This window comes from Andrographis paniculata, unplaced genomic scaffold (genome assembly GCF_009805555.1).
Source record: "Andrographis paniculata isolate CXL003 unplaced genomic scaffold, ASM980555v1 Contig46END, whole genome shotgun sequence".
Classification (NCBI taxonomy): domain Eukaryota; kingdom Viridiplantae; phylum Streptophyta; class Magnoliopsida; order Lamiales; family Acanthaceae; genus Andrographis; species Andrographis paniculata.
Window position 1 is genome coordinate 5,017,624 of NW_026137580.1, and position 72,089 is coordinate 5,089,712.

A 72,089-nucleotide genomic window follows, 5' to 3' on the forward strand; every position below is an offset into this window, starting at 1 on the left:
CTTCTTTGTCTTAAATTTAATTCTCTTTGGGTGAAGATTTATTTCAGACTCTGATGGTCAGTAAACATTCTACAATGGGCACCATAAAGATAGTGCCTTCAAATCTTCAAAGCAAACACAACTGCTGCCATCTCCAAGTCATGTGTAGGATAATTCTCTTTTTGTGAGGTTTTAGTTGTTGTGATGCATAAGCAATAACTCTTTGATTCTGCATTAAGACGCATCCCAATCCCCTTTTCGAAGCATCACTATAAACTTCAAAATCCTCACCCTCTACTGGTAAAGCCAAGACTGGTGCTGAAGTTAATCGATGTTTCAATTCTAGGAAAGAGGACTCACACTCACGATCCCAATTAATAATTGTGTTCTTCTTCAGAAAATTAGTAATGGTTTCGCAACCTTCGAAAAATCAAGAACGAATCTTCGGTAATATCCTGCCAAACCTAAAAAGCTTCTTACTTCTGATTGATTGGTAGGTCTTGGCCAATCCGAGATTGCCGCAACTTTAGAAGGATCTACTGAGATACACTTACCAGAAAACTACATGCCCCAAGAAAGCAACCTTTTTCAACCAAAACTCACATTTGGATAACTTGGCATATAACTTCCTCGCACGCAGTGTATTTAGTGTCACACGCAAATGTTTTGCATGTGTCTTTTTATCTGGAGAATATACCAAGATATCATCGATAAATATCACCACAAACTGATCGAGGTATGGTTGAAAAATTCGATTCATTAATTCTATAAACGCAGCCGGGGCGTTGGTCAACCCAAAGGACATAACCGTAAATTCATAATGACCGTATCTAGTGCGAAAAGCTGTTTTAGGAATATCATGCTCTGAAACCCTTAGTTGATAATATCCAGACCTCTAGTCAATCTTGGAGAATATACTTGCACCTCTCAGTTGATCAAATAGATCATCAATTCTCGGAAGAGGATATTTGTTCTTTACCGTTACTTTATTAAGCCCACGGTAGTCAATACACAACCTCAAGCTTCCATCTTTCTTTTTCACAAATAAAACTGGAGCTTACGCCCAAATTGACATACTTGGATATATTTATCTTTTGTCTAACGATCCGTGAAATGACAACTTAACCATGGGGAGCTCAATGGTACTCTCCTATATGGGGTTCTTATCACTCCACCACACTTAAAACATGTTAATGGAACTTTATCACAACGGGTACCTGAATGACTTGTTCCACAACGTCGACAACCAACCCCCGATTGTTGAAACCTCTATTGACTCGGTTCTTTAATCGAAATCCCCTTATACGATGGCCCAGACCTGAATATTTATCACAATTTCTTTTTACCCTTTGGTTCATCCTCCACCCTAGTTTTTTCATCTCGAAACTGATGTTGATACCCCATTTCCTTCTCACTGCCCTTCTGCCTGACTTTCTGCTTTTGATAGAATCGAGAAGCACGCTCGTAAGCCTCATACAACAAACTGATATCCAACACAGCTAAAGCTTCTTGAATCATCTGCTGCAACCCATCTACAAAATAATCAACTCTATCTCGCTCACAGGAAAAGTAGTCAGGAACATACATCTCTAGCTCATTGAACTTTACAAAATAGTCCTCGACCGACATCGAACCCTGCTTCAAGTCCAGCAGCTCTTGCTTCTTTGCTTTTCGAACATGTGACGGTATAAATCTAGCTTTTAATTTTGCTTTGAACTCATCCCAAGTCATATCTACTTGGTCCACTCCCGCAGCTTCCTCACCTAACCACCACCGATTTGCTCGACCTTCCAAGAAATAAGCCCCGATATTGGCTCCTTGATCTGGTAGAACCTGAACAACACAAAATATCTTTTCCATCGTCTCAACCCAAAATTCAAGAACTCCAGGCTCTACGGAACCAGAATATGTTGGCGGGTTATGCCGCATCACAACATCAATAAAACTCCTCTGTTGAGGCATCATTGCAACCATAAACTGCCGGAAGAAATCCTGACTAGGTGCCTCTATTGGTACATGCTATATTGTGACTCATCAGACGAAGGATCTAGCTTTGGGCCTCGAATAACCCTACGTAAACCATCACCTCGAGAATTCGACATACTGCCCCCTGACTTCCCTGATTCAATATCAACTCAGCAACACAACTAAACCAGATATAACATTAAAGCATAAACCACATTAACATGAATGCACCTACAAAACCCAAACCTCGCCAAATCAATTCAATATCATCATTAATTTCAAAACCTTTTTAATCGAAGAAGCCAAAATCTACCAAACCTATGCTCTGATACCAACTTGAAACACCCCCAGCTAGCTCATACTGGAAATGCTACCTCCACACTGCATCATGAGGTCGTCACCTCCTACTTCGGGCCCCACAATACAGTGTTAAGACTAAAATTAACCATAAAAGCGCATTATTATATAACAAAATCTGATTTATGAATATTTACCAAACAGACTCCTTAACAAGAGGTTTTTCGGGTTAAAAATTTACATATAATACAATAGATGCAAGTTCACTCACTCAACCCGTCTTTCTATATCCCGAGACGTCCCCTTTCTCGGATGTCCCATGCATACCTGAAACAAATATTTTTTTAAAAGCAGTATAGAATTAAATCCATTTTAAGAACTAACATGAAATATGTCATTTCATACCTTTTTAAAATAAAGTGTAAGTCCCGTCAATCATAAAATACGTATCATGTCATGCCAATAGTGAAATGATGCAACAAAGATATTAAACTCGACAACAATGCACATCCATATATATACATCCGCCGAAGTGAGCAGCCGGAATAACCTCGGCTCCATAATCATAGGCTCACTACATCTGTCTAAGTGAGCAGCCGGAATACCCTCGGCCCCGTAATAACAAGCTCACTAGACCATCATCAATAAATAGCCGAAAAATCCTCAGCTCAAGGAAGGACCTGATAAACCCATAATAATATAACGGTCATCCGGTCACTCCCATATATACCCACCATACGACTCCCACAATCAATACATGGATAGCCGAATGTTGTCGCCATTAACCACAAGATGCTGTGATAGCGAAGTTAGAACCCACCCACTGGCTAGCCCTATCCCGTGTAATGTAGTAGAATCCGTGCAACCTGGAATCACCCAAAGGAAACCCGGAAACTCTACTCCTCCTCGCGCGCCCTAACGGGATCACGTTTGGAGTTTGGCATATGATCCTATATTACCGGTAGACCTCACCAGTGATCAGTCCAATAAGTGGAACAACACCTAACACGAATGATTAGACCTAATACGTCTCAACTACCATGGGTCTAATCCTTGAATGACCGTGCGACTAAGTCAACCAGTTGTCCGACTACTATCGTCCACTATCGCCAAAGTGTTACGGTTCATCGGGGTCGAATATCCTAACCCCAGATGATGCCCTCGCCTAGCACTACCGCACACGGCGACTAAACGATAGATCCATAAAACATATCCGATAAACCGTGCAATATGTGTGGAGCATGTCAAATAAGTGAATTTATTGAAAATGGCTGGTGAGATAGCTCACCTATCCTCCTTTTCATAAATTCACTAACGCGATCAAATACATATATCAAATATCATAAATCATGAAGTCTCCCACATGCATACGCACACACATATATATAAATATATACATGCACCGACAAAATGATTCACAAAATATCACATTAATATATTAATTAGAATCGCGTGCAACATGCATACCTAATTTCTTAAAATTAGATTTAATTCCTTACTGCTTACCTCTTATCGACACTCCCTAGCTTTCGCAATTTCACTCAAATCTCTTCCAACGTACACCTGCCCCATTATTTACTCAAATCAGCTGAGTTATATACTTATTCATAGGAGCTATCTGCTTATTCAAAAGCTAATTTCTATAATTAGCTTGTTGGGTTTCAAACTTTTATATTTAGTAGACTATGATATTCTAGCTATAAAACTCTTATACCTCATAATATTTATACCGCCCGATTATTAAATAAAAATACTTAAAGATATGAATAAACAGGCCGGTATATTGCCGTTTTCAATACAGCTCGGATCGATACGAAATTCTCAAAATACAATGCTAGGACTACGAATAGGCTATTAGCTAAAGAAATTCGTCGATTAAATAGCCAAATAGCCAGTTATGTATTTTTTAAGAATTTCTAATTTAATATCCTCAATATCTAAATTCATATTAAAATCCATAATTAAATTCTACGTATAACAAGGAATACAATACCGAAGTCAAAATCGAAATCGGACGGCTAAATCTTTTTCTTTCTTCTTTTCTCTTCTTCTTTCTCCTTGTGGACGTCTGCTTCTATTCATTCGAACATGGGTTTGCTTGTTTGTTTTTATATATTATTATATATTATATTATATTATTATTATTAATGTTACTATTATTATTATAATTGTATCTTCTTTATCATCATCTTCAATATTATATATATATATATTATATTTTATATTTATCTTTATCAATATTTATCCGTTTAACAGTCTTTTCAATCATAATCCATATATAAAAGAGGAATAAAATTTATTTCAAAATATTAATTTTTTGATCCCAAAATATTATGAAAATATTTATTTGTTATAATATTATTATTTTATACACTCCAAAATCAGGGCATTACAATTATACTTCAACGTATGTATGAACTTAAAAAATCATCCATATATGATCCACAATTAAAGAATTGCATAGGAAAATAAGACAAACGAATTCCAAAGAATTCAAACAAATTTAGTTCAAATTTAAACAACAAAAATTCTTAATGAACTGAGCTCCGAACTCGAATACTACGAACGAACTCGAAACATTAACAACAAACAATGAGCTTTCTTTGCAAACATTAACACTTTAGCTCGGGTAGGAGCATTAACAGCTCTATTCCCAACCCTCCTCTTCTTGCCCTCTTATCCACGCGCTACCGCACCTTCCGCTTTAATTTCTAAGGTCATCTTCAACTCATCAATTTTATTTATTCAATTTTAACTATCTAAATACGCAGATACTATTATTCTTCAAATATTCAATTTTTCATATTATTTTAAACAACTTTTTATTTTTATAATTAAAAAAAAAATTAAAAAAATTAAAAAATAAAAAATAAATTTAGAAGTTAAAATAAAAAATTTAAAAATTAAAAAATAAAAAAATAAAAAATAGGAGCAACACAAAAATTGGCCTTGCACAAAGCCAATTTTTGGCGCACGATTTGACAACCGACGCCAAAATTTACCGCTGGGTTCGAGATGGCCTAAACACTATCCTCCCTAAATTCAAATTCACAGCTTCTTCGAGGTTCAAAATTGACGGGATTGAAGGACAAAGAGCGACAAGATTTGAAGGTTGGGAAGATTTTGGAAATAAAGTCGGATATTTTCTTTGTGCCGGAACGGCCGATCCGTGTTTCATTTAAGGTTCCTAAAGAAAGAGTTGCTTCCGTTGTATCTTCTCTTGATGAAGAGGAGGAAAGTTTTACACAATCAGTGATTGATCAAGCATATATGCTGACGAATCTGCTGGCCTAAGCAGTTATACGAAAAAGCAATATCGTGAGTTGTCTTCAACTGAGGGATCAAATTTAGGTACTCTTTATATTGTGGTGTCTACAAATCATGCTCTGGTGACTATTTTGCTTCCTTTGCTCTATTTTCATGTTGTTGATTCCATGTGTTTGCAAGGTGTGAATGAAGCATGTTAAGGGAGGAACTTGATCTAAACTATTCTAGTTAACTAGCAGATATGATTTATCTACGACCTCACCAAGTATGTCAATTTCTTTATTTTAACCAAGTTAAATGCTTTAAATCTTCCATAACTCTACTGGGCCGTGAGCCTTTGGAATTTGTTTAAATGACTAAATGTGATCCAATTGATCTTCTGTTTGTTTTGTGATAACAGAACCTCCTTTAAAGTAATTATCTATCATGACTTTGTAGGCAGATCTGGATGGGATGATGGGCAATGGGAATGGGAAGATACTCCTTGTCATGATGGTCACAGTTCAAGTAGCAGAAATCATCAACATTTTCGATCACCCATGTATATTGGGGCATCTCCTGATGCTAGACTTGTTTCTCCATGGATGGGAGGGCGCACCCCAAGCTCTTCTGGTAAGTCTTCTCCTGTTTGCTATGCCGGTTTGGGGCAAAAAAGTTTGAAGTTAAATTGTCTCTCTCTTTTCTATTGATTTAGTCAACCTTCTGCCACGATCTTTGATAACTAATAAACATATTGCACTGAAGCTGCAGCATCTCCTTGGGATAGCATTGCCCCATCCCCCACTCCTATTCAGGAATCTGGATCTTCTGTAAGGTCTGCAGGATCCCAATACGGTTGGAAGTCGAACCAGGTCACATATGTCTCAGACGAGCTGCGATTGGTTGAGGTTGTAGTTTTTATAGTTTTTAAATGCAATTTTTATGCAAGTAATTTTGTAACATACGCTTGACTCGCTCTCAATGCCTCACCCCTCCGTCCTGCTTTCCCTTCTTCCTGCTTGTTGGTGATAGGAGAAAGAAGATGGCCCAGAAAACACATTCGCAGATCAGAATGAGTTATCAGAAAGTATGCGTATAGAGGTGGAGTACAATTCTGATCGCGCCTGGTAATTTCATCAGATTTTATTTGTGTTAAATTTTATAATCGGCTTTGAAACAGTGTCTATTCTTTGCTTGGAACCTGCCTAGGTGATTGACAGTCTTTTGCATGAATGCAAACAGGGAAGATTAAATATGAATACATATTTATTTTACTATTTTGGCAGATTTGACATAAGGTTATCTTATAACATTTGATTGGAAATTATGGTACTAAAGAGCACATCAATCTGTACAGTAATGAAATAACTCTCATTATGCTATGTAATGATTAAAATGCATAGGTCAAATTCTGGCTGTTTGATAGTTGCATGAATGTGTTTGCTGGCTAGTCTAGGTTTCTCGTTATAATGCATGGTATCCGTTTGTTGCAGGTATGATAGGGAAGAAGGCAGCACCATGTATGATACTGATAGCTTCTCTTTTTTTCTTGGTGACGAGGCATCTTTTCAGAAGAAAGAAGCAGAGTTGGCTAAGAAATTGGAATGCTTACGTATCGATTCAGCTTTATGAGGTTTATATAGTTAGCTAGCAACACTTTGCTAATATTGAACCTTGTTATAACTTGCAAGGAAAGCAATATTTTGTGAGCCCTAGACAAATGAAAAATTGTACTGACTTTTGGGGTTTAGGATCCACCTTTTTCTGAAGCAAAAGCTGTCATACTCATAAAATTTGTATAGGTTGCTCAGTAGTTAATTTCATTACAGCAAACATCAATCTATTATGTCAGGAGGTTATTTGGTGAATTTGTGGCCTTTTATGTTTGGTTTTCCTCCGAATTTCATGTTAGGCTTGCGTGTCTCTCAACTACAAACATTCTCTCCTGTTAATAGCTGCATAGTGCTTTATTTACTGGATATGCCTCCATGAATGTTCTTCCTGCTATATAAATGTGGTTCGTTGCGATTATGGTTCATGTTGTTACGAAGTACCATTTTATTTTTTAATTCATTCAAACTTTAGATTATCGAAATTTATTTTTGCCTTCCTGAAACAATTTCAATCTTTATGTAGGTCAGAAGAGATGGAAGCAAGATGACTCTTGCACAGAGCAAGAAATTATCACAACTAACGGCTGATAATGCTCAATGGGAGGATCGCCAACTTCTAAGATCAGGAGCTGTCAGAGGAACTGAGGTGCAGACAGAATTTGATGATGAAGATGAACGAAAAGTTATTCTTCTTGTGCATGGTAAACTCCAGTGCTCATATTGCCCCCGGATTTAAGTAATTTAGGTCCTTCTCTTCTCATTATCTCTTGTAACAGATACAAAACCTCCTTTTCTTGATGGTAGAATTTTTTTCACAAAGCAAGCCGAGCCTATCATGCCATTGAAAGATCCTACATCAGATATGGCAATTATAGCACGTAAGGGCTCTAATTTGGTTAGGGAAATTCGTGCAAAGCAGAGCATGAACAAGTCATGCCAAAGATTTTGGGAGCTTGCTGGTTCCAAGTTAGGTGAAATCCTTGGGGTTGAGAAGACCGCAGAACAGGTATGCTGCATTCGAGGCTAGAATCAATTATTTTGAGGAACAAATTTGCCTTTTCCTTTTGGAAAACACTAAAAAGAATATTTCTGAACCTTTAATACATGGTTACTAGATTGATGCAGATGCTGCTATAGTCGGCGACGAAGGAGAAATTGATTTCAAAGAGGATGCCAAATTTTCACAGCATTTAAAGAAGGGTAATGCAGTGAGTGATTTTGCTAAATCGAAAACAATAGCCCAACAGCGACAATATTTGCCTATTTTTTCTGTACAAGAGGAGTTACTGCAGGTTTGGCACTCTTTACTTGTTTTTTCCTTGTAGTGGCCTGCTTAATGTTAGGAAATACACTATAGTATTTTGCTGTGCTGGAAGAGTAATCTCATTATATTTTAGGGATAACTGCAGAAGGATAAGCATGCAATTGAAGAAGATTTTGTTCGGTGACATGTCACTTTATGGTCTCATATGCTTAAATAATAAAAATTTTCTTTACACCATTGTTGAGTGTATTTGCTTCTTTTAGAAAATGTGGGTGCTGATAGTTCACCTCTTTTGGAGAATTGAAGGTAGAAGCAAGGGGGGCTGGTTCTTATTCAGTTAAATAATTGTTGAATCTCTTCTTAGAAAAGGATTTCCTTGTTAAATGCATAAAACAAACAAGCAAAATAAAATCTGGGTGCATATTATCACTGGTTAAGAACACCTGCTTATCCTACTGCTTCTGTTTTCATTGACTAAATGAGAAGGCAACTAAAGTAAAATTTAGATATTTTTGGATACCTTTTTGCTTAATCTCAGCTGTTGCAAATGCAGGTGATCCGTGAGAATCAGGTGGTGGTGGTTGTATGTGAAACTGGCTCTGGGAAAACAACTCAACTGACTCAGGTATGCTCAAGTTTTTTATTTTTTTATTTGTCTGGCTGTACATGCTTATGTCATTCCTAAGTAGGGTTCAGAACTTAATCGATGTCTTCCTAATTCAAATCCTTTTCACTTCCTTCATGTGTGATTGTTGGCAGTAACTAAACGAAGATGGCTACACAACCAATGGCATTGTTGGTTGTACTCAGCCAAGGCGTGTAGCTGCTATGAGCGTTGCCAAACGAGTTAGTGAGGAGATGGAAACAGAACTTGGTGATAAGGTTGGATATGCCATTTGTTTTGAGGATGTGACAGGACCCAGCACCGTTATCAAGGTAATGACTTTAGAAGATTATCAACATTCCTCAATCCTGAATTCATTGAGATTTCCGTTGATGATATGTTACAACCTAGTGTTTGCTTTATGATGATGCTTCTAATCATTATTAATGAATTGGCACAAGCTTCATTTGTACTTAAGGCATTGATTTCTTGACAGGATACCTTATGTTAGTTAACCGTGATGTGTTGCTGTTTAAAAGCAGGAACAATAACTCATGTTTATATGTCATAGCAGCTTAACCTGACATCTGCCTCTTAATCTCCACATTGCTTCTTGTTAAGTTGTGAATAGTCATTAATTTTCTCCCTTTGCAGTACATAACTGATGGTGTGCTTCTAAGGGAAACACTCAGAAGATTCTGACCTGGAATATTATCGGTACGTATCTTATAGCTTGGATGATGTGAGGTGTTAAGAGTGTTAGAACCTAAGGTGTTCAGATGCTTTATATGCATTATATGTATGTATTTATTTCATTATCATGCAGTGTCATTGTAATGGATGAAGCACATGAGCGATCTTCAAGCACAGATGTGCTATTTGGCATTCTGAAGAAAGTAGTTGCTAGACGACATGATTTCAAGCTCATTGTGACCTCTGCTACCCTTGATGCTCAGAAATCTTCAAAATTTTTTGGGAGGTAAGCATATTTGCATTCAGGTAGTAATCCACTATGGAGATGGCTGACTTATCACCTTGTTTTCCCCACTTCACATGATTTGCTAATCCTTACAGTGTACCTATATTTCACATTCCTGGAAGAACTTTTCCAGTTCAAACCTTATATAGTAAGACTCCCTGTGAAGACTATGTTGAAGCTGCAGTGAAGCAGGCCATGACTATTCACGTTACCAGTGCACCAGGCGATATACTCATATTTATGACTGGTCAAGATGAGATTGAGGCAACCTGTTATGCACCCTCTGTGCGTATGGAGCAGCTGATTGCGTCGAAAAAGGAAGCTCCAAAGTTGTTAATTTTTCCCATATACTCACAGCTTCCAGCTGATTTGCAAGCGAAGATATTTCAGAAGGCTGAAGATGGAGCTCGCAAGTGTATTGTCGCTACCAATATTGCTGAGACATCTTTGACTGTTGATGGAATCTTCTATGTCATTGATACAGGATATGGAAAGATAAAAGTTTATAACCCCCACATGGGAATGGATGCCCTCCAAGTGTTTCCTGTGAGTCGTGCAGCTGCTGACCAGCGAGCTGGACGTGCTGGAAGAACTGGTCCTGGGACATGCTATCGACTATATACAGAAAGTGCATATTTAAATGAAATGATTCCAATTCCTGTGCCAGAAATTCAACGGACCAACCTGGGCAATGTTGTACTTTTGCTTAAGTCTCTGAAGATTGACAATTTACTGGATTTTTTGACTTCATGGATCCCACTCCCTAAGAAAACATTCTCAATTCCATGTAGCAGCTCTGGGTTTTGGCTGCTTTGAACAACGTGGGGGATTTGACTGATCTAGGCTGGAAGATGGTGGAGTTTCCCCTTGATCCTCCCCTGGCTAAGATGCTTTTAATGGGTGAGCAACTGGGATGCATAAATGAGGTTTTGACTATTGTCTCCATGCGTTCAGTGCCATCTGTTTTCTTTAGACCCAAGGATAGGGCAGAGGAAAGTGATGCTGCCCGAGAAAAATTCTTTGTACCAGAGTCTTATCACCTTACCCTTCTGAATGTATACCAGCAGTGGAAAGCTAATAAATACCGGGGTGATTGGTGTAACGACCATTATCTAGATTCTAAAAACTCTCAAGATTCCATTGACTTCATGTGGCCCTGACTGGGATGCTGTGTGAATTGCCGTAGGCTCGGCCTATTTTCAGAATTCTGCACAGCTGAAAGGAGTTGGGGAGTATGTTAACTGTAGGAATGGAATGCCATGCCACTTGCATCCAAGCAGTGCTCGGTATGGGTTGGGGTATACTCCAGATTATGTTGTTTATCACGAGTTGATCTTGATCACCAAGGAGTACATGCAGTGTGCCATGGTAGCAGAGCCCCAATGGCTTGCTGAGCTGGGGCCGATGTTTTTCTCTGTCAAGGAGTCTGATACATCCATGTTGGAGCACAAGAAGAAGCAGAAACAAGAGAAAACAGCCATGGAGGAAGAGATGGAGAACCTGAGGAAGGTTCAAGAGGAGAGGGGGAGAGAGAGGGATGAGAAGGAAAGGATTAAAAAGGCCAAGGAGCAGCAACAAGTTTCCATACCAGGGCTGAAAAAAGGCTCCTCCACTTATCTGAGACCAAAAAGGCTTGGTTTGTAGGCACCGGATTACACCTCAAGCTGGCCATGTTACATTGCTATGGGGTTTCATAATGGCAGTATTATATTTTTACTCATCACTGATTTGCACAACCTGGTAGGCGCATCCTCCCTCCATCAGTGCATAATGATTTCCTCGTGTAGTGTTTGTTTCTTCTTTATTGTTACCAGCTGCAAACTATGATGAATCTTATTATTAATGTATGCTCGTCATGATGTTTATGATTATTTTTATGCCTGGTGTTGTATCTTCTTATTAATGTATGCTCATCCTGATGTTTGATATGCACCTGAGGTAAGATTCTAAGCACTGATTTACTCTCTCAGTCTATGCATCACTCTGTGGATGGTATGCAGTGCTTAGTCTCAGACGAGTTGTGATTGGTCGAGGTTGTAGTTTTTATAGTTTTTAAATGCAATTTTTATGCAGGTTATGTAGCATATGCTTTACTCCCTCTCTGTGCTTCACCCATCCATGGTGATAGGAGAAAGAAGATGACCCGGAAAACACATTCGCAAATCAAAATGAGTTATGAGAAAGTATGCGTATAGAGATGGAGTACAATTCTGATCGCTCTTGGTAATTTGATAACATGAGAACTTAAGAAAATCAAAAGACTAAACTTTATTGATAACCAAGGAAGAATTACTCTTCCCGACCAAGCCGAAGCCGTAAAACTGAAGGAAATCAGAATGCTATAATGTCTCAAAATAATACTTAAATGCTATGGCAAAACTACTATGGGCCTAGGCCCAACCAACCTAACAATTTATTCAAAATAATCAAATAAGAAAATAAAGAATGAGGTATTTAATAATAAACTTAGGCTTCAGACCATTGCCATAATTAGCCAAAAGCGCACTTGCTCTTTCTTCTCTTGTTGTGAATCAACTTTTGGCTGCGCCCACCGCGTATCAACTGCATCTGCCTTAAGAATTGTCTTGTCCTCAAGGTAGGAGGTTGAGAACTGAGCACAGAACTGTTCCTCGTCGATCCAAGTCGCATAATTTGGATGAAGACCACGCCGCTGAATCAAGACTTGAGGAACTATACTTCCGGCACGTTTGATTAGTCGTCTATCCAGAACAACTTCAGGATTGTAAATAGGTAGCTGCTTGACCTCTAGGCTGTCGGGTAAATGAGGCTTGACTGGGTGATTGCCCAACACTCGACGAAGTTGAGATACATGAAACACAAGATGGATACGGCTAGTAGCTGACAAATCCAGCTTATATGCGACCTTTCCCACGCGGCGAAGGACGCGGAATGGTCCAAAAAATTTGGACATGAGATTGTGATGGGTGCCCTGACGCAAGCTGCCTTGGTGATAGGGTTTGATATTCAAGAATACCAAGTCACCAACCTGGAAGGTGAGCTCACGGCGATGGGCGTTGGCTGCCCGCACCATGCGATGTTGAGCACGCTCCAAGTGGTGTTTCAACTGTCGCAGAACTGCCTCGCGGCTGCAAAGTAACTCTGAAGCTGCAACAACTCAGCATTCCTCTGGCAAGAAATTATGCAGTGTGGGTGGTGGTCGGCAATAGACGGTCATGAAGGGAGTAGTGGCAGCGGAAGTGTAGAAAGAGGTGTTGTACCATAACTCAGCCCATGGAAGGCACGTTGCCGATTTTCGGGGCTGTTCCGAGCAAAACAAGAAAGGTATGTCTCTAGTGTGCGGTTCAAGACTTCAGTTTGGCCGTCAGTTTCCGGGTGGTACGCCGAGCTGCGCAAGGTCACCTGCTGCCCTGCCAAATAGTGCTGCATCTCCAAGGCTTCCCAATCCATTTGAATTTTTCCTAATGTCCTTAGCCATTCGACACCCAATATTATATCCACCCCACCAAGATGAAATACGTGACAGTTTGTTTGCACTTTTGCTCCATTGATCTGTATACTTAATTTTGAGCAGACTCCCGTACTTGCCACCTTGCGACCATCACTTAGTACCACGTTGAATTCCTGTGTGGCGTCTACGTTCAATTTTGCATGTAGAACCAATTTTTGGGAAATAAAATTATGGCTTGCATCACTGTTGATTAGTACCGTTACCCTAAATCCAAAAAGACTACCACAGAGACGCATGGTTCGGGGTCCTAAAAATCCAACCAAGGAGTATAAAGGAAGGGCCCCCTGCGTTGTTTCCTCATCGGGCGGTTAGTCACTTTCCAAGGTAAGTTCCGCCTCCTCAGTAAATTCGCCATCTCTCATCTCCATTAACTCTGCAACCCAGTTGCCTAAATCATCCTTCACCACAACATTAAGATATTTACTTTCGTGGACTTTTTGCACTTGTAACAAAGCTGCTTCTCTTGACACTCATGATACTCGTCTCGACTTAATTTTCGTGTGCTTCCCTTTGAAGAAGGGATTGAAGTGACTGATTGTTGCCCCCCCAACAATATTGCTGCTAGTTGAATGGCGGTACTCTACCCCTCCAACTGTGTTTGAGGAGATAATGCTTTCAGCTCGCCCAACTAGGTTATTTCGCAGTGTCGAAGAGGATTTTCGCAGGTAAAATTCTACCACAGATCCATTTTTCAACTCCCATTCAATGCTTCTCCTTACACGGATTGCAGATTCGAGATCCGGGGGCTCCACTACCCTTAACTTATTTATGATAATTTGTTTCAAGCCCCCTAAAAAAATAATACCTTAAGGCCTGCGCTTCTGTCAATGGTTGAGCCTAAGTAGCAAGTTGAGTGAATAAATTGACATATTCATTAACAGAACCTGTTTGCCTTAATGTTCCCATCCTCTCATACGGATACCCCATGAATCGATCGTCAAATCTAGTAACCAATGCTTGTGAGAATTCGATCCAAGAGGCAGAAGCATGCTTCATTACATGCCAACGGGACTAACGGAGCTCCATGTAATACGAAGTGTTGTTCGTCCCTAGCAACCCATCCCAAGGGGTCATGGCTATAAAAGCTAGGGAGTTGCGCATCCTTAAGCTTAAAATCAGTTGTCAGAGTAGTCCACGTTCCTTCAACATCCTTAAACAGACGTGCTGCCCTGCTGATGCCGGTAGTCCTCGTCGACGAATCCGCTGCCTCACCTCCTCCCACCATAGTTCCTTGCGCCGCCAAGCCCCTAATAGGTGTGGTGGGCGGTCCATGCGGGAACAACCCAAGAATCGTATCCCGCATGGCTGCTGAAAGTTCTGTCTTCATAGTATCCACTTGTCGATCCACCTTCAATTCGAGGCACAACAATCCTTCTTGTTGTGCTTCCATGCCTGTTCGAAGTTCCTCCAGGGCTTCCTCCAAAGCTTCAATGCGTTGCGTATTTGTTAACGTCATCCTCCTCCGCTGAGATCTAGCAGGTCAGACCAATTTGATAACACGAGAACTTAATAGAACCAAAAGACTAAACTTTATTGATAACCAAGGAAGAACTACTCTTCCCGACCAAGCCAAAGCCGTGAAACTGAAGGAAATCAGAATGCTAATAATGTCTCAAAATAATACTTAAGTACTATGGCAAAACTACTATGGGCCTAGGCCCAACCAACCTAACAATTTATCCAAAATAATCAAATAAGAAAATAAAAAAGTGAGGTACTTAATAATAAACTTAAACTTCAGGTCATTGCCACAATTAGCCCAAAGCGCACTTGCTCTTTCTTTCATTCTCGTGAATCAACTTTTGGCTACGTTGACCGCGTATCATAATTTCATCATATTTTATTTGTGTTAAAATTTTATAATTGGCCTTTGAAACAATGTCTATTCTTTGCTTGGAACCTGCCAAGCTAATATACAGTATTTTGCATGAATGCAAACAGGGAAGATTAAATAAGAATACATATTTATTTTACTTTCAGGGTTTGATTACTTCGGCAGATTTGATGTAAAGTTATCTTATAACATTTGATTGAAAATTATGGTACTAAAGAGCACATCAATCTGTACAATAATGAAAGAACTCTCATTATGCTATATAATGATTAAAATGCATAGGTCAAATTCTGGCTGTTTGATAGTTGCATGAATGTGTTTGATGGCTAGTTTAGGTTTCTCGTTATAATGCATGGTATCCGCTTGTTGCAGGTATGATAGGGAAGAAGGCAACACCATGTATGATACTGATAGCTCATTTTTTTTTTTTTTTGGTGACGAGTCATCTTTTCAGATGAAAGAAACAAAGTTGGCTAAGAAATTGGTATGTTTACGTATCGATTTAGCTTTATTAGTTGTTAATTAAATTAACAACTAATATATGTAGTATACATATTATGTTTTGCAGGTGAAATTTGATCGATTAGCTTATTTACACGTAAAGGAGTGCCAAAATAAAAAGTTTATTCTAGACTTCCTCAGTTCAAAATTTTCCCAATTTTGAAAATTTACATTTATACGTGTTTGAATATTAATAGAAAATTGATTATAACCTAAAAAGAGAGTGCATATATATAGGCATATATATGTGGGCCCCAAATAGGAATATATAAAAAATATACTAACACCCCCCCCTCAAACTCAAGGTGGTAAAGTAGAAACCAAGTTGAGTTTGCTCAACAATGTAGAGAACCAGTCTGGGAAGAGAGACTTGGTGAAGATATCCGCAGTCTGATCCTCGGAAGAGACAGAAGATAGATGAACAGTGCCTGCACGAACATGCTGACAAACAAAGTGACAATCAATCTTAATATGCTTGGTACGCTCGTGAAGGAAATCATTATGGGAGATCTGAATTGCCTCGTGCTGTCACAATGGAGGAAAGTAGAAGAAGGCTGAGGAGTGTTCCCTTGACATAATGAAGGATGCGCAACACAACAGCATAGTGAACTGTCCGGGGATTAGTCATGAACTAAGCAACAACATGAACCGCATGAGCTATGTCAGGGCGAGTGACCGTCAAGTATATCAGGGATCCCACTAACTGCCGATAGCCGGAGGGATCCTCTAGTGGAGTGCCGTCGAAAGGAGGAAGTCGGCTGTTCCCCTCGAGAGGGGTGGATGCAATCTGGCTATCAGTCAGACCTGAACGAGATATGAGATCAAATGCATATTTCGCCTGAGATAGATATATGCCATTTGGAGCGTCAGAAATCTCAAGTCCGAGAAAATAGTGGAGCTGACCAAGACTCTTCATGTCAAAGTTTTGATGAAGGTAGGTCTGTAGATCGGATACACCAGAAGTATCGTCGCCGGTAATAACCATGTCATCCACATACAACAAGAGAATAATGATCCCGGCAGGAGAACGACGAATAAAGAAAGCAGAGTCATAGGGAGATGCAGAAAAACCATATTGAATGAGCGCAACACTAAACTTGGCGAACCAAGCTCGGGGCGTCTGCTTCAGTCCATAAAGGGCACGGCGCAGTTGACATACCTTCCCTGAAAAATCTGAGCCAGGTGGAGGGGTCATGTAGACTTCCTCAGACAAATCTCCATGAAGAAACGCATTCTTCACATCCAACTGTAATAATTTCCAACGTCGAACAACGGCAACAACAAAGAGACAACGGACGGATGTCAAACGAGCAATTGGTGCAAATGTCTCCTCATAATCAATACCATACTCCTGTGAAAAACCTCTGGCTACAAGGCGAGCCTTGTAGCGCTCAACAGAACCATCGGAGTGAGTTTTGATTTTGTACACCTACTTGCAGCTAATAGGTTTCTTGCCAGGAGGGAGATCGACGATATCCCACGTGGCGGTCTTCTCAAGAGCCTGCAATTCCTCAGACATAACGTCGCACCACAAGGGATCACAGTTCGCCTTACGAAAGGTCCTGGGTTCATGGTGAGATAAAATGGCAGAAAAACAATGATAATCAAGTAGATGAGAGGGAGGACGACTTACACGGGTGGGTCGCCGATCAGTGGCGGCAGGAACTGAAATTTTCGGAGGGTCGAACATAGGCTTAGGAGGCGTAGAAGGGTCAACTGGTGGGGAAGGATCAACATCATACAGACCAGCAGGAACGGACCGGGGTTCGGGACCTGCAGGAAGAGGAGAAGAATCCAGAACATGAACCGACGGGGGTTCGGGACCTGCAGGAGGAGGAGAGGAATCCAGAATAGGAACAGACGGGGTTTCGGGATTTGCAGGAGGATGAGAGGAATTCAGAACAAAGAACGGGGACTCTGACTCAAAGAGAATGTAAAATTTAGATTCAGAGGAAAAGAACTTATGCTCCCAAAAAGTAACATCCCGAGAGATACGTAGACGATTCGACACAGGATCCCAACATCGATAACCTTTATGTTCTATCCCATACCCAAGAAAACAACACAGACGGGTGCGTGGTTCTAATTTGTTACGTTCATGAGGAGAAAGATGAACAAAGCTGACACAACCAAAAGGATGAAGATGAGAGTAATCAAGTACCTGGCGGAAGAGCCTCTCAAAAGGTGTGGTATCCTGAAAGACAAATGAGGGTAAACAGTTAATATTATAAACAACAGTAACAACAGCCTTGCCCCAGAACCGATCTGGACAACTGGCAGATAACAACATGGCTCGAATTGTGTCTAAAATATGACGATGCTTGTGCTTTGCCCTATCATTTTGTTGAGATGTGTAGGGACAAGAACGCTGGACAAGAGTACCTTGGGTAGACAGAAAACTAAGAAAGGCAGAATCATTATATTCGAGGGCATTGTCAGTGCGAAAAGTCTGAATAGGACATGAGAACTGAGTTTGCACCATTTTAGCGAATGCAGAGTAAATGAAAGCAAGTTCAGACCGCTTGCGCATAAAGTAAATCCAAGCAAAGCGAGAGTAATCATCAATAAAAAGCACAAAGTAACGAAACCTAGTAAGAGTAGCAACATGAGAGGGCCCCCAGATGTCAGAATGTACTAACGAAAAAGGTTTATCAGCAATAGACAAGTTATTCAAAAAAGGTAAAGCTGGTTGTTTTCCAAGTTTACAATGCAAGCAATCAAAAGACTCAAAACGAACTATGCCTAAAACACCTGTATTTGCAAGAGACTTGAGTTTAGATAGAGAGACATGACCAAGTCTGAGGTGCCAGTAATTGGAAGAAGAAGAAGAGACTGCAGCAGAAAGAGATGGTGTCTGGCGAGGGCAAAGATAGTCAAGCTCAAATAGGCGGCCTGTCTTGCGACCCGTCCCAAGTATCTGACCCGTCTGCGTGTCTTGAACCTGCACACTAGAAGAAGAAAAATGACAATAAAACCCTGCTCAACCAACTGACCGATAGACGCAAGGTTTAGGGGTAATTTGAGAATGACATAAACATCATTGAGGTGGGGGGACGATATATGGCTAGTATGGGTAATGCGCATGAAGGTGCCATCAACGGTAAGTATATGAGGGGATGAGGTGATAGGTTGGGAGAAATGTAAAAGGTGAGGGTCAGGTGTCATGTGGTTACAATAGACAGAATCAATATACCATGTGTTGTTACTTGATGTTAAGGCTAATGAAGGATGAATTGATAAAACTTGAGTGAGCATGTGACGTAGGTCCTCAAGAGTGGGAGGCGGTTGAGGCGACTATGATACGCTAGTGGCAGCAACAATGGCAGAGCAAGAGCCGGAAGAGGACTGACCAGCCTTGGGATTCTTGGGACAATGCGGACGGATGTGGCCTTTTTTATGACAGTAGTGACACTCAACCTTAGGGCAATAAATATAAAGATGATCAGCATTCGAGCAACTGCGACATTTATCAAACTGTGGTGGTCCGTGTATTCAATGACCCTATAAGCTATAAGCTGATAATAATGCATGCCTCCAGTGGCCTGGTATCGATGCTGCAAATAATCCCAAGCTATCTTGGCAGTGTTCATGCGGTGAAGTTGAATCTAAATGGACTTGAAAGAGGTATTCCGAATCCAAGTAAGAATAATGTGGTTCTTAATATCCCACTCATCCAAGGTATTCCGATAGTCCGTAAGATCCTTATTGTTGAGGGGCGCCGTAGAAGTGACAAGAGGAGCAACCGGTGCAGAAAAGTCGCCAGTAACATAGCGCCATAATCTTTTACCAATCAAGAAACTCTTCATGGATTCAGCCCCCAAATCATAATTATCACCAGAAAGAATAACAGTAACCCCGGAAGCGTCTACACGATCTATATTAAGAGCCATACTATGAAGCGAGAAAATCAAGAATAGTATAGAGCGCGCCAAAGAATCGTGCAGAAAATCAGACTGCGGCTGCCACGTGCCGGCGTTGGCGGATGTCTATCCCAGAAGAAAAATAGGCTCTGATACCATGTTTGAATATTTGCAGAAAATAGAAAATTGATTATAACCTAAAAAGAGAATGCATATATATAGACATATATATATGCGGGCCCCAAATAGAAATATATAAAAAATATGCTAACAATACGAGTGCATGGAGATGGAACAGAACACATTGTTGAAGAACACCGGCTAGCCAAAAATGACGATAAATGTTGGTAGAAAGATGAGTTTTATTGTGTTTCTGAGATTGGATAGACTGGAACTACAGGTGCTACGCAAGTTAACAACATTTGGTTGAGGAATTCAAAGTATTAGATTTCCTTTATTGGAGGGTATATGGATCCTAAGGTCTGAGAAGTTATCAAGTTTTTGTTCAGCTTATTGAAAATGACAAGGAATACAATCAAGAAGATGGATCTCTTACTCTTACCGAGTTTCTCTTCGATGAAAAGCTAAGGTACACGTTTTATTTACTTTTAGCAAGCATGTCTACGTAAGTAAAAATTACATCACCTTCGTATAAAATTTCTTTTAATTTGTTTTGCCTGGTATATAGTGGGGTATATAAATTCCATAATACATCTTATTTTTTTTTAAAAAATATACTTTTTCTTGTCCAAAAGTAGCGACGATTAATAATCACACATTTTTATGTAGATGACCTTGTCTTGAATAGAAGTAGACATTATAAATATTTTATAAGAACTTTTTGTACTAAAAGCGAAATAAAATATAGGAGTATAAGATTGATAGCTTATTTCTTTGGTTTTATTCAAACAATTAGATAAAATTTACACTATAAATTTCTAAAAGTTATTCGCCGTACATATGATCTTATATTATATAAAAATAAATATTGTGAAAATTTTAATCTAACAGTGTATTTCTACAAAAACTAATGCTGACAGATTATTCATCCAATCTTGTGATTCTTGTCTAAAAGATTAAAGTATATGGTTATATTTAAAAGCCATTTGCATATTAATTAGATGTGTGATTCTTAGTTATCCTTATTTTTTAAGGAAAAAGATATTTTATACAAATTTTATACTAACAAATAAAGTTTCACGCCACTACTAAATATACACTATTCTATGCCTTTGTTCATAAACACATAAATGTGCAATATAATTTACGGGGGAAAATCGCAAAAAATATTTCATATGTATACCCCATTATCATTTTTATTTTGTATTTATCTCGCTGATAAAATATATGTCACATGTTTGCAAAAGTCGTTATTTCTATCATTTGGTCGCGCGTGATCGCGCGTGGTGTGAATGTCACGCGCTGGCAAATGACATAAATATCGACTTTTGTTAAAATGTGAAATATATTTTATCAGCGAGATAAATATAGGATAAAAATAATAATGAGATAGTTTTTGCAATTTTGTCTAATTTACTGTATATAGTGAGATAATTAGGGGTGTCAAAAGTAAACCCGACCCGAAAAACCGAACCCATTTGACCTGAAATTTTTCAGGTTCGGGTTTAGGTATTTCGGGTTTGAAAAAAATCGGGTCGACCCGAATCTGAAACGAAAAAAATTCGTGTCGTGTTCGGGTCGTGTTTCGGGTTGACCTGATAACCAGAAATATCAAAATCAGGTTAGGTTTTGAGTTTCGTGTTTCGGGTTGACCTTAAATTTTTATTATTATTATTTTAATTTATAATATTTATATTATTTTAAATATAAAATAATATAAAAATTAAAATAAAAATGATATTTTTTAGGTCAATTTATTTTTTTAAATTTTTGGGTTTGTTTCGTGTCTGGTTCGTATCGGGTTTGTTCGGGTTTCGGGTGACCTGAAACTAATTCAGGTCAACCTGAACCCGACCTGAAAGAATTCGTGTCGTATTCGGGTTTAGGGTTTTAGGTCAAATTTCGGGTTCGGATCGGGTTTGGGTTGACAGTTTTTTTGTTATCCCCATGGTTCAATCCAACACGAACACGACCCAAAAATACGAATTGCCACTCTTAGAGATAATGCAGATTATCAGTTTGCAGAAGTAGAGAAATTATATGCAATGTGTTAAAACATACTAATATATTTTAATATCAATGTTTAGATTAGACATACTGAACTGTTTAATCACATTTGAGTAAAATATATATGTATGTACATAACTTTGGTATTCTAAGCATCTGAAACTTATTACTTTTATTATTATATCTATGAACTATAATTGAAATTTTATATGTATCTCATCCATCGTTATTGTAATGATTCTTATAATGGCCTTAATTTCAAGAATGACGTCATATGTATAATTAGAACCATTAAATTGACAATAGATGAAATATAGAACTATTGTTATACATGTGTTTGTTTGGTGGTTATAGAACTATTGTTATACATGTGTTTGTTTGGTGGTTATATTTTGAGTTGGAATTTGAATTGCAAAAGATTTAAATTGGAGTAATTGTATGATATAAATATGTATTGATGTGACGTTTTGAATGTAAAATTTATGATATAAATATGTATTGATGTGACTGTTACGTACGAAATTTAGAATTAGGTTAAAAGCCCAAGGTAAAAAGAAGAATGGGCCTGGCAATAGGGTTGATTGAACTGGCTGAAGGACACCGTGAGGAAATCAAGGAAAATAAATTTATTTATTTATTTCTAAGGAAAATACAGGACGGAAGGTTCTCAGGTCGGTAGGTCCTCAGGACGGAAGGACCTCAGGTCGGTAGGTCCTCAGGACGGAAAGACCTCAGGTCGGAAGGTCTTCAGGTCGGGAGGCCCTCAAGATGGAAAGACCTCAAGTCGGAAGGTCTTCAGGTCGGGAGGTCCGCAAGACGGAAAGACCTCAAGTCGGAAGGTCTTCAGGTCGGGAGGTCCGCAAGACGGAAAGACCTCAAGACGGAAGGTTCTCAGGTCGGTAGGTCCTCAGGACGGAAGGACCTCAGGTCGGTAGGTCCTCAGGACGGAAAGACCTCAAGTCGGAAGGTCTTCAGGTCGGGAGGTCCGCAAGACGGAAAGACCTCAAGTCGGAAGGTTTTCAGGTCGGGAGGTCCGCAAGATGGAAAGACCTCAAGTCGGAAGGTTTTCAGGTCGGGAGGTCCGCAAGACGGAAAGACCTCAAGTCGGAAGTTTTTCAGGTCGGGAGGTCCGCAAGACGGAAAGACGATGAGTCGGAAGGTTTTCAAGTCGGGAGGTCTTCGAGACGGAAAAGTTGTCGAGATAGGATATCCGCAGGTCGGGTAAACTGTAGGTCGGATAGAAGGCGGAGTCGGACAAACGCGGAGGCCTTTGATCAAAGACAGAGGGCGGTTGATATGGAGGTCGGCCCAAGTGGGGTCGGGCGAAGAAGTAGGTCGGACGAAGGACGAAGTCGGGCCAAAAGAGCGGAAGGTTTGTGGTCGGCTCAAGGAGCGAAATATAGGGAATTTTGGTCTGCTGGGGACACGTGTCAGCATGAGAAAGGTTGGAAGACGGTTGAGAAGGAGACGTTGTAACCGTTCGGGTGACGGTTTTCAGTACGGTTTCCCAGGGAATATTTAAGGATCTGAATCATCATTTGGCAAGGTATCTTCAATCAACTTCAACAAAGCAAAGTCAGATTTGGGGATCACCACTTTAAATTTCAGTCTTTTATTTTCCAGTTTATTTTCTGTACCATACAGTGTTTAGAGATTCCTAATCTCAGGCACTAATTAATCAAGTTTAAGGATATTTTCTATATCTTTGAATTTTACTTTATTTTTGTTGAAAAATTACATCAACAAATTGGCGACCACAGTGGGAGCAAGACAAAATTGCTCATTCCAATTCCGGCGATAATTTCATACGTCTTAGATCCGGCCGAATCATCGGAAGGGTTATGGCAGGTTCACAACCGCAAGCATCTTCGACACCGGTGGGAGAATCCGTTCCACCACCCATTGTGCCAAATGCCGGGGAAATCCCACAACCACCAACTGATTGGTGGTCTTATGTTCAACAAATGAACAACCAGCATACCTTGGTTATGCAGAATATGTTGCGTGAGCAACAAACGAACATGTTGCGTGAGCAACAGAGTCAGTTGCAGAACATGATAGATCAAGCACTGTCAAGGGTTAGTCTTCAACCCACTCAAACGCCACCAGGAGTGTCACCGTCCAGACCACAGGCAAATTTCGCAGGGCCATCATTCGTGGATAGTGCATTCCCAAGTGCCACAAATCCCAACCGAATGGATCGGGGAAAAACTCCTTTGACTTTTCCCAACAATGTTCCACTGGGACCAAGGGTTACCAATTCGCAGCCGAACAATACAAGGGAGGACAGGCCTGAAGGATATATACATGATCCGATTCATATTCCTGTGCAGGATCCGTTCCAGGTTCCTGATCATCAACGCTTTCATGTAGATCCCGATGAGATTGCACATATATTAAGGGATCAGTATGGATTAACTCCTCAGATGGCTAACCGCCCTGCATATCAAAGACCTTTCCCAGAAAGGATCATTCATGAACACCCTCTCCCAAGGAATTTTCGACCACCCGACTTTCATGCATTCTCAGGGGAGGACGGATCTTCCACCATAGAACATGTTGGTCGGTTCACAGCACAATTAGGAGAAGTTGGCAATAACCCTTTTTATAAGTTACAGCTGTTTGGTTTATCTCTTACTAGAACGGCGTTTTCGTGGTTTGTAAGTTTGCCTCCAGGACAAATTCAGACATGGGAAGGACTGGAGATGGCATTTCACGCTAGATTTTTTAATCCTTTACCAGTTGTTTCTTTAACTGATTTACTTGAATTGAGACAGTATCCAGAAGAAACTGCTTCACAGTTTATAGAAAGGGTGCGATTGATGAAGGGACGATGTCCTACGGTAATCAGTGAGAAAGAGATGACCAATTTAGTGGTCCGGAATATGCATACTCGTTTAAGAAAGGCACTCACTGCCCTGGATGTTGAGGATTTGGCAAGTCTTGCATCCAAGGCAGGACGTCTAGAATCTTTGTTCAGAGAGGAAGATCAGCATAACAGGCGTAATAGAGGCCAACATATGGCGAGTATGGGAACAGAAACATGCGACTTTGATTTTAATCAGTCAGAAGAGATGGCAGCCGAAATCCTTTCTGGAAAACCGTATGTATGTCCTAAATTGAAGCCAGTACCAGGATCTGAAGGAAAGGAGCAACCGACCTTTGATAGTTCGAAAGCTGATGAAATCTTTGATATCCTACTGACTGATGGGCAGATCCGTATTCCAAAGGGCCAAAGACTTGCCACTAAAGAAGAAATCAAAGGGAGACCATATTGTAAATGGCATAATTCTTTTACACACACTACAAGTCAGTGTACTCATTTTAGGAAGGAAATTCAAAAGGCCATCAAGACAGGTCGGCTCAAATACATCACTCTAGGTGTAGACCAGCAACCGTTTCCGAATGTAACAACGGCAATGGTTGACATCCAACCAAGTTCGGAAACAAGGAAAAGTTCGGCCAACGATGGACAAAAAGGGGAACGAAACCAGCCAAGCCCCGAAACAAAAAAGGAAGTCGGCCAAACAGCAGCCGACCGGAAGAACGACTCAAAGTTTGTGAGAAAACAGTCGCTGAAAAATGGGACCATCCAGACGGTTCTTTTAATGTGGAGGTGAAAGAAAGGGCGTTAGTTCGTGACCACCCGACCAGAAAAACAGGGTCAGTCGGGAATAATTGGGCTCGAAATAAAAAGCCTTTACCAGTTGATATAGATCCTCGTTTCCCAGGTATGAATCGTACACAGATTCGCAATGCCAAACGCAGGTATGCTGCAAAGTATGGGAAACGAGTTCCTTCAGCAAAACAACTAACCGACGAACAAAAAGCAGCCGACCACTTGGCAGGAGATCAGTCCATTCGGAACTTTACAGAACAAACGACCAACGAGCAGGGAGTAACCATTCAGTCTGCAGTTGGTCGGTCCAGTCGGGTCTGGTCAGGAAAGCAACCGAATGACAGATTAGGCGCTTCCGACCATACCAAAAGAAGTTCGTCGGGACTGGGGAAAGGTAAAGGTGTGGCAGATGAAATAATTAAAGGTTTTAGATGCCAACATTGTGAACGAATCAACATCAATCCATCTCTTGAAGACTTCCGTATAGAATCTTTGACGCTTCAACCTCACAACAAGACGAAGGAAGAAGTTATAACTACAGAGGAAAGTTCAAGATCTGTTAAATCTCGTCTGGGACCACGAATCCCTTGTCGAATGACAGAGATTAATCAGATGAGTGATGAACCGACGTGGGCGAGTCTGGTAGATGAAACTATGGACGAACCTTTATGGGCTTTCTTGGCAGATGGTGAATTAGAGGAGACAGAGGGGGCAAAGACCTCAGACTCTGAGCCTCAACCGGAGCCACCTTCGATTGTGTTTCCTCCTATTCCAGAGGGTGCGATCTCCCATTTGAAGCCTCTGTATGTTAATGCTCATATTTGTGGGAAACCAATCACAAAGGTTTTCGTGGATAATGGAGCAGTTTTTAATGTTATGCCATTGAAGACTCTCAAGAAGTTAGGAAAAGGAATACATGATCTATCTCCTGTGGAATTCGAAATGACAAGTTTTACAGGGCAGCCGACCAAGCCTGAAGGCATGATGGTTGCAACAATTGAAGTCGGACCAAAGAAGATCTCCACTGTTTTCTTTATTGTGGACGCAGATACTACATATTCTCTCTTGCTGGGAAGAGACTGGATTCATGCCTCTCGATGTGTGCCATCAACCTTGCACCAACAATTAATGTTCTGGGAAGGAGATCAGGTCTTCAAAATGGAAGCGAATGACAACCCATTCGATGTATCAGAACAAGTTGAAGAGTCAGTGTTTTATGCCAGTCCTTTGGCTCCGATGTCTCAATTGTATATGGCCAGGGAATACCCAAACAAGGGTTATAAAGTCACTGGCCAGAACTCGATGTTCTATTAAAAGAACACCTTTATTGTATGGCTCATGATAAAGCCACACCCATTCCCGTATAATTTGTTTGTAATGGAAGATACAAGCTTAGAAGTATGTAGTTCTCTTATTAATAAGTTCTATTTAAAGCAGTTATTACATAAAGCAGAAAATAGTAAAGAGATTCTGGATGTTCACCTCCAAGAAGATGAACAATTTCGCTGGCCCGACTTATTAGAAAAAACAGAACCAACAGCTTCATCACAAGACCCATTATTGGAGTTTAATTTAGGAACCGAATTGGTTCCAAAAGTGATCAGGTTAAGTGGTTATTTGTCTAAAGAGCAACAAACAATGATGCTCGAAGTTATTAGAAACAACATTGATTGTTTAGCATGGGATTATTCAGAGATGCCTGGTTTGACAAGAAGTCTAATAGAGCATCGATTGCCCATCAAAGAAGGTTGTAAACCTTACAAACAACCTCCAAGGCGAATGAGTCCAGATCTGATGCCTCAAATCAAGGAAGAAATCCAAAAACTTCTCAAAGTGGGTTTCATTCAACCTTGCCGTTATGCGGAGTGGCTGGCTAATATTGTGCCAGTGGTCAAGAAAAATGGTAAGATAAGGATATGCATCGACTTCAGGGATTTGAATCTAGCTACCCCTAAGGACGAATATGTGATGCCTATGGCCGACATGCTGATAGATGCAGCAGCAGGGCATAAAATCCTTAGTCTGATGGATGGTTATGCAGGTTATAACCAAATATTCTTGGCAGAAGAAGACATTCCTAAGACAGCATTCAGATGCCCAGGGGCTTTGGGTATTTATGAATGGACAGTCATGCCATTCGGGTTAAAGAATGCAGGGGCAACTTACCAAAGAGCCATGAATTCAATCTTTCATGATTTAATTGGCAGATCTATGGAAGTGTATATTGATGATGTGATAGTTAAATCTGCCAGTTTTGACGAACATTTGAGAGATCTTGAAGAGGCATTTGAAAGAATGAAGAAGTACAAGTTGAAGATGAATCCAACCAAATGTGCTTTTGGAATATCAGCCGGGAGCTTTCTAGGGTTCTTAGTTCATGAGAGAGGAATTGAAATTGATGCCAATAAGGCTAAAGCCATTCTTGATAGTCGGCCACCCAAGACGGTTAAAGAAATCCAAAGTCTGTTGGGTAAGGTGAATTATTTGAGGCGTTTCATTTCTAATGCTGCTGGCAAGGTCAGACCCATTACTAAATTGTTGAAAGCTGGAAAAATTGCCTTTGCATGGGGTCCCGACCAACAGACGGCTTTAGATGCTATCAAGCAGGCATTGGTTCACCCTCCAGTCTTGATGCCTCCCAAACAAGGTCGGCCACTCAAACTTTATTTGGCTAATACATATGAAGTGGTTAGTTGTTTATTGGCGCAGGATGGTGATGACGGGAAGGAAAGGGCAATTTACTATCTCAGTAAAACCCTTACAGGACCAGAACTGAATTACACTATGCCAGAAAAAATGTGTTATTCATTGGTCTTCGCTTGCACTAAACTCGAGCATTATTTGCTGCCCAGAAGAGTTGAGGTCATATCAAAGGTGGATCTCATCAAATTGATTTTACAGAGACCTACTATGAAGGGCAGACTCATGAAATGGGCCATCAAATTGGCTCCTTTCGATCTTCAACATTCCCCGCTGAGGGCAATTAAGGGACAAGCAGTAGCCGACTTCTTGGCAGAATTCTCACAAGTCGGGTATTCTCTTTGTGATAGTGTCCGACCATTTAGTTGCTCATCATATCTGGATAATCTACAGGTCGGATGTGTGCCATATATAAGTACCAGAACATGGTTGATGTTCTTTGATGGTTCTACCTCTGGAAACAAATCAGGGGCAGGGGTCTTTTTGCAAGGACCTGATGGTCAAAAGATCAACTTACAATTACGATTGGAAGCCATGACCCATAATTCGGCAGAATATGAGGCTTTAATTTTGGGTCTGGAGGCTTTAATAGCCAGGAAGGTCCAGTCTGTAATCATAAGAGGGGATTCTCAACTAGTAATCAACCAGGTAAACAACCAATATGTTTGTAATTACCCTCATCTTCGCAGATATAGGGACATTGTGAGTCGGTTACTGACAAAAATCTCAGAAGTAATAATTGAGTTCATTCCGAGGGAAGAAAACCAACGTGCTGATGAATTGGCTCAAAGGGCATGTAAAGGAATTCTGGAGGATATGTGGTCGGAGGTCAAGTCGGGCATAGAAGGAAAGACAGACCCGATCTGCGAAGTTACGGTCGGGCAAGAGGATATTGGACAGGACCCCGACTGCGAGGTTACGGTCGGGCAAGAGGATATTGGACAGGACCCCGACTGCGAGGTTACGGTCGGGCAAGAGGATATTGGACAGGAGCCCGACTGTGAAGTTACGGTCGAGCAAGAGGCTGTCGGTCAGGAGCCCGATTGTGAAGTTATGATCGGGCAGGAGAGTGTCGGACAGGAGCCCGACTGCGAGCCTGTCGGGCAGGAGACGGTCGGTCAGGAGCCCGATTGCGAAGTTTTTATCGGACAGAAGTCCGATGGCGAAACAGTGTCCGATTGGAGAACGGAGCTTATCCTGTATTTACAGAATCCTGGTGCGAGTGTTTCAATTGCGATACGATTGAAGGCTTTACGTTTTCAATTGATAAATGGAATTTTGTACAAGAGATCATTTGAAGGTTTACTTTTGAAATGCTTGGGATCTAAAGAAGCTCTAGAAGTGATGACAGAAGTACATGGTGGGATATGTGGAGCTCATCGGGCAGGTCTCAATATGAGATGGGCTATTCATCGCTTGGGTTTTTTCTGGCCTAAGATTTTTGAGGATTGCATACAATTTGCAAAAGGCTGCCAGGAATGTCAGAGACATGGAAACTTAAATCATTTGCCAGTAACCGAATTACAATTCTTGGCAAAACCATGGCCTTTTAAATCGTGGGCTATGGATATTATTGGTAAGATACATCCTGCTTCATCGAAACATCACTGTTTCATATTGGTCGCGACTGATTACTTTACCAAATGGGTGGAAGCGGTTGCTTTGAAAAATGTGGATCAGAAAGAAGTGATAGACTTCGTTTTGCACCAAATTATTTACAGATATGGTATTCCTCAGTCTATAACAACCGACCAAGGCTTGGTCTTTACAGGGGAAAGGTTCTCTAATTTCTTGGCAGAATTCGGTGTTCGGTTACATCATTCTTCACCTTATTATCCCCAAGCCAATGGACAGGCGGAAGCAGCAAATAAGATTATCATTGGGATTATAAAGAAGATGATTGAAGGGAACCCAAGAAAGTGGCATTTGTTATTGTCTCAGGCTTTATGGGCACATAGAAATACCAGAAATACGGCCACAGGGTTCTCACCTTACCAACTTACGTTTGGCCAAGATGCTGTTTTACCAGCCGAAATTCGAGTATCATCCGGCCGAACAGAATTTACTGATAGTGATCTTACAAAGGAATACCAACAACTTATGTTGCAGCAGTTAGAAGATTTGGATGTTAACCGTCTCCATGCAATAGATCGAAGTGTGAAACAGAGTGAAATCAGAGCAAGGAGTTACGGAAAGAAAGTTCTTCACAGGACATTCCAAAAAGGAGACCTAGTCTGGAAGACCATTCTTCCTACATATAAGAAAACTGATCAATTGGGAAAGTGGTCACCGAATTGGGAAGGACCATACATTGTTCAAAAAGATATTGGAAATGGCGCGTTCATTATTGTAAATCATGAAGGTAGAAGAGTACATGATTGTATTAATGCTAAATATCTGAAGAGGTATTATCCTGCCTTTTCAGATAACAAAACTGCCTGAAACCACATATTATTCAGAACCCATTTATGGGGGTTCGAACCTACTGGAAGGTTCATTTCTGTTAGTCATCGTGTAGTTGTGAGAAATTTTCTGTCTCTGAATCAGACTTTTCATCCCAGTGAGTGGATATTAGCTCTGGTTCTTCTTCAATAAGATCTTCCAAGTCTGGTCGGTACCTTTCCCATTGGCTTTGCATGTCATCTAGATCTTGGTGGGTACGTGCTTGCATGTCTGTTAGGGCTTGATGTTCACGGTCAACAATGGTACGCAATCTTGACAAGACTTTTCGTTGATTGGAAAATATGTTATCCCAACCAAGGTCTGGAAGTATGGTTGCTGCATGATTTTCAATCATTTCCATGTGATGATGGAAATCAGGGATGCGGCTGAGGATGTCACGAAGAGGTTCATACCCCTCAATGACTTTTTCCATCAGGCGGATGACGCGATGAATAGTTCTTCTACCTCGTTGGGAGAATCGGAATTTGAAGTCTAGTTGCTTGAGTATGTATAACAAGTCTTCTGCATGGCCTCCAATAGGGTGATTACCTACAAAGAAGGGTTGAAGAACACCCTCCCAGTTGCTTGATGGAACATGAGGTCGGTCATTCGCCATGTTTGTTCACACTTTCAGTGTTTTGATTTTTAAAATATGCCTGGGAATATGTTTCTTAAAATGTGAGAAACAGTGTTCTTTTAAAGAAGGAGTTTGGTTCGTTTCCTATAAAGCTGGGAATTGAAAGGTGATCCTTGTTTTGAGAGAAGAAAGAAAAAATGGATTACTAAGTCAGTTGTTGTTACAAAGGGGAAAAAAATTACAACAGTGCCCCTAGGGCAGTTTTTATCTGTGTCCATTTGTTTTCATCCCTAGATAACCTTCTGGTATTGGCAGCCGTCTGATATCTTCTGATGAATTGGGATCGGGCTTGGGTTTTCAGTTCTTGATCCAATTCAGCCTCATTTTTGGTATACTTCTCAAGCAGATGCTGTTCATTGGTAATTTGCTTATCCAGGGTAGACTGTTCTTTCCTCAGCTCCCGCAATTCTGCCTCCTTTTTCTGAATGGCATCATCAACCAGAGCTTTCGTGCTAAGGAGACCACCCAGTCTTCCAGTAGTCTGCTGAAGGGATTCTCGAGTCTTGGCCAAAGAATTCTCCAGCGTTGTTTGATCGAAGTCGGGCTGGGGGGTTTCGGCTGACAGAAGGCCAATGACTACCACTTCAGTCTTGAGCTCTGTAAGTCTCTCCATCAGCCGATGCAGAATGGGGACGGCTGGTGATTCCGTTGGAGTGTAAAAAAGAAGGCCACCAACCGTCTGAATGAGTTTGTCCAATAAGTCGGACCTTAATTCGGACAGGGGACGGTTAATGGCCTCAGTGAACACAGTCTGGGCCTCCGCTGGAACCGGAACAGTCGATAGGACAGCTAAGTCCGAAGGCCCCTGCAAGTCCTACAATGTCAATAAATATTCCAAGGGAGTTGCAAATTTGTTCGAAGAAGATAATGTGGTACCTCTGGGCGGACTGCTGTCAGTGAGGGGGGTAGCAATGAGGTCGGTCGAGCTGGGCAGACAGCTGGTATAACAGCAGCCGACTCGTCGGCTGCTGCGAATGGTCGCTGAGGTGCTGACCTGGGTCCCTATAGAAAGTAGTATTTGAAACAGTTAGTGTTTTTCGAAAGAAAAGTTATGGCATGGATTGGTTTAATCTTACCAAATTCACAGAAGTCTCCGAATCGGATGAAGACATTTCTTCCATTTCTGGAGGTTGGGCTGCCACAGGTGGTTCTTCTGCCTGCCATTCGATAGCTAGAGGGAGCGCCGCTGCTGGTAGGGCGGCTGCAGGTTGGACGGCTACATCTAGAGCCACTGCAGCCAGGATCTCTGGGGCACCTTCGATTTCGGGATCAGCAGCATCAGGGATGTCATTTTGAGGGTCAGCCTCGGCGAGGGCGGCTGGTTCTTCCTTTGACATAGATGAGTCTGATGCCATGTATGGCGGCCGACCCATCTGGGAAGTAGTCCCTTCGCTGTCAGAAGAGACCCCTGCTGCTGATGGGATGGGTGAAGGTGTCTGTGGAAAATCATGAAAATGTTTGTTGTTAACTATATCAAGGTTGATCATTAGAATACTAAGGAGTGCTGGTGAGAGAACTTACTGGTTCTGTAGGCACTGCTGGTAAAGATTGTCTCCTGGTCGGGGGCCTGGCCCGACCACTCCTCGGTGCGGGAGGAAGAGTTTGCCTCCGCGTCGGGTCCTCCGCCCGACTGCTCATTGGCAAATTGGTCTGGACCAAAGGCCCGATTGAATGGTCGGTTGGTGCTGGCGTCGGTTGCATGGTCGGTGTCACCAAGGTCGGTTCTGGGGAATGAAATGAGTAGAATCAAAGTTACGATTTAGTGAATTGGTTCACGGTGTTAAGAAACATTACCAATTCGGGGTCGGGTCCTTGCTGACGTCCTATTTATTCCAAGGTCTGCTAGTGTTTGCTGGTCGGTCTCCGAGGTCGGGGGTGTTTGCAGCTGGGAAGTTTTTCTTTTGCTCGTGGGACCACCAGATCCGATTCCCGGGGCGGCTGTTTGTTGTTGGGTGCTAGTATGTCTCGCCGTCCCTAGAACCAATCCTTGGGGGGGGAGGAGTATGTTCAGCAACCGATCCTCATCAGGGGATATCAGGGACCATACAACCGACCACCATTCATTGAAAGTATCTACAATCTCAGGGTTGGAGCGGAAAGGAATATAAGAATTGGAAATTATATACGTGGTGAGCTGGGAGATATAAGAAGGGATTGAATTAGGAAGGACTCGTCGGTCGGGACTTTGAAAAATTATTTGGGGACACGCGACGGGTCCAGGGATACCTTGGCAACAGCCGAACTGGCGCGCCATGAATTGAGGTTCATAGTTAAAGGTGTAAAAAGTTTTCTGTCCTTTTTTATCAAGTTTCTTGCTACTAAAAAGAGACCTGGGTTTGAGGGCGACGTCCCAGGCGAAAGGATAGGTGGGATGAGGACAAGGCTCAGGAGTCGGAAGCGGGTTTGGTACTGGAAAGGGCCAAAAATGGTCGGGAGCATAACCCGCATACTTTTTATACATAGAAAATCGAGAGTTACTGCGGGTATCTGTTAAAATGGCGGTTATTATTGGATCGGAAGATTGGAGTTTATTGCGTCCTGAGCAGAGTCGGTTGAGGACTAATCCTAAATGTTTTTCAGATGTTGGCATAGTGGGCGGAGATCCTAAGTTAAACGCGTTGGGGAAGTAAAGACGGAACCAAAGTTCTAAAAACCAAAAAGGACCCGACGCGGCAGTGTCTAATTTCCTATTATCGTTATCTGTTAAACGAAGGCTAACCCTGGTGAGTCCTTCAAACAGATTGGCTAAAAATAGGGTGCCAAGGGAGAAGAACCGACCTGACGCAATATGAATGGCCAGGTCGAGGTGAGAAGGAAGAACACTTTTGGAAGGAGAAACAATGATGTACCTACAAAGCCAGAACAGAATAAAGGCAGTATGCTCCCGGTCGGTTACAGGAGTCCCTGGAGCCCCTTGCTGGTCGGTTGCGAACTTTGTCCAACCCCATTCCTTCACACCTTGTAAAGACCATCCCGGATGGTCTTCTGGTGGCTCCTGCCCATCTAGGGCTCCCATTACAGGGTCTTCACCCACGACTGGGAGATGTGCGATCATGGCCACGTCCATAAGGGTTGGGCCAAAGGGGGCCGAGGGCAAAAGGAAAGTCCCATTTTCCGCATTCCAGAAGGCGGACATGGCCAACAGCACCTTCTCATGCAGGTTGATAGGCATGGTAGACAGTAGTATTGCTTGGTCGATCTTTTGGGATCGCCATTGGGTCTGGAAGTGTTCTGCTACTCGTCGATACCAAGCACGATACAGATCTTTTGGGTCTGTGAGATGGGTCTTGATGCTGTCTCGGATGCGAATTGCTTGGTAGTTGGGATTGTTGATAGCCAAGGTGTTGCGAGTTTCCAAAACTTCCCTCATCCGATTTGAATCTTCAGGAGTAGTGCAATATGGACGGATCGTCGGAGTTAGTACTTTCGAGGCTGAAAATGGACCTTCTGGAAGGGTTCCGTCGAAAGGAAGGGCAGGAATGTATTGATTCGCCATAGTTAGAATGTTTTGGGATTGTGATTCACACAGGCTTGTATTGCGAAGAAGGAATAAACCAGGAGTGTTGCAGTAACTGGTGTAGTTGCTAAGGGAGTTTTTCAAGAAGGTAGTGCTTTATGAACTTCCAAACATTTATTGGCGTTTGAAAGTCCCTTGGCGGCGGGCAAGTTGTTACGTACGAAATTTAGAATTAGGTTAAAAGCCCAAGGTAAAAAGAAGAATGGGCCTGGCAATAGGGTTGATTGAACTGGCTGAAGGACACCGTGAGGAAATCAAGGAAAATAAATTTATTTATTTATTTCTAAGGAAAATACAGGACGGAAGGTTCTCAGGTCGGTAGGTCCTCAGGACGGAAGGACCTCAGGTCGGTAGGTCCTCAGGACGGAAAGACCTCAGGTCGGAAGGTCTTCAGGTCGGGAGGCCCTCAAGATGGAAAGACCTCAAGTCGGAAGGTCTTCAGGTCGGGAGGTCCGCAAGACGGAAAGACCTCAAGTCGGAAGGTCTTCAGGTCGGGAGGTCCGCAAGACGGAAAGACCTCAAGACGGAAGGTTCTCAGGTCGGTAGGTCCTCAGGACGGAAGGACCTCAGGTCGGTAGGTCCTCAGGACGGAAAGACCTCAAGTCGGAAGGTCTTCAGGTCGGGAGGTCCGCAAGACGGAAAGACCTCAAGTCGGAAGGTTTTCAGGTCGGGAGGTCCGCAAGATGGAAAGACCTCAAGTCGGAAGGTTTTCAGGTCGGGAGGTCCGCAAGACGGAAAGACCTCAAGTCGGAAGTTTTTCAGGTCGGGAGGTCCGCAAGACGGAAAGACGATGAGTCGGAAGGTTTTCAAGTCGGGAGGTCTTCGAGACGGAAAAGTTGTCGAGATAGGATATCCGCAGGTCGGGTAAACTGTAGGTCGGATAGAAGGCGGAGTCGGACAAACGCGGAGGCCTTTGATCAAAGACAGAGGGCGGTTGATATGGAGGTCGGCCCAAGTGGGGTCGGGCGAAGAAGTAGGTCGGACGAAGGACGAAGTCGGGCCAAAAGAGCGGAAGGTTTGTGGTCGGCTCAAGGAGCGAAATATAGGGAATTTTGGTCTGCTGGGGACACGTGTCAGCATGAGAAAGGTTGGAAGACGGTTGAGAAGGAGACGTTGTAACCGTTCGGGTGACGGTTTTCAGTACGGTTTCCCAGGGAATATTTAAGGATCTGAATCATCATTTGGCAAGGTATCTTCAATCAACTTCAACAAAGCAAAGTCAGATTTGGGGATCACCACTTTAAATTTCAGTCTTTTATTTTCCAGTTTATTTTCTGTACCATACAGTGTTTAGAGATTCCTAATCTCAGGCACTAATTAATCAAGTTTAAGGATATTTTCTATATCTTTGAATTTTACTTTATTTTTGTTGAAAAATTACATCAACAGTGACGTTTTGAATGTAAAATTTATGTTTAGTATAATATAAAAAATAAAAAAATATATTCCCTCCGTCCCAATACAATAGTCTTGTTTATCATTTTTGTCCGTCCCAAAACAATAGTCTCATTTCCATAAATAATCATATCACTATAAAACTACCATTACTTTTTCATTATTATTACACAATTGCCACTATTTTTTACACTAATACACTCACAAGGGCAAAAAAGTCTTTTACCCATATTTTTTACCAACTACCAATATAATATCAATATTCCTTAAATCTCGTGTCAAACATAACCCAAACTATAGTTTTAGGACGGAGGGAGTATATGTTTGATTGATGTTTTTGAGAAAAAAAAATTTGGTGAATAGTAAATTTTTTGCAAAATCCCATAAATGAACACACGCTATAAACATACATACCAAATCAACAAAAATGATCACTTATACAAAATATGAATATTTTGATACGTAGTAAAAATATGAATTTTTATTGAATATAGAAAATAGCAAAACAACATAATAACTTCCGTCCCAATCAAAAGGTTGTTCCCAAAACCCTAGATGATCTCTAAGATTTGTGACTCTAACATATTTAAAGACTTCTTATTGGACCCTAATGACCCAATAATCTTATTATTAGACCTAATAACATAATTAAATATAAATTATAAAATACTCAATTAAATAAAGTGTTACCAAATAATTAAAAGTCCTACTATCAACTTAAAGTGGGTTGCTTCCCTTTGGACCGGTCGCGAGTAAACTACTAGCAGTCGATTCTTCCGACATCGTTGGGATTCATCGATATCAATTGCCCCCTTTGAAAGGCGTCTTGTCCCCAAGGTGGAAAGTTGAAAATTGTTGTTGGAGTTCCTCCTAAGTGAATCACGTTGCGCCTCGTTCTTCCAAACCAGGACCGAACAAGAACTTCTGGCTCTCGATTTAAACCCAACCGCTCCACTAAAATCTCGTTTGGTGAACAGCTTGACAGGAGCCCTATATCCACATATAAACCTTCTATAATATTCTGCCAAACACAGGAGACCATGAATTCCCCAAGCCGAAGTTAGAGTAGGCCATGTTTGAACTGCACACACTTTTTCCAGATCCATAAGGACTTGCATATACAGTCGGAATAAATCATTCATCGCAAACTGGAAAATGTCTCCGGTGTATTAGTGACCCGAAAGGCATTACTAGGAACTCATAGTGTCTGGTGCAAAACACGGTCTTTGGCACATCTCCCTCTTGAACTCGAATTTGGTGGTACCCATAATGCATGTGAAAATCAATATGAAATCTCCTCTTATCTTTCTTCTTTACCAATAGCACTAGACTTGAGAATTGGTTTGAACTTGGGTGAATGATCCCTATTGTCAACATCTTTTTCACCATGCGTCCAATCTTATCTTTTTGCAAGTGACCATAACGATAAGGTCGTACGGACATCGGATCAGAACCTGATTGGAGTTTTCTACGATGATCATTCTTGTATCTTGGTGGTGATCGTCCCGACTCCTCAAACTCGTCTGGATACTATTCCGGTACTTTCTTACAATCCACCCGGCTTGCACTGTTGGCTAACATTGTTGATATGGCTTATCGGGTCTTACGCAACTCGCCGGTTCCGCCACAGAAACCCAAAAGTCTGCATTTGTTGTTTTCAACGAGGTTTGACGTGACACCGGTGAACGCGATAACGTCGGCTCTCCTTGAAGGGTCATGAGCTCATTTCCTTGGTTATATGTCACTGTCATAGTTCCCAGTTGACTAGTACGTCGCCGAAAGTTTGCACCCATGTCACTCCTAATATGACATCCACTCTACCAAGCGATAATGTATAACGATCGGTCATAATATATGCCTTTCCAACCCCCAACTGTACGGCCCACAGACTTCTATATATGGCAGTTGTCTCCCGTTCCCGAGCGTCATTGCAAACAAACAAATATGTTGTATTGACAATGATAATCTCCCCACCAATTCTTGCGACACAAAATTATGACTCGCATAGCCATCTAAAAGTATCGCCACTTGTATTCCATTGAGCATTTCATAAACCCTAATAGTTTGTATACCCGTGAAGTCCGCTGGTGAATACAAGGATAGGGACATATCCATTGTGTTCCCCTTCTGCCCCAACTTACTATCTCCATCATCCATTTGCTCTACCCCGGGGTCCCACGACTTCTCTTCGTCTATGTATTTGTTTCACTGAGCACGCATAAGTTAGGTTGTAGGGATGTTTGTATCGATCACATCATGATGAATCCTCGTGCATGGATCGAAAGTTGCATAACCAATTCAACGCCCTTACCTTCATGGCCACTCTTACTAATAGTACTGACGATTCCCTATGACATCGTGTATTCAAAACTGATGCTCTGCCTTTTAGATCCAACAGATTGTATCAGCACCATTAAATATCGGCAACGTTATATTTGAAATTGCTACCGGGTTTGCAATGGCTAGCAGTTGGCCTCCTGTCGGTGGCGCGCTAGGTTTGTGCCTATTAATCACAACCGAGGATCCTGTGAGGTCATTGGCCATAATCGTAGGACGGTTAGTGCCACCCTGCAAGGCTGCCATCAACTTATGATATTGTTCAGTCATCTGGTTCTGAATAACCTCTATCTGAGTTTGCATCTGAGTCTGCATCGTCTTAACCATATTCACTTGTTGTCGCGTCTCCGCATGTGCTGCAATTAAGGCAGTTAGGTTAGTTTTTAGTGTGTTGAGACGGTTGTCCACATCTCTAGAGCGTGTGTTCATCCTCTCTTCTGAGATCCGGCAGGTAGGACCAATTGATACGAAGTAAAAATATGAATCTTATTTAATATAGAAAATAGCAAAACAACAGAATATCTTTCGTCCCAATCAATAGATTGTTCCCCAATTCCCTAGATGATCAATAAGATTTGTGTCTCTAACATATTTAAAGACTTCTTATTGGGCCCTAATGGCCCATTAATCTTATTATTAGACCTAAAACATAATTAAATATAAATTATAAAATACTCAATTAAATAAAGTGCTACCAAATAATTAAAAGTACTACTATCAACTTAAAGTGGGTTGCTTCCCTTTGGACCGATCGCAAGTAAACTACTAGCAGTCGATCCTTCCGATATCGCCGAGATTCATCGGTATCATATTTTCATTAAATAAGAAGAAGAAGGAGAAGGGTGTCCCGTAAAGGATGGCCTGGTGGTGTGGGGATTGGACTTGTGACCGTGAGGTCTTGAGTTCAAACCCCCGACGCCTTAGGTCACCTGCCACACATGGTTCGCCTAGTGTGACTTGTCTGTCGAGCCTAGTTTGTAGGGTATTAGATCCGGCCGGGGGTTTACCCAGTGCGACTTTCGGGTAGCGGCTAAAAAAGGAGAAGGGTTTATTTGTTTTGTTTTTATTTAATTTTTGGTTTAAATAGTATTTTATTTTTAATGTTTTATGAGATAAAATACTATTTCAGTCCACCGTTAATCTACACATTTGTATATGACGTCATTATTTTTAACATTAAAAATATATTTATGTTTGTATAATTTTTTTTGTAAAAATGTATTACATTAGTATTATCAAATACTAATAGAAGTATTTTTGCCATTTTTCTTTAATTTGTACTATATTTTGCTATAATAATTAATATAAAAAAATTAACATGGAAAAAGTAAATGGATAAATTAGCGGTGGACGGAGGACAGAGGTAGTAGTATATTTTTATTGTGAATTGTGCATGAATTAGTAAATTTTTTTATTTGACAAAAAAAATAAAAAACACTCATTGTGTTTAGTTGCTTTGCACTGACTAATTTAAATATTCATTTTAAATTAATATATTTTATATTGTAATTTTATTCTTCTCACCAATAAAAAAAGTTAAAACACTTTTTCAAAATTTGAAATTAATAAAAAGAATAAAATCAAATATAATTCATTTGTTTGGTTTTGGTTTACAATTGATTTACAATAATGTATTAATTTAAATTTTTGTTTAAAAATTATTTTGATATGATGTTTTATTAGAAAAAATAATATATTTTTTTGTTAAAAACTGTGCAAAGTAAATAGTTTTAATTTGAAATGTTAAAAAAACAAACCCGTAACTTTATTTTCATAATAAAATTAATAAACACCAATAGTTTTGTGTATTTTATTTCTACATGATATCTTATGTTCTAATGAAAGATCATTCACTCCATTTATTTTTACCCTGCATTACAATATGTTGTTTCTTGTTTGTAAGTTGAATTTGAAAATCTGAAAACTCTGAAGAAAATTTAGGTTGTGTTTACCTGTTAGATATTGAAAAAGTTTTACTATTCAATTTTCTGACAAAACCGAACAGGAAAAACCCTATACCTAAGGCTACTCCTCACGCGTGACTGGCAAGTTGGTAGGACTGAAAAATTAACATAGTAAAGGCTACAAGATTCCTGCAAGAATTATTTAATCGTGAATATTAATTCCCGCACCTAATTTTCTATCTTATCCATATATTTATCCATTGGAAGCAGGTGTTGCGAAAGGGCTAGGGGACGACGGAGGTTGCGCAAGCGGGGAAGGATATTCGTCGTTAGCGACTGGATTTTCCGATTTCTCGACGGGTTTTTGGGATGTCTTCCTCGACACGGCCTGCGACTAGCATTCGCGACTACAGATCAGGTACTACTCTCTTGGCAATCAATTATTTTGTTAAACCCTCAGATCTGTGTTTGTGATGTAAATTTATGCTGGGATTTGATATGGAGTTTAACAAACAAACTCAAGGACCTTGGGTATCTCTCGGTTAGGGCTATTTTTGGTATAGATGGTGAGGTTGGTTTGTTCGGTGTTACGCTGATTTTTCCAGAGGAGGGTGAATTTTTTGAATTCCTCTTACCGTAGATCCGGTGAGGGCCTTAATTCGCACCTTTCGTAGGCACGATGATAATATATAAGGTTGGTTGCCTTGAAATATATGAGGGGGAGACCCCGCTCACATCTAATGCCGGTAGATTTTGAAGGCATGTTCGATTGGACTAGCGAGTTGTCTCTTAGGTATCACATGGTCGTATTGTTCCAAGTGGTTATGGATTCGTGACCATATTGCCACGGCAGACAGCGTGAGTGCATTACGTCCAGACCAAATGATTGAGAGAGTAGGAAGTGCATAGCATTTTAGATGTGATTGCGTAGGTGAGAAATCTTTTCGGCGCACTTAAAATAACATGAGTACACCTTCCCAGTGAGTTGTGGTAGGCTGCCATACGAGTAAGCTCACTGTGTTGCGTGCATATAGATTCTGTAATAGTCATCGTAGTAAAGTTGGTTTGGTAGTTGGAAAAGAATAAACGTGCGAAGACATTGATGGCAATTGTTGACCCTATGCGTGATGCAATTCATTACCCCCTATAACATGTACAAGGTATGTAAGCTGGAGCGCGTTGTGGTTGACGTGGAAACCTCGGCGGGAAACTATACGCCACCAAAAAAAGAAGTGAAAAAATGGAAGGTTAGTTATTATTACTTACCCGCACAGTCGTTCCAAATTAACATGGTTAATTTACTCTACCCCTTACATTTTCCATCCGAAGTATTTGTTATTGGCGTCCTTCGTACCAGAGAATGTCTCGTGGGAGTCGCAGTAGTCAACCTCCAACTGTTGTTCGGGCGAATTGGACGTACGAGCAGGAGAAGACCTTCATGCACATCCTATGGCAGCAATTTCATGTCGGAAACCTTGCCGACACGAACTTCGCAACCCCAATACGGACTATGATAAGGGCGGAGTTCATACTAGAAATTAATACACCGTACTCGATAGACTAACTATAGGAGAAGCTAAGACGGATTAAGGATGCGTACAACAACCTGAAGAAGCTTGTTGTCCATACAACGGGCCTAGGGTGGGATGCAAGGGTTGGTCGCGGCTGATGAGGAGCATAAAACCAATTGAATTAGGGTAATGAATTTAAAATACACATTTCATACAGGGTTTCTTACAATTTCTACATTTTCCTATCTTACCCTTGTAACTTGAATTCATATCCAGCAAAACCCTAGGTTCCTCTATCTCTTGATCAAAATATTTTTCTATTTGGATTACTGTCATGAGATGTTTGGCACACAACCCACAGGGGGAGGGGGAAGGGAACTGTAACTTCTGGGTTTCAAAGTGCTATGAACAGTCAGAGTGTTGATGGTACCAATGATGGTGGAGGGAGGACCGGGCGAGGACGTCGTACAAGTGAATCAGAGTTTGCAATTGGATCTACTAGCACTGGTTATGCAGATATTGGGTTGCCCTCGGCAGGAGCTAGACCATCGCGCCGCCCGGTGCAACGCCAGAAAACCTCTTCGCAAACTGAAGAGCTGCGGCAGGTTCTTAGCGAGGAGATGATTGTTATCGTAGATAGGGTACAAGAAAACATGCAATCCATTATTAGTAGGCGGGAGGAAACTGTGCAGTTTGCAAGGGAGGCGATAAATGCCATCAATGACGTCCCTGAGCGAGCCATTACTACGGCTCGTACGCATCTCCTCGTACCCGAAGTTCGCAAGTTTTTCCTGCACCAGACGCCTAAGGGACGCCGTAATTGGGTTCTGGAGTTCATCCCAGGCCTTCCCACTAGTCGGAAATGATTTACGTTTGGTTACGCGTGTGTTAGTGCTACAGTTTATGTACTTGGATGTGTCCATGTTAAGAACCCATTACGTTCATTTTCATGGTTGCAACGTATTGCCAGGGATATACGTCTATAAGTGCTGCAACATTAGGTCATATGATATGGTTTGTAAAACCCCGACACATTTTTTCCAAGATGTGCTATGTCGAGACGGGTCTATGAATCTAATTCCGAACAAGTGAAATTTGTCGTTACTTTTTATCGTTGTTCCGTTTGTTTACCTGCTTTGGCCAGCGTCAATAAAATGTGTGTTCTCATTCTGTCAATGCGACTACCTATCCTCCTAAGTATTTTCCGTGGATGGGTTTACGCGCAGGAATATGTCTTCGAGTAGTAATAGCAGCGGTGACGAGCAGTACGTTGCTGCACTGGTGCTAGGCGAACAAGAGGAGGATGATGCACGCGCACGGGATGACTTAGCCATAGTTACTGCTTTAGGGGCTGCAACAGTGACATTTCTATGTTCGAACCCATGGCCAATGCGATGCTACGACTCTGAATTGACCGAGGCTGGATTCACTTACGAGCTGCTTAATGATCACCCGGTTAGAATAAAAAACTTGTTGCGTGTGTAGGCAGACACATTTCAGGATCTCTGTCATATACTCATGGATCGGGGATTCCTTAAGATACATCGGCGACAAGGTGTTAGAGTGCACGAGCAGGTGGCCATGTTCCTATATATGGTAGCGCACTCGAACCGTCAGCGTTCCACCACAGAATGATTTCAAAATTCAACGAAGACTGTGTGGCAGCATGTGGCGAGAGTTGCAGTTGCGATCCGCAAGTTGGCTCCTGAATTTATTAAACCTGGTAACATAACGGGAATACCGCAGAGGATCTGAGGGTCCTCCGCATTCTGGCCTGTGTTTCAGGTAAACGCTTTTAGGAAAAAGAAACGACCTATCCCGAGTAAGACGCTATCGTTGACCTTTTACAACTTTTTGGAGCAGGACTGTGTTGGAGCTCTAGATGGGACACTAATACACGCTTCAATCCCGGGTGCTCAGCAGCCGCAATTTTGTCCAGCGAAGGGTGATATGGATCAAGCTTGTCTCGCATTATGCGACTTCAACATGCGATTTACTTACATGTTGGCGGGTTTCGAAGGAAGTGCTCATGATAGTCGAGTGCTTCGCCATGCTATAAACTACCATGGAGACTTTCCATTTCCCCCACCAGGTGTCCGTAATTTTTAAGTTCTACATGTTCTTGTACCTCTATGTTATGTGAACGCCTTCTTACGTGGCCGTACATCCCTGCGCGTTTGTAGGGAAGTACTATCTAGGAGACTCAGGGTATATGAATGCTCCTCAAATATTAACTCTATTTCGACAACACCGCCGCCACCTTGCACAATTTTGACAGGCAGGTTCAGGTCCACGGGGAAAGGAAGAGTTCTTTAACTATTGGCACGCACAACTGATAACGTCATTGAACGTGCATTTGGTTGCCTTAAACGGCGATTTGCAATACTTCGTTGCCCCATATGCCTAACTATGACTTTGCCCAACAGATGAACTTCGTAGTCGCTTGCGCTATTGTGCAGAATTTCATGCTACAACACGATGAAGATGTAGCGGATCACTCTCTGGAAGGGCATGAGTTGGACGAGGAGGAGGAGCATCCATTCCTGCAAGAATTCAACAAGGTGACTCCCAACCCCGATCGGGATAACATTGATGAGCAAGCTGAATTCCGTATGCACCTTACCGACTAGTTATGGGACTTGCACCATGGGGGAGGCAATGCCGGCCTCTCAAATGGGCATGAGTAGTTGCCATCTTCCTTAACTGTAGGACACACCTTGAAATGTAGTTCACTATTATTGCTTTATACTTCAACAACTAGACATCGCACTCTAATGTTTCCGTTGTATTCCCTTAGTTTGAAGACTACTTCATATATAGTATTCATCGTGGTAATGTTTCATCTACGCTCTCGTAACCCGTATTGAAGTTCTGAGTGATTGGACCTGTATGGCATGAGAGCTTCAATCCTACAAGTTATCTGTAAGCATGCGCAGGCTGCGCAGTTGCCGGGGTATTTCACTGGAGAAACATCGCAGGTGTTGGCGATGTGAGGTGTATGCAGCGATTTTCCTGTACTGTTGCACAGTCCGTGGTGACCTTAAACTTGATTCGTCGTTGTGAGCCTTTTTCTAAATCTTTGCAAGCTTCTTAACTGCACGTGATGTTTTTCTTTTATGTTCTTGTGCCACCCCGGCCAATCGCTTGTACAATGCTTTGTTGTAGGTTGCAGTCCACTTCTCGAAAAAGAGCTGCATGTGGAGCAGATGATATAGTGATGACCCCGTTCGAGCAGTTACAATGCAGTGATGCTTCTATTCAGCAGAAGTACGAGAGATTCTTGTAAATACCGTTCCTCGTTGGCCGCTTCATTGACGACGATGCAGTTGCAGCTATAGGAGCAAGAGGGGACATTGATAGGTTCCTCCAATGTGGAGCTTGGAACATATTCTTTGAGATCAAGGAGCCAAGGTTTCGAGATATAACAATGGAATTCTTATACACATTCGAATGAGACAAACCAAACATCCGCCAATATGATAAGACGGGGACCATTCACTTTCGCCTAGGGGGGAAGGAGTTCTCGATGTCGGTGACAGAGTTCTCGATAACGCTAGGCCTTTAAGATAGCGACTTTACACTGATGACGGAGTATGGCACTCTGCTGCATGACATGCCATTGTCTCCGCAGGTGTACTGGCCACGTATTAGCACCTGCTTAAGCTTCAGCCCCGGATGCTCAAAGGCTTCAAAGTTGCGTTCCACTCCTCTCAGGTACATTCACAACATCCTTGCCCATACTATCGCAAGTCGGAAAAAGGCTACCGCCGCAGTGAGTACGTTCAATTTGAACTTGTTATGGAGCTTGGAGGAAGGGGTGCCTATCCATTTAGGATATTGATTGGCCCGACTTTGCATTACAACCACATCGGACACTCGGGTCCGATCTATACCGGTAGGTCCGTACGTCAAGCAATTGGCTCGAGGACTTGGACTGAAACCACTACTAGGGGGTATACCCGACACTGAAATGGTTCCTTGCGGCATAGAGACGTTGTACTACATGGACATACTACAACGTCCACGCCGGGATGATCCGGGGACCCATGGAAGGCCAACCCCTGCCTCTCAATCGGAGGATATTAGCGACCGGTTCAACGATCTTTCTGAAAGCTTGGCCATGTTGGAGACGGAGGTCGGTGTCATGCGGAGCGATCTTCGTGACATGCAAAGTCACATCCATGAAGTCAAGGGGGATGTGAAGGTGATGTTGGACATGTTCCGCAACGGAGAGTTCCGAATCGTGCACGGATGTGTAGGAACTAGTGCAAGGGTGTCGCTTGCACACGCGGACAACCACCCTTAATTGGATGAAGCCACACCTTTCGTGCGGAAGCGATTGTTTGATACTATATCGCAAGTCCTCGGTTTATCTTTTACTTTGCATACATGGTACCGTTTACGTATCTACTAGCATATGTCGTCCACTATTTTTGTCGTATGATTGTGGGCATCGGCTAATGTAGAGCTCCATCTATCGGCGCGGCTTCGCCGTTATGGGATGTCGTAGTTAATCGTAAGTTTGATGTCACTCTTGTTTTCTCTACATGGACTAGTTTATTTCTCGCATGGATCCGAATAGAATTATGCAACTCTATGTGAACCTTTTTTCATTCCTATCCCGTGGACGGCCTTATAATCTACCTTTAGTTGTAAATTTCTTTATTGTGATTTTCAGCTTCGGTCAAGTGTTACGTTAATTTCTAAGCAGGTAATTGTTGCGTGGTTTATGGCCAACAAAATAGGTCTCAATCAACATGTATGAATAATTAATTTTTTCATGTCAACTAAAATAATACGCGTTTCATTTTTTGACAAATTCAACTTCTTTTTAGAATTTAAAAAAATAAATCAAATCCTTTTAAATAGATAAATTCTATGATCGCGTAAATTAATAAAACAAAAAAAAAAAAACTTTTTTTCCAATATAACCCTTTTTTTTTATTACAAAAATATAAACCAAAATATTTGAAGTAAATAAACTCCATTTCGAGTAAATAAACAAAACAAGGAGAAGCATTTTTAATAAATCATATACAAATACATTCTCCTTGCATACGTTTTATATATATTAATATTGTATTAATTTTTTTTAAAAAAAATAAAATATAAAACTTTCACAAATATACCATCACATCTCTTTCATCCAATCAAACTATAATCATTACACCTCATATAATCATTAAAACCAAATCTTACAAATAAACACAATTTGAAAATCATCCTCCAAAATATCTCAAAATCAAAATCAAAAACCAAAAAACCACAGGTAAACACACTTATTTATTGGAAATCTTGTCAATGTAAAAGAATTAGATATTGGAAATGGCAGGAACATGGAAATAATAATTTCTGGTGACAAAGAGATTCATAGAAGTTTTGACCTATTTCTGAGTTTGGTTAAGTTCAATCTTGAAAACCTATTGTTGTTGGAGATGGTTGCCATTGTTGAAAAGAGTTTCTATTAGAAATTGCTCCCATATGAAATCTTTGAATGTACGAATGTTGTCTTGGATAGTAAGTAGTAGATGACAAGAGACTCGAAAGTAAAGTACCTAAAGGAATAGATGATTTGAACAGTTTCTATATGAACATATTTTGCTTGCAAGACAACATGTTACATTTCTAACTTCTTTCTCAAATTGATTAATCTTTTTCTGTGTTAGTTAATTGTATCACTTGGTAATCATAACATTTACATATATACATATATTTATATGTCAAACTAGAATACTTTGTTTAATTCTCCCCATGAGCCAACCTAAGGGTGTGTTTTTATTGAGTTTGAAGGTTTGTGCTTTTAATTTTTAAATTATAATATTTGATATAATAAATATATATATTTCCCAAGAACATGGAATCAAAACTATAAATACCAAAAAAAAATAAAAAATCAAACGAAACACTTAGTCCCTATTTGAATTGGTTTTGGTAGGAGCTTTTGACTTCTACTTCTAGAAAAAAATATATATATATATATTTTACGATTTACATTGACTTTTGTCCAAAAATAAAACTTTTTTTTTTAAGTTACTATTTTATCTTTAATAATAATAATAATAATAATAATAATAATAATAATAATAATAATAAATACAATAATATAATATAAAAATAATTATTTTTTATATATAATATAAAAATTTATATATATATATTCTATTTTAAGAAAAAATTAAATTTTTATTTTTTATTTTATATGTTATACTTTAATTAAAATTTATAATTATAATTAAGATACTAAATTTAAATAGTAGTATATGATTTTTTTAATTATACTAAAATTATCAATATAATTTATAAAATTTTAAAATACAAATAATTTAATATTGGATTGTAAATTTTATTTTAAATTTATATATTATCCGTAAATTAAAATTTTAAAATATAAATAACTAAAATTTTAAAATATATTTTTTATACTATAATTTAAAATTTTTACATATAATTAATAAAATTTAAAAATAAATTATAAAAATTTTATAGAAAAATACTATTATATTAACATCGTGTCATTTTAAGTAATTTTAACAGTTAAAAGCACTTTCAATTCTATTATATTCAAATAATAATTTTTTTTATAAAAGCTGCTTTTATAGCTTCTGCTTTTGGCTTTTACTTCTACTTATTTTTTGAACCAATCCAAACGAACCCTTAAGATATTTTTAAGATATTTTATACTCCATGAATTTTCTCGTAATAAGAATTTCATAAGAATATACTGTATTTATCTTATACACTACATATGTCATTTCTCTTTGTTAGATATTGGAGAACGGAGACAAATTGATGAGCTCACATTAAGAAGATATATACACTTATAAGTATTTTCGTTTATTAATTTTCAGTTAAAAGTTGAATGGATAATTATAGCTTCCTTTGTTAAATGTATGATATTAGCCTTATTGTAAAAATTTCTAATATTCTCAATCTATTTAAAAGATATATTCTCTCACCCTTTTAAATTAAAGAGGCTATTTCAAATTTTTTAGTAAATAATAATATTTTATTAATTAATATAAATGTGTAAGGACTGTTTTTTTTACAAGAAGTTTGACATAACCTCATGTGTTTCTACTGTAGGTTTCGATTTTACCGTCAAACCTCTTGTATCTTTTTCTGTCAGATAACGGAAAATATGTTGCAACATTTTTATTTTTATTCTTTTAATTCAAATTCGAGAATTAGAGTTATGACCCTGTAATTGTAATTAGTTGATGTTTATTTATATTATAATTTAATAACATATATATAATATATATGTCATTTTGTAAAAAATAAAATTTTTCGTAATATAAATAAATAATAATTTAAAAATATATATGTTCATGTAACTGTAAATTGTGGAGAAATCCCAAGTCCCTCAAAATTATCTTTAAACTTCCCATTCTTTTTGTCTTTTCCTAAAATTCCCTATACATATATTTATATTATTTTTAACTCTAAAATGTCATTTTACCCCTCTATTGTTTATAAATTTACAAAATTACGTGTGTTCGGCAATTAGCTATTTGTATTAAAGTGTTTGGTAAAATAGTGGTTTGATATTAGCTGTTTATACGTAAAATGACAATTAAGGACTTTTTATATTTTATTTTTAATTTATTTAGTTGAGTTTTTTCGGTGGATAGACGATTTTAGAATTTTATTATTAATTTTATAAATTAGAAAAAATTTATTAAGATAATTATTTTTCTTGAAAAATATGTATTTTTTCATTAGAAATAGTATAAATATAAAAGAACAAAAATCATTATTATATGTATTTTTATTAGATTAATTTTTAATTAATATATATTTACATTAAATTTATAATTTTAAATAAATATATCCATTTTTAATAAAAATGTTATGTGATAAAAAATACTATATAAATGAATCAATAATATTAATATTTTTATATTATATTTATCTAAAAAATCAAAAAAATATTATAAATAAGATAATAATAATAAAAAAATTTTTAAATTTATAAACATGAATTTATAAGAAGAAAATATATCCAAATAATTAATAAATAGTGTAAAAATATATATATTAATACATGTGAAAGAATTAATTAATTTTAAGGGCAAATAAGAAATAAGAAAAATTAAAATGAAAAACTAATTTGTAACGCTGGGATATACAATTTTTTAAAATTAGCTTTTTGGACTCAATAAGCTAATTGAAAACTCTAATTTATCGAATACCAAAATTAGTTGGTTTACTGGTCAAACAGCTAAAAGTTCTTCCATAAACTAAAAGCTCTTGAAAAAGCGGTTTACCAAACACCCTCTAAACCTATTTCAAAATCTAATAACCCGCTTCTATTTTTTTTGTCTTCAATCATAGCTTAATTTGTACTTCAACATACCGTCTTGCCTCATCTTTCAATCGAACCCGACCACCTGACAGTTGCCACCCGCCGTCACCCGCCGCTCACAGTCTGTTGCCACCCGCCAGACAATTCCTTGCAATGGCTCCCCCGTTAAAAGTAAGTGGGTTTTAAGTTTTGTATTATTCTACATTATAATTTTGAGTCAAAATATATCAATTCATAAAGGATTATATTTGTTTTGTAGGCAAAATTTTGTATAAGTACTTATTGTATACATTAGACTACCAACTAGCCATTCCCAAATCGGTTCTTATGTTTTCATGCAAACGAGCCACGGGATCAATGAAATGTGGAATTTTTAGTGTTCTTATGAGCTGAGTTTTATGTACATGACACTGAAAACACAATGAGGAAAGTACAAGAAACAATTGTCATTGATGATTATCGGACAGTCATTGCGAAATGTATTCTTAGTGCGGCTAAGCCTTGTTAGTAGGGCCAAGTTTAGTGAACTGGTATTATAGCGTACATTATCATTTATCTTGTAAATACTTTTTAGTTGATTAAAATGTTAAATGCAAATTGTTTGTCTCCTTCAATTGTGTTAAAATTTGGTTAAGCAGTGCCACAAAAAATTGTCATCGAATTCATTAAAATCTATAATATTAGGTGCTAAAAAATATTATTTGACAAGCTAAAAATGTAATATAAGGCTTAAATTCAGCTGGTTTTCGCAGAAATAGTGCATGCTTCCGCGACCTCGCAGAAACATGCACTATTTTCGCAAAAACTACCAGTTTATTCTTAGCCATGCATTTTTAGCTGAAACGGATCATGTTTCCGCGAGCTTGTGGAAACATACTTTGTTTTCGCTAAAAACAGTAAATTTTAATTTAAAGTACACATTTCTTTTAGACCAGGTACAAGTTAGAAAGACACAAGTGCATGTTGATTCCTACGTAAGTATCACTTTGAGCTTGAGTAGGTATTGTCTTCCTCTATTGTAGGTACAACCCTCTGGTGCCATTTTTCGAGCCAATTTGACTCCCTTAATTCAATTCACCAATGCTACATATAGAAAATAGTTTCTTTGTATGTGTCTCGTTAAATGTGGCGACATAGATGTTATAGGATGGTGAAGGCCCAATTTGCTTGAAATAGGACTTTTAAATGTAAGGGATTTTTCTTGTAATTTATGGGGTATGTGCTCTTTGTTAAAGTATACGTATAGTTCCATCGGAATACGGTGCCGACACGCATACGATATCAGCTTTGACCGCAAAGTACACGTTTCTTCTAGTGCATGTACAAGTTTGGGAAGACACAACTGCATGTTGATTCCTTCGTAAGTAGCACTTTAGGCTTGAGTAGGTATTGTTTTCCTCCATTGTAGGTATAACCCTCCGCATGTCATCTTTTCGGGCCGGTTCGACTCCCTTAACTCAATCCACCAATGCTACATATAGAAAATAGTTTCTTTCCATGTGTCCCGTTAAAAGCGGTGACGGAGATGTTATAGGATTTTGAACGCCCAATTGGCTTGAAATAGGACTTTCAAATGTAAGAAATTTTTCGTGTAATTTATGGGGTATGTGTTCTTTGTTGAAGTATACTTATAGTTCCATTGGAATACAGTGCCGACACGCATAAAATATTGGCTTTGACCGTGAAGTACACGTTTCTTCTAACGCGGGTACAAGTTTGAAAAAACACAAGTGCATGTTGATTCCCACGTAGGTATCATTTTGGGCTTGAGTAGGTACTACTTTCCTCCATTGTAGGTATAACCCACTGCATGCCATTTTTTGAGCCGGTTAGATTCCTTTAACTCAATCCACCAATGCTACATCTAGAAAATAGTTTATTTTCACGTGTCTCGTTAAAAGTGGCAACGAAGGTGTTATAGGAGTTTGAACGCCTAATCGGCTTGAAATATACAAGTGCATTGTAGGTATAATCTTCAAATGTAAGGGATTTTTTTTTTGTAATTTATGAGGTATGTGCTCTTTGTTGAAGTATACGTATAGTTTCACTAGAATACCGCGCCGACACACAAAAAATATTGGCTTTGACTGCAAAGTACACATTTCTTCTAGCGCGGGTACATGTTTGGAAAGACACAAGTGCATGTTGATTCCCACGTAGTTATCACTTTGGGCTTGAGTAGGTACTACCTTCCTCCATTGTAGGTACAACCCTCTGCGAGCCATTTTTTCGAGCCAGTTCATATATTTTTTGTGCCATTGATATGTATATTTATATGTACAATACGTATAAGCACTTTTACGCATAGATATTCATCTACATACAGGGGCGGAACCACCCTAGGGCAAGGGGGGCTCAAGTCTTTTGCCCAAGCCCGCCCCTTTATTTTATTTGAATTTTTCTTTATATATATATAAATATATAAGTGTGTAATATATTCATATACAAAAATATTTAAATTGAATAAAAATAAAAATAATAATTAAGTATCTTTACTAGTATATTAATATCATATAATTGTTTAAAAATATTATAAAATAATATAATATATATAATAAAAATTAAACACATTTTTAACTGTGACAACACGATAATTTTAATAATTTTTTCTAAATAATTTTTTTTTAAAAAAAACACGGTTCCATTTATTATTTTCAAGCAATACAATAATAAATATATACAAAATGTATATTTTATTGCCAACTTGAAAAATACAATATTGAAATATATATTTTTAATCGGGTTATTTTAAAATTTTTAAGAATTAGCCCCCCTTATATCGGACTCTAGTTCCGCCTCTGTCTACATATACATTACATCTATACTAGACTAATATTTATGAACACACTTAGTAATATTATATCTTGTCCGGTATATTCTTGATATTTATAAACAATACTTATATATACCTTTATATGTACAGTTACAAGTTTCACATTTACATTAACATTTATATGTACGAAAATATCAACTTATTTTTACGATTAAAAATATATATTTTTTCATAAATGCGTAAAATGCATAAGTATAATCTTTTCAAGCACTGGGTTACAATGGAATCTGATAAGTGAGATTTCGAGTGAGTGTTTTACATAATCTTGTTCTGTCAATCACTCATTCTTAAAACCAGCCTTCTTAAGACCAAAGAGTCGGGCGGAAGGGGGGAAAGCTCTCCGTTCTAGGAGTTCCTCTATTCAATCATTTTCCTTCTTCTTGTTGCGATAGCAACGGAACCGGAGAAAATACACATAAAAGACAGTTATTTTCAAAGACACTTTTATTCTAAGTAGGAGATACTTTTATTCTAGGTATTATTTGATCTATCTTTAGGTACAAAAATTTATTGTATTATGTATAATTTATAGCACTCTTTTGCTAAAAATAATATTTTGTAAAATAATAAGTTAAAAACACTTAACCACCAACACACCACTTCAGGCGCCCTATGTTGTTTCTATCCACCGGCGACGCCGCCCGAGCCCATGCCCACCGACGCCTACCGTCGCCACTACATCACCCATCATCGCCCCATTTGCCGTCATCTCCGCCCATGGCTGTTGTCGATTCTCTTTGCAAGAGTATAATATGGGCTACAAGATGGAAACGATTATATGTTTCAAGAGGATTTTAGTAGCGACAGAACCATGTCGCCTTTGCCAAATACTTTCATGAATGATAAAGAACCAAATGAACAGAAAGTGCATAACCTACCAACAACTCGTATGCGCAAAAATTTTGAGAGAGCCTCCGCCAGAAAAGATACAACTAATAGCACCTAACACCAGACGAAGGTTAGAACAACTGCATGGCCGGATCAATTCAATGGAGTAGAAAAATTTAAGCGCTAACCGCATGCTCAAACCTATTATGGATAGGATGAATGCATCTTAAGTTTCGGGTGGAGATGGAGCTGGGATTTCGAGTTGATTTAGTTTTATTGTATGGTAGTTGTACCTTATTTTCGTATTTTAAATAATTCGTGGTTATTTCAGAGTGATGATCTAGGGTTCAAAATTTAACTGAGTGTGGTTTTATATATATGCATTCTATATGTTTTGGTTCAAAATTCTATATGCATTGTATACGTTTTGGTTCACAATTGTATATGCATTGATGAATTGGTTCTACTTAGAAATATTTTTTAAAAAATTACCAATTTCTAGCAAAAACAGCGTGTGTTTCCGCGAGCTCGCGGAAACATATCTTGTTTTCGTTTAAAATAGAGATTTTTGACCGTGTATATGTGTATAGGTACATCTGATTAATCAATGCATATAGGTAGAAATATGTACTTTCTAACATTAAATATAATATTTAGGTTACACACGTTCTGCATTCTTCGTAAACTAAAGAAGGAACATCCTTACACATTACCAACAAAGATTAAAGTTTTGGTATGTTGCAATTTATAAATAATACCAAGGTACATCTGTTTATGAACAAAAAGAAGCTTTTCAATTGGAATCTACAAAGGAGTTTCTTGCAAGTTTGGCGGTTATGTCCAGTTCTACCACAATTATTACATTTTCTAACTCGAATATTACTTGTGATGGAATTCTTTTCATTATTCCTTCATCTGACCTCTCTTTATTACGGTAGAAAATAAAAAGAATCAACATGCTATTAAAACACATTAACCATAGAAATCATTTAAAAGCAACAAATCAATAGCAGAAACAAATAATTTAGATTTCAAGTGTAGAGAATACTCTATTAATAGGAGAAAAGCCACGAAGTAGTTCCAACGAAAACCTAATGCAAAAAAGCTACCAGTGTGCACGACTTCTACTTAGCGGAAATGTCCTACGGTGAGGAATTTTTTTTGTTTTTTGTTTAATTTTTGTATATTAAGGATATATAAGTCTTTTCGAAAAAAAAAAATAATAGTGGAGGGGGCCCGATATGCGAAAAGCGAGAGAAACAAATTGTCTTGGTCAAAGAGATTTAAGTGGAAGACTCCCTTGATATAATATAAATTCATAATCAAATAATACTATTATTAACTTATAAATTTAAATTTAATATACATTTATATTATTATATTCATTACCTATCAAATCAATACATATCAAAACTCCCCAAAGTCAAACCAAACCGAAAACCAAAAGAAAAACATAACATCAAATCTATCTTAAAATTCAAATAAAAATCAAACCAAAATCCAAAATCCCCCAAACCTCCCTAAAGAAACACACCCTAAAAGTTTTTGACATTTTTGTCATTTGACTTTATGTATGAAGTTATTGTATGTGTAATAGTCTATTTGTAATTTAACTAAAAATTAAGAGTATTTTTATATTAATGTATGATTATTTTTTCTAAAATAAAAAATAGATACTTTGAAGTAAAACATACAAAAATGATAAAAAAGTACTTAGAATTAGGACATGGGAAGTATATTGCAGTAAATACATATTATTCCTTAAGTTAAAATTTGTAAACTAGTACATTTATTTATTTATTTCTTGTGGACTTCGTTAAGTTCATTGATCATGGTTGTCTGCTGGTTTTATTTCTCAAATCTGCACAATGGAGTCTTGGAATTGTAGATAAGTAAGAGTAAAGAATGAGATTACAGAGAAAATAAATTGATTCTTTTATTTGGTAAAATAGATAATTAAGTTGAAAAATATAAAAACAAAAATACAATGCATAAAGATAATATGTTATATTACTAATTAAAAATAAATAAATCAATCAACTCTCATGTCGCTCCCGTCGAAATCGGCGATGACATGATGGAGAGGGCAACAACAACCGACGAGGAAGTTGGGTCTACAACGTGTGGGGTTTATTTCGATCTAAAGATTGAAAAATGTATGAAATCTTAATACTCCATTTTTTAGAATTTTTTGGTCCGTTTATTGTTCTTGCACATATATTAGGTGTGAATATACTTTTCTACAATTTTTTCTATAGTGGGATAAGAATTCTAATTTTAGTTTATTTTTTATTTTTGGAAGGAAATACTATATTAGCAACTGAGATTGGCTACTCTCACGTTGATGCATTCGATTTGCCGGATGTGGTGATGGAGACAACTTTTTCGGTTAGCCAAGGTGATGGTTGGATTAATCTCTATGGTATTAATCCTTTTCTTAAAACTGAAAATATAGCTCTTGAGAATTTTATTTTATTTTTTGTTTTTATGGAAGGACCAACTGAGATTGGCTATTCTCACGTTGATACATCCGATTTGCCGGATGTGGTTATAGAGACAACTTTTCCGGCTAGTCAAGGTGATGGTTGGGTTAATCACAATGGTATTAATCATTTTTCAAAATTGAAAGTGCATTTCTTGAGGATGTTCGCTAAAATTTGGGGTCCTAAAAGAGGACCTTCAAATCCAGAATTGAGGGATGAAATTGTTCAAATGTATTTAAACTGGATTCAAAGTGCTAAAATTCGCATTACAAGGTGTGCTATTGATTATGTCCCTTATATGTACTTTCATTTAAGCACATTTTTACGTGGTATGTTCCTGTGTGATATGTCCCTTTATTAGAGCTATTCCAATTATGATTAAATGCCCAAATCTGAGGGAGTGTTGCACTCTATCGAATGAAAACTCCATTAGTTGCCAACTGCTACAAAGTAGATGCAGGCGACTTTGAGATTCTATTGAATGGATTTCGATTGCTCTACGACTTGTAGCTTTTCAATTTGTCAAATCCATGGCATTTTGTTGCCAACATGCTTTATTGAATATTTTGGAGGCTAATGTCCATGGTTCTATTCTAATGATGAGGTCGTTTGCAATCCTGAAGAATGATTTCTTACTTTTGAATTCTATGTGTTGCATGTCGTACAAGTATTGTATTCTCTTCAATTTTTTATTTTTTATTTTTATTTTTCAAACAAAGTCTTTTATTCCAAAAATTCATACTTACAAAAACCTTCAAGTGCTATTACATTTCATGGTTTTACTCAAAAAGTTTTACTACACAATATTTTTTACAAAACAAGTCATTCACACACTTTTCATTCAGCATACATCATATCATGCATTAATTGAGTTATACCTACACTTGCACTGTCTGAATTTTCAGACGACCTTATAAAATCAAGTCTATCTCTCACAAGTTGTTCATCCATAACTAAAAGTCTAGGAAGTGTACCTTCACGGATAATTTTCTCTTTATTCATGTGTGTGAGCTTGTAGGAGTTATGACCGTTGCACTTGATAATCTCCACCATACAAGCTTGCAAAGTTACAAAATACATTGTTCAAATTGGTATGACCTAGAGCTTCAAAACTCAACTGCATATTACTTGCAAGATCATCCACTGTGAACGAAGATGTTTCAGTTTGTAAGCTATGTATGGCCCTAAACCAACCAAGATCATTGATATTTAAATCCGAGAAATTTGGGGGTTGAAATACTAGATGGATGTTGAATCCATATGATGATGCTGCCTTTCTAAACTCCGGGTCAACATCTTAGATGTGTGGCTTTGCACTATCTTGTTGGATGCTGATATTTTTTCTTGCTCCATTTGGCCACTTAGCTTTTATTGTGGGCAAGACCTGAAAAATAAAACATAATCATGCTGAAATAAGTGTTTTAGAATGCTATTGATGTTGTCTGTGACTTTAAAATGCAACAGGTGTCCCACATATTTTACAACTTGCATTTGATATTGTATTAACCTTTTACACTAACTGATAAGTAGCTGATATTGAAAAATAAACAAGCACTTGATATATGATGCAGTCCTTTCTTACAACCTTTGTAATTGTATCGATGTGCTTTGTCTCTAAAGTACCTTTCACCCTGTTTTTGCTATTTCTGAGCTGGCTCAAATTTTGTGAATGGAAAAATACCAATTTTTCCATCAAAAAGAGCTCACCATTGCTTGAATATTGGGGTCGACTCACAACGCATAAAAATATTAGTTTAGTGATAAATCTCTTACTTTTGCATGATCTATCAGGGTCCGGTTCTTCGGGTGTGGGATAATACTTCCCACTCCCTTTTGTAATGTTAAATCATTTTTCATCTATATGCACTATATGATTCATTTACTTTTATTTTGTTTCTCTATTGTAGGCTAGTGTATTCAAACAAAATTTCAACCTACAAATTTTGTTTTGTATGGTTAACTCAGGGCGTATAGCATTACTATGTCGCCTTATATGCCCCTATTTAACCCATGAATGCACTAAATGCCTACTCACGTTCATTTCTTTTGCTATTCTCCTATACGTTGATCTTTTTTTCAAAGGTAATCCCAAATTTCACTGTGTCAAACTTCATCTTATCAAAATATTTAGACCACATTGTTTTTCTAGAAATAGTACGCCTAGTGGTCCTTAGCAAGTTGACACATTCGTTGATTTTTCACCACTCCAACTTCCCATCTTTGCTATGTTGTAGAAGAAATTGAACAATCCTCATTTTTTCCTCGGCTGAAAGATTTGCTCTTTTTCTTATTTTTGGATCCATTATTGTGGCTTTTGATGATTCGGTTGGTAAAAATGTAGTATATGTAAAATTTGGTTATATTTATAGATTGTATGAACTGTTAATTTGATATATTGGTGGGAAATGTATATACTAAATTTGTTGTTTTATTTTTCATTAGGGGAAATAATTAGAGGGAACTTTGCTACTAAAATTTTGGTGGTTTTTAACATTTTGTCATATGGACAGATTTTTCCGAGAAAAATATTTTTGATTTTTGCAGTCAATAAATTTTTTTTGGTAAAGAAATATTTTTTTGGCAAATTTACATGATTTAGGATCAATTTGGGAACATATACAGTTTATTACATTGTTTTTATATCACACATTTTATATATATAGTCATGACACTATTTTTATTAAATATATATATTCTTTTAGTTTTGACACTTTTTATTACACGTTTCTCACACATTTTAATCTTTTATATTTTCTAAAATAATTTTTTATTTTAATCTTCATTAAAATTTTATATCATCTTTCTAATTATCTTTAATTGTCCTGTACAAAGATATTTTTGTCATTGTACTATAAAGTACAAAAAGTAGTAAAAAGTATCAATCAATATTCCATTTCTTAAAACATGTGCCCAACCATATGAGAATAATTTTTTATGACCGAGGGAGTATTTTATTTTATTTTTTTTATAAAATATCATATCAAAATACTATTTAAACAAATATACTCCTCCAGTCCCATAATTAACTATTTATTTTTCTATTTTAGTCTGTTCCAAAATAAAATATCTATTTCTTTTTTAATAACCCTAACACCAACCTATTATTAAAAATAACTTTAAATTTATACTAAATTACCAAAATGTCATTACAAATTTCTAACCAAATTACAAAATTGAAAACATAATCACTACTAATACTAATCAAAACAACTCATTTAATTTATGCTACCCATTATCTAAAACATCCCCAACCAATTTTTCACCACGTAATGTAGGGTTTTTCCACTTATTTTCTTCGACCATCGAAACGCGAATCGCTCTTCTTTCCCCTCTCTAGCCACCTTACCGACGATGTCCGTCACCCCTTAGTCTCTAGCGCCCGTCGAAGGGTGTTCTCCTGTAGCGAGGGTTTTATCTCTCTCGAATTGTGGTTTGAGTTGGTTAGAGAGAAAATCGGAAGTTTTTTTTTTTTCAGCGGTCGACGGTGTGAAATCGGCGGAGGATGTGGTTGGATCTACGCCATCAGCCATCGTCTATGTCGTTTCCCTTGTTTCGCTTCTGATTCCGAATATGAGCAGGAACCGGAAAACAATATCCGTCCATAGCTTTTCTTGCTCGCCGATCTCTGTTTCGACGTCCTTGCACTACCCATCGCGGAATCGTAGCGGCTTGTCGGAGTTGCTCTTCCACTCGTAAAGTTGTGTTGAATTTTCTGAAAATATATTATACTTTCACCGTCGACATACAGGCGACCCGTGACGGAGGTAAATTTTTGAATTCCTAAATTTTTACTCTTTCAAAGTTTATTTCGTTGCATAAGTGAGAAAATTTTTGAAAAATTTAATAATTTTGTAGCTTGTCTAAATTTTGAATACACTACTAATATTGGGATTCTATTACCTACTTTTTAGGTATCCCCACTAATCGTTTCGACTAGTGATTGAGAGTTCCTCAACACGGGATCTTGAACTGGACAGTTGAGGTATATTGACAATTGTTAAGTATTTTTGTTGATGTATTTTTTCAACAATAAAAAGTAAAATCCGAAAATAGGAAAATATCTTCGAATTTGATATAATTAGTGCCTAAGATTAGGAATCTCTAAACACTGTAGGATACATAAATAAAATAGGAAAAATAAAACTAAAGACTGGAAAATAAAGTGGTGATCCCCTAAAGCAATTCTCTTGAATTTGATGTCGATTGAAGATGCTCAGCCAGTTGCTGACCCCAATCCTTAAATATTCCTCAGAAGAGACGTTTTGGAATCGTCGCCAGCAATTGCCATCAACCGCCCACAACGAAACATTTTGAAGCGTCGTTTGGTCGGTTACGGCAACCGTCTCGCCAACCGCATAACCCAACCGACCAATCCAGAGAGTAACTGATCGCTAGACCAAACGAATCCTTGGCCACCCCACCAAGCGACCACCATCTGGTCTCTTGTCCGACCTCGTACCGTCCGTGTCATTCTTCTTCGCCGACCTCACTTGGTCCGACCTGTGTAATAACCGTCATTCTTCGCCCGACTTTCTCTTTCGACCGACCGCCGTATCAGCCGTCCTTCACCCGACTTCCTCTTTCAACCGACCGCCATATCAGCCGTCCTTCTTCGCCCGACCTCAGTTGGTCCGACCCCGGGCCAACCGACTATGGACCATCCGACCGGACCAACCGACTGCGAACCATCCGACAGCGAACCAACCGACCGACTCTGTTTGGCTTATCTCCTTAGATGGACAACTGGTTCAACAGACTATCCTCTTGACAGACCTCCGCGTCTACCGATACTTCTTCTTTGCCCGACCTTCGTCTTGACAGACCTCCGTGTCTGTCGCTACTTTTGCTTTGCCCGACCTTATCACGTCCAACCGCGGACCTTCCGACCTGCTTATCCGACTGCGGACCAACCGACCGGATTAACCGACCGCGGACCAACCGACCTGAGTGCATATTTTCTCCTTTTCCGCCCGAATTCGTGTCCTAACTTTCTTTAAGATCCTGCTACCATTATTATTATTATTATTATTATTATTATTATTATTATTTGTGCGTAACAACTTGCCTCATCCGCAAGACTCCTAAGCGTCATTTCTCATGATGTTTAGGAGTTAGCAGGCCGGCAACCGAGGCCACGTCAGCCTCAGATCCGACCTCCATCTTTTGAGGCTACGTTGGACCCGACCTCCATTTATCGCGGACTGGTGCTGGCCTGCACGTTGGTCGATCTTGCACTAACATTTCTTCAACACCTCATCCCTGACAGAAGTCGTGATCGTTTTCTCTGAAAAAATATTCTAACCTCCCTGCCTTGGATGCTAAACTTGTCAGATCTTGAACGTCGTGGGCCGTTAAAGCCTCCCGCAGTTGTGTATGCATATTTCGGACCACCAAATTGGTCATCTCGTTCTCCTCAATGATTGTCGGGCAACATCCCTTCATTAATCGCATCCGCTCTATGAATTGGTAGGCGGTCTCCTCCGGCATTTGCCTGATCTCCAGAAGGTCTGTGAGTGAGACTGTTGGAAGAGGATTAAAGAACCTTGCATGAAAGGCCGCTTCCAAACCTTCCCAGGTTTGTATTTGTCCAGGTGGTAGATCGACAAACCACGAAAAAATTGTTCTGGTAAGAGACAAACCAAATAGTTGCAGTTTATAAAAAGGGTTATTACCGACCTCTCCTAACTGTGCTATGAACGGACCAACATGCTCTATGGTGGAGGATCCGTCTTCTCCTGAGAAAACATGAAATTCTGGCGGTCGATAATTCCTCGGGAGAGGATACTCATTGATGATTCTTTCTGGAAATGACCTTTGATACGCCGATCGGTTCACCATTTACGGGTTCATCCCGAAATGCACCCGCAAAACTTGAGCGGATCCTCCAGATCTATCCTGGGTGGAACAGAATCTTCCCTAGAGAAAACTGGCTCGGCTGAGATGGGATAATGAATCTGATCTCCTAATCTTTCTTCTCTGGGGACGGTTGGCTCGTCTGGGATAGGATTATGAGTTTGTCCTCCCAATCTCTCTTCCCTTACGATATTGGGCTGAGTATTATCAACTCTTGGTCCCAAATGAACATTATCTGGGAAAGTTAGAGGAGTCTTCCCCATATTTGTTCGGTTGAAAGTTGTGACGCTTGGAAATGTACTATCATCGTACGATGGCCCTGCAAACATTGATCCTGGAAAAGTCGCATGAAAACGAGAAGGTAACAAGGCTGAAGGCATGTTTGAATGTAGGGTGAATCTGGAGAACGCCTGATCCAACATGTTCTGCATTAGATTTTGTTGTTCACGCAACATGTTCTGCATAACCAAAGTTTGCTGATTGTTCAATTGTTGAACACAAGACAACCAATCGGTAGGTGGTTGGGGAATCTCCCCTGAATTTGGCATGCCAGGTGGTGAAATATTTTCTCCCACCGGTGCTGATGATGATTGAGGTTGTGAGCCTGCCATACTAATTATTCTGATGATTTGGCCGTACCTCAGTCGTATGAAATTCTCTGTTGATGTAGGATCAGCAATCTTGCCTTTCTCCCACTGTGGTCGCCAATTTGTTGATGTATTTTTTCAACAATAAAAAGTAAAATCCGAAAATAGGAAAATATCTTCGAATTTGATATAATTAGTGTCTGAGATTAGAAATCTCTAAACACTGTCGGATACATAAATAAAATAGGAAAAATAAAACTAAAGATTGGAAAATAAAGTGGTGATCCCCAAAAGCAATTCTCTTGAATTTGATGTCGATTGAAGATGCTCTGCCAGTTGCTGACCCCAATCCTTAAATATTCCTCAGAAGAGAAGTTTCGGAACCGTCGCCAGCAATCGCCGTCAACAGCCCACAACGAAACATTTTGAAGCGTCGTCTGGTCGGTTACGCCAACCGTCTCGCCAACCGTATAACCCAACCGAACAATCCAGAGACTAACTGATCGCTAGACCAAACGAATCCTTGGCCGCCCCACCAAGCGACCACCATCTGGTCTCTTGTCCGACCTTGTACCGTCCGTCTCATTCTTCTTCGCCCGACCTCACTTGGTCCGACCTGCGTAATAACCGTCCTTCTTCGCCCAACTTTCTCTTTCGACCAACCGCCGTATCAGCCGTCCTTCTTCGCCCGACTTCCTCTTTCAACCGACCGCCGTATCAGCCGTCCTTCTTCGCCTGACCTCAGTTGGTCCGACCGCGGGCCAACCGACTATGGACCATCCGACCGGACCAACCGATTGCGAACCATCCGATAGCGAACCAACCGACCGGCTTTGTTTGGCTTATCTCCTTAGATGGACAACTGGTTCAACAAACTATCCTCTTGACAGACCTCCGCGTCTGCCGATACTTCTTCTTTGTCCGACCTTCGTCTTGACAGACCTCCGCGTCTGTCGCTACTTCTGCTTTGCTCGACCTTATCACGTCCGACCGCGGACCTTCCGACCTGCTTATCCGACTGCGGACCAACCGACCGGATCAACCCACCGCGGACCAACCGACCTGAGTGCATATTTTCTCCTTTTCCGCCCGACTTCGTGTCCTAACTTCCTTTAAGATCCTACTACCATTATTATTATTATTATTATTATTATTATTATTTGTGCGTAACAATTTTATTTGAGTTGACAGTGAGTTTCTGCCATTGGGATTGTGCGTGTGGCAACTCCCTGTTGTTAGTTGGAATAAACTTTTGAGATAATATGTTTCCTCTCCAATAGATCTAAATCGTTGCATGCCTCACATAATTGTGAGATTTGGAGACTTATACTAAGTATAATGTCATCACTCGCATTACGTGGGCGCTGTCCCTTATTTAATTCATTAAATTGCATAGAATTTATTGAATTCTAACACTCGGTGATCTTTGTAATGTGAGAGAGCTTCCCTGTCCCATGCCCCATGCTCAATGATGATATTATAATCTGAGAGCCAAGTGTCTCGATTCTAATGAAACATGATCCTCAATAAATCTCTCACAATGCAGAACTATCCCACACTCAGTGGCGATAATATAATCCGAGAGTTATTGTCCCTAAGTTGTTAGTTTAAATATTGTATGCATTGTGAAATCATAAACTTTTAGTGATAGATGAATTTGTATTCAACTACATGTAGGTTGTTTCACAAGAGCCTATGTTTAGTTGTTACCAAACTCTTTTACAAAAGAATGTCAGATACATACATTTCATGAGGTTTCACTATTAACTACAAAAGTGAAACATGTACGTAATAAACATCTTATTTCACCATTTATATCATTTATTCAACGTACGCAATCAGATCTTCCAAACCTCGAGCTTCATTTGCTTTGACCAAGGTGTCAATAGTTGATTTCATCAACTCTCTATCAATCTCCAAGCTTATAGGCAAGCTATTAATTCTTGCCATAGCAGTTTTACCAATATGTGGAAGTTTGTAATTAGTTTCACCGTGGCATGTCATGATTTCCCTTAGACATACCTGCAAAGTTAAGAAAATATTATTCAATGTTGTGCTGGTCAGTTCCTTACAGGAATCTGTAATGGAAGCTAGCAATTCATCCATTGCAGTTGCTGATGTTGAAATTTGTAAGGATTGTGTTGCTCTAAACCAACTCAAGTCGTTTATGTTTGTATCGGGGCTGTTCCAGGGCTGGAAAATAAGGTGGATATCAAAGCTATCCGTACTTGCAGCCCTCCTAAAGTTTGGATCATTTTCATCAATCTGTGGCTAACATTGTCTTGTTGTATGAAATCTTTACTAGTTGTTTTCGGCCACTTAGCTTTTAAAGTTGAAAGTACCTACAAATTTGCAATGTAACTTGCCTAATCAAAATGATAAATACAATACCATGTAAATATGTATGCCTTATTGATAATGACAGCCTTTGTGACATCCTTAATGATTGACTTCAAAGGCTTTGTCTCCAATATGCCTGCTGGTCAGTTTTTTTGTATTTTTCTTTGCTGGAACTTGATGGGTAAAAGAAAAAATTTATATTTTCTCATCAAATAAACATTGTCCCTCTTCTCTATAAACGGGCCGGCTCACAACACATAGGAACGTTGTTTTTGTAATGAACCTTTTGCTTTGACATGTTTTGTAAGGTTTTGTTTTATCTGGTGTGAGGTAGCACCTTTTAGCATGACGGGTCATGTAAAAACCATTTTCATCTTGTCCACAACATTTGTAATGCTCTTAAATCGATTAATATTCCTATATGTCTCTATCTCAACAAAATTAAGGTTGTATTTCAGCCTACTTATTCAGTTGAATTCGGTCAGTGCTGATTTGATTGCATTTGTATGAGGCCTGATCAGGCCTTTTTTGGCCCATCTTCTAACTATTGATTTGCTCACATATAACTCTTTTGCCACACTACGGTAATTTCTGTATGGTATTTTTTGAAAGCTAAAATTTTGAAAATTCTGCTTGTTGGCCGCCTTTTTCTAATCTTTTTGGCTTTGTAGAGAAATTGGTGTACCCGATTCTTGTTGTTGTAGTGCACGTTGCCATATTTTTTTTGCTGTGATGCGTGACACTTCATATATTTTTTCTGTTTTATTTATTTTACCATATACCGGATGCCCTTGTATGCTGTTTGACAACAAAACTGTGTCATGTTGTTGAGTTGGCCGGTGGTAAGTTTTTTTTTTTTTTTTGGTCATGTTGAATCCCAAAGCATATTTAGAAACTCCAAATGTAGAGGTACTATTTGTTTTTATAGCTGATGAGACATATATAATCTGATTTTTATGTTGAGGGAGATTAAGTCAATTTTAGGAGAAAAATAAAAAAAATTTACCTTCTACGTATTTCAGGTTTGATTGGACTGATTTTGTTTAAAAGTGACCTTTATTTTCACGACTAAAATAGTCTGAATTGATTTTTTATTGGTAATTTTGTTTAAAAGTGACCTTTTATTACATTTCTTTTTATTATTGCAAGTAGTGCACCTGGAGCAAAACTAATCAAATTGATGAATCATGTTTACGTAAATTTGCATACCATTACATTTTTATTTATTTATTTTTTTTTATTGCAGGTAGTGAACCTGGAGCAAAACTAATCAAATTGATTAATCGTGTTTATGTAAATTTCCATACCATTACATTTTTCTTTTTTTTTTTAATTGCAGGTAGTGAACCTTATTTATTTAATCATGTTTGTTTGTATCAAATCACATTAAATTTTATCATCACCGAGTCTGCACTTTAATTTTCATTTTATAATTTTGGATGATATCATAGTATTTGTTATGTTTTAATTAATATGCACAATTTTGGGGTATTTTGGTCTTTTTAATTTTATTTATATCATATATTAATATATCTAGAAGTACGTGCAAACAATAGGTGTATATCTAGTTAGGAGGCACAAGAACTATTTAACTAATACACATTATCTGTAAATACACTTTATTCTTCTATATATATGTTTTATTTTATTTATAAAATATATTAATTTTTAAAGTTGAGTTTTAAAAAAAATTAAGCATTATCAATTCATATATATTTATTATAGTATAATTTTTATATTATAAATAAATAAAATAGAATAAATTTATTGAAAATTATAAATACGTAAAATAATAAATTAATCAATGTTTAACATAATAAATATTATATATTCATTACATCCCGCCGTAAGGCATCCATTTATTTTTGGCCTAGAATTTAAAATATAAAACTATTATTTTAATTAAAGTGAATAGTTAAAGTAGTATAAAAATAATTTTATTTTTACTTTTTTGGTAAAATAAATAATGATTTGATAATAAAATAAGGGTATTTTGTAAAATAGTAGAGTAATAATTACTAAAAATGAAATGTATACATTAACACACTGACGAAAATGAAGAATGTATACTTTAAGGCTGTACGGAGGAGTATTGAAGATGTATTCTTTTATATTTACATTATTTTCAATGAAATCGTATTATTTAATAAAACTATTTTGTTTGTCCAAGAATTTTTTTTTAATATAATTCTTAATATATATATTTTTATTTTTTTAAAAAAATTAACATTCAATATAAATTATTTTTTTATATTATCAACATAATTTTCTATACGTTATGTTGAAAAAAAAATCTTCAAATCAAAACACTCTATATTTCGTATTAATATAATACTTCAAACTAAAGCAATATACAAACAATTATTCTTCTTACTAAATATCTAAACAATAATAAAATAAATATTTTAGTAATACTTTCATAATTCACAATAATTAATATCAAAATTCTCAAATGATTTACACAGAAATAAAAGACTAAATATTTGAAAAATAAAATATAAAATAATTTTAATAGTTATTTTTAAATTAATTAATTGAATCATATAACAATTAATTAATTGATTCAAATAAAAGCTAATAACTTATAACTAATTGTCAAATATTTCAGATATATTTTAGAAATTAGCTTTTATATCCAATTAACTTTTGAACAAGTGACCTTACCAACGCTAAAATAATTCAATAAGTTAAAAGTCTTTCATAGACTATTTTTCAAATAACTCTCCAAGAAAAAAAAAAAAAGAAAAAAAAAAAAAAATTGTTCGTATAATCAATCTATTTTCAATTCAATTTTTTCTTTTCATTTACTTCTTCGTATAATCAAACATCTATTTTTAATTCAATTTTTTCTTTTCAATCACTTTTCAACATGAGCATAATTTGTATGCTTTTAGCTTAAAACTTAAATTAACATTATTGGATTCACATAATTTTGAATAAAATATACTAGTCTTTCCTAACAAATCATATCAAAATAATATTTAAACAAAAATGTCCCGTTAGAAACACATTCAAACCAAAGCCAAACAAAATCTCGTGCAAATTTGAGGCTATTTCTTAAAACCATTGGCTTTCATGAATCCCATCCCATGGCATCAAAAAATGCATTAAAGAAAAGATTAACACCCTTCTCGAAGCAGAAAAAAACAAATTCTGAGAATTGAAATTGGTGCTACTACTAATAATATCAATAATCTTCTTCTTCTTCTTCTTATTATTATTATTATTATTATTAGCATTCAACAAGGTGTATAAGGTCCCTTGTATGTTCCTCAACTGAAGAAACAAAGAAACTATACACAACAGTGCAAGGTAAGGTTAAGTGTAGTTACCAAGAAAAACTTCACTCTGTGCTACACTTAACACACACTGCATACTTTCTTCTTCGAGGGATTCGGCTCACAGATTTGACATAGGCAAGCCTGCAATGCAATAATAATAATAATAATAAGCACACAAATAACAAACTCACAACACTTCTTATATTGTTTTGTTTGTCTGTCTGTAAATAGGAGGAGGAGAGAGTTTAACCTAAAGCTTTCGAATTGACGATACTCGGCGATGCAGCAGGTGGCGGGGCGTTCTCGTTCAGGAATGGCTCCACATTGTTCGGTTCTGCCCAAACTGGATATCCTTTTATTTTCCCCTGTTGTATCAGAAAACAATATATATGTTGCCTTGAAAGAGAAGCAAGTTTTTGTAATGGTTTATCGAAGGCTGCAGTGTCCGTACCAGGACATTCAGCGCAGCCAGTGTCGCCATTCCTTCACGTGTCCACTGTACAGCATAAATTAAAGATGGAAGCATAAGCATACATTGTTATGGTTGGCTTAGATCCATTGTTGAAGGAAAGAATCGAAAACCTTTGAAGCAGAGGCTATGTGTGGAACCACTATGGCATTCTTCATTTCTGCAAGCCCAGGCTTCATATTTGGCTCGTCCTAATTGAGTTTATGCAAAGAGTACATTACGTCGTCCTTTTGATGTGATTTAGAGACACAAAGTGATGATAAGTGAGTGAATTTTCCAGGGCTGGTTACCTCAAATACATCAAGGCCAACTCGGAACATAGGATTTGCTTTCAAATGCTCGACAAGAGCTGCCTCGTCGATAACAGGGCCCCTGCTGCAGTTGATAAGGATGGCTTCCTGCAAATGTATTTTTCAAGGATATTGATTTATCAGATGATGTCTCTACAAATTTTGGGTAATTACTGGCCATGCTGTTATTCACGTCTTGCCTTCTTCATCTTCGAAAGCCGTTCTTTGTTCACAAGATGGTAAGTAGTTTTATCCAACACTGGATGAAGACTTATCTGCAGAAGCATCGAATAAAATGTGTCACCAAACATACTGTATCCAAACATTTTTCATCAGGTAAGGAATGAAAGCTTACCACATCAGCTTCTAGAAGCACTTCATCCATGGACGACGCCCTTTTCCATGTGACAGGCTGTTCACCGTTGGATTTCAGGAACTCACCATAAGCTGCAGCGTTTCAGATAAGCATTTGGTACATAAATCGGAAGGGGGGATTCAACGAATTCATTGACGAGCAAAACATGCCTGTGATAAACTTCTCAAGACGTGTGGATTGGTAGAGATCGTAGTAGATTAAGTTCATTTTGAACCCTTCAACCTGTATCAGAAAACACTCATTTCAACCTCTCAGCATCGCAATTATAGTGTCGTAAATGTAAGTATGTAACTGCTTCTTTCCTTCCACATACTCTATGATGTGATAATGCAGACTTACCATCATTCTAGCATACGCGGAACCAATACGACCTGCTCCAATAACGCCTACAGTCTGTCCTTTGAGCAAGTTGCCTACAAACCTACAAAGCCAAGAAACATATATCTCTTCATATACGAATATGAATTGGCGATATACAGACGAACAAAGTAAAGGCTACGTACAGATGAGGCAGCCATCCATCGTATAAGCCGGCCCTCATGAACTCATCAGCTTCAACAATTCGTCTTGCTGCAGCTAAAGAGAGTGAAGCTGCTAATTCGGCTGTAGTCTCCGTCAGTACTCCCTGATCGAGTGAAAACCGAACTTAAGTCAGTGAAGAATAAACTACCTAGCAACATACGTGTCTGGCTGACTATACTTTCAACAATACGACAGATCTACTGCACTAATTTCCATTAACAATGAAGTCGATGTTCCAAAATTGAAACCAAGCATTTTATCTTAGTCTTCCTTTCTCAAATATTAGAATTTCCATATTATGTACCTAGCCTCAGATCACAATTCGTTCTTCAAATCAATAAAGGGTATGCGTAGGCTTGATCAGAGCAAATTAACAGCAACAGATCGAAAGGAGAAACGCTCACAGGTGTATTTCCAACAGCAACGCCATGTTTAGTGGCAGCATTGACATCGACATTGTTGTAGCCAACAGCCATATTGCTGAATGCCTTACCTCCTGCTTTGCTCAATGCAGAAAACAAAGTGTCCCCCCAGTCTTCAGTCAGCTGTTTACCAAACCAAACGAAAGCATAAGCTTGAAGAACGCCATGTATGGATGTATGTGTTCGTTTGTTAGTTAGTTAAACTCGAAGGAGATTGCAAAGTGACGAGCTTCACCTGTCCAATGACTCCATCACACTTTTGACCGATCAAAGAAATGATATCCTCGACAGATAATATTGTCTTCTTCGCCGTGCACACCTGCGCGCGAAAGTGAAGAAAATTTACAACAAAGGAAGAAGGAACAAAAAAAATTGGGGGAAATCGAAGCAGTTATGTGTATACTCACTTCCACGCGACAATCCTGCTCAACCAATAGATTAATCCATCGCGTTCCAGGCATAGACTTGGTGCTAATGACTCTGTATTTGCCATTAGGATTGTAGACCTCAATTTGCAGTGGCTTCGCCATTGGCGCCGAAAAGCATAAAATTGTGGAGCTTGGCGGAGCAATAATCGTCGTCCACCTCCTCTTGGACTGAGTCTGAGTGATGGTATAAAAGGGTGTGGACTTACAAAGAGTGGTGATGAAAGATCCAACGGCCCAGATCTTGGGGCGTTGGACGGCCATGCCGCAGCGGATTGTACAAGTGGAAGGGTTCCATGGAGGCCTCTCGTTCCATGGATAATGCAAATTGTAGGTTCGCGACACGTAGACGTAGTAAGAGACGGCTGGCTATCTTTTATCCTTTACAGAATCTGTGCTTCCAAAAGGCTGAGCTATTTGATCCACAAATGGTACATACATTAGTAGATTGCTACAGTTTTCCATAATTGATCTGGTGATGAGTTTGTTTGTGTTGAAGAAGCAGCAGCAGCAATACAAATTGGATTGGCTAATATGTTTGTTATTAGATTTTATCAAAAGCGTGCTTTACATTTATAAAGTTTGTTTTGCACTTCTTCCTTGTATATAGCGCTTCTTCCTTGTATGGTGCTGCTGCACCATATAAAATTAATCATGACCATTGGATTGTAAGAGAGATTAACGGAGGATCATATTAATCCAATGTGTAAAATGGTCCAAATTCACAAATATTAATTTTGGAATTGATTTCCTCATTTATGAAAAAGAGAATAAACATTACAATTATGAAAAGTAGATAATTGAATTATTTCACACGTATTTAGGGCATTCCCATCTCAAAGCAAGAAAAAATAAGATTTTCTTACTGATTTCTTCAATCCGGGTTTAACATCATCCAAAAAAAAATCATGGATGAAATTGAAGATGTAATGGACGTTGTGAAAGGCACTGGAGAAGAGGATCACAATCAACAATATTTGAACTCCTGTGAGTTTTCGTATCAAAAGTAATCCTTTGAATGGTTTTATATTTTTCTGCATCATAAACACATGCATTTTACAAGCATATTATTGGCGAAATCCATACAACAGTCCTACAGTTGATGTCCCTCCTACTATATCCATATTACGAAGGGGGATGAAATATAATGTTCTTCGGTATGACGTATTTCTCTATCATATTTTCCAACAAAACAAACTAGCAACAATATTGGGTCCTGATTTATTTATCTCCAATACTCGTTTAATTTTTAAA

General features: G+C 38.6%; 2 protein-coding genes and 1 pseudogene across 2 annotated transcripts; 2 read left to right on the forward strand and 1 right to left on the reverse strand.

Annotated features, from left to right (window-relative positions):
- Window positions 1-4,329: 4,329 nt before the first annotated feature.
- Window positions 4,330-11,875, forward strand: LOC127252500 (pre-mRNA-splicing factor ATP-dependent RNA helicase DEAH7-like; annotated as a pseudogene).
- An 8,088-nt stretch (window positions 11,876-19,963) lies between these two features.
- LOC127252501 (uncharacterized) lies at window positions 19,964-41,950 on the forward strand. Its single transcript, XM_051276694.1, has 5 exons — window positions 19,964-20,057; window positions 20,113-20,221; window positions 40,581-40,728; window positions 41,471-41,557; window positions 41,668-41,950. The coding sequence occupies exons 1-5, from the start codon at window positions 19,964-19,966 to the stop codon at window positions 41,872-41,874; spliced, it is 645 nt and encodes a 214-aa protein (XP_051132651.1). The 3' UTR covers window positions 41,875-41,950.
- Window positions 41,951-68,232: 26,282 nt separating this feature from the next.
- On the reverse strand, window positions 68,233-71,025 carry LOC127252679 (glycerate dehydrogenase HPR, peroxisomal). Its single transcript, XM_051276960.1, has 13 exons — window positions 70,818-71,025; window positions 70,646-70,729; window positions 70,393-70,533; window positions 69,970-70,091; window positions 69,806-69,887; window positions 69,616-69,688; window positions 69,446-69,537; window positions 69,291-69,365; window positions 69,091-69,198; window positions 68,914-68,991; window positions 68,783-68,827; window positions 68,582-68,696; window positions 68,233-68,472 (listed from the first exon to the last, which is right to left on the reverse strand). The coding sequence occupies exons 1-13, from the start codon at window positions 70,938-70,940 to the stop codon at window positions 68,450-68,452; spliced, it is 1,161 nt and encodes a 386-aa protein (XP_051132917.1). The 5' UTR covers window positions 70,941-71,025; the 3' UTR covers window positions 68,233-68,449.
- Window positions 71,026-72,089: the final 1,064 nt, after the last annotated feature.

Excerpts from the sequence above, each read along its gene's own strand:
- LOC127252679 (XM_051276960.1), bottom strand. The coding sequence starts at position 70,940 with ATGGCGAAGCCACTGCAAATTGAGGTCTACAATCCTAATGGCAAATAC. Across the intron at positions 69,538-69,615 it reads TCTTGAGAAGTTTATCACAG|CTTATGGTGAGTTCCTGAAA; the intron begins GCATGTTTTGCT and ends GAAACGCTGCAG. Across the intron at positions 68,828-68,913 it reads ACATAGCCTCTGCTTCAAAG|TGGACACGTGAAGGAATGGC; the intron begins GTTTTCGATTCT and ends TATGCTGTACAG.
- LOC127252501 (XM_051276694.1), top strand. The coding sequence starts at position 19,964 with ATGACGATAAATGTTGGTAGAAAGATGAGTTTTATTGTGTTTCTGAGA. Across the intron at positions 20,058-20,112 it reads ACGCAAGTTAACAACATTTG|GTCTGAGAAGTTATCAAGTT; the intron begins GTTGAGGAATTC and ends ATGGATCCTAAG. Across the intron at positions 40,729-41,470 it reads CATTCGCGACTACAGATCAG|GTATGTAAGCTGGAGCGCGT; the intron begins GTACTACTCTCT and ends AACATGTACAAG.